The following is a 72,089-nucleotide window of genomic DNA, read 5'->3' on the forward strand; positions in this document are numbered from 1 at the left end:
AATTGAAACAGCAAAGAAATGTAATTAACATAGAGCCATATCATCAACATAGGCAATAAAAGTTTTGCAGCTTTTATTGGCAGAAATGTGTCGCTAAAGCTGCTTTTGTGGCAGAAAACTGCCACTAAAACCACTTTTGCACCAGTTTTCTGCCAATAAAAATAGCAATAATTTTATTGGCTGTGTTCATAATATTCCCCTTAGTGTGCTTCAACTACACAGAGAAAGCATTATGAACAAGTAGTGATAGACTGATCAGTCAAAGACAGTAAGAGTAATAGAGACGCAGTGAGTGAACAAGAGTGAGGAACTATGAGAAGAGAGGGACTGAGAAAAAGAGTGGAAGGAGTTGAGTAAGTAGGTAATAGAGAAAGGAATGAGGGAAGTAGCAAAGGCAGGAAACTGAGGGTTAAAGAAATGAAGCAGTGGAACTAATAGTAGTTAAATGTGATATAAATGTAACGAAAACAGTACAAAATATTTACCTTATAATTGTCGTTAAATTACTCACTTTTTGTTTTTATACTTTCAATCTGTGAAAGAGAGAACAAACATTTGAAAAATATTAAAACATGTATTTAAAAATTTGAAAAGACAAGGGAAAAGATTGAAGGACAAACAGTTTTTCAAAAACTTTGACACTTACAGAAGCTTCTGCTTCTCCAGGCCCCCACACAGTCCTAAAGATATACATTTTAAACTAACAGTATCTTGATGCAGATGAAGTGAGGCCTATCTTAAAACATGGTGCATCTTTTGCATTGCTGTTGTTTCAGAAAAGTGTCGCAACACACTAAAATTTTAAATAATTGCTTCAGGATGCCAATAAGATGTCTACTATCCAGAGGTTTGTTTCAGGTGAGGCCTACTCAGGGTTGCAGATGAAATTTCGAGTTGTTGAAGAGAATAGAGGACATAATACATGTGAAGGTCTACCAATGAAGTGAGTCATGTCCACTGCACTCTTCAACAAAGTCCAAACCTCCTATGTTTCCCTGGACAGACCTAAACTTAATCTGCACAATGTGATTCGTAATGATAGGAAACACAGGTGATGTAATTGAAATACATGCAATTTATTTTGCTCATTTCACAATCACATCACTTGTGTTTCCTTTGCTTAGGTATCTCATTGTGCAGATGTAGTCTAGCATATGAAAGAATACGCAGAAGTGCAGCACTGCATGCAACAACTTTGACACTTACAGAAGCCTCACCTTCTCCATGCCTCCTACACAGTTCTACATATACATCATAAATGCAAACAGTACAGAATTAATTATACATGTTAAATGGTTTATTTTTGCTGTTCTCAGAATGTATCAAAATTCACTAAAAACAGTGACTTGAAGGTATTCATCATGTAACAGCGGGGAAAAAAAAACACAATCAAAATGATTGTGTTTAAAAAACCCATACAAAATCAGAAATCAAAATTCAGAACTCCTTAAAGTTAACTTACTTTCCATGACGTCCAAGGATGTCCTATGAACAGCTTACACTCTTTTGTGCTGTTATTACTTTCAGCCCGCCACTTTCTGAAAGAAAATCTCCATCGTTTTTAAAAACACGTTACATGCAATAAATGACTTCTTGCTCTCTACCACAATTTTCCACAAGGCCAAATCTGGTCAGAGCCATTTATAACTCTTGGATTTCTTGTAAGCCAATCCCGTCATTTGGCATTTCCGCAACTTTCAGAATTAAAATGTTGAAGATCATTTTCACAATCCTGGAATAGTAATATCTTCCCCTTCTTGCTCAGTCATGTTCTACTTTTCCTATGACACTGATACAAGCAGACTTACACTACCTCTATGACTACTACAATTATTTAATTCTCTACATCACTTTTAATCACAAAGCAATGTAAAACAGTAGACAGCATTGCAGACTTACATTCCCTCTACTCCATGTTTTGATTGGCTGCTTCAATTAGCTTATAAAAAGAAACAGTTTTTCTGAACTCATTCAAAGTGCACGTATTTCTCCATAATGTCCAGTCCTATGGTTAGAAGTTATGTCTCTGAACTACACTTATCCTCAAGGCCAAATTGTGTAGGAGCCATTAGAACTTCTTGAAATTCCACAGAGCACATCCCGAGATTATTTCCCTAAAATTTTGGTTTTAAAAACACCAGGTAAGAGTTTTTAAGGTCATACGGCAATTTTTTTTTGAAAATTAAAACAGAATCATTGCAGAATGACCAGCCATTTCTAGACTTTAAATAAGCTGTGTACTGTCCTGATGTTATTGAAGGGCCGTCATGATATATAATTGCTGCAGTTACAAAAGTCCTTCCTGATATTGACAACTGCGAAGCTACAAAATTTTTAATTAAAGTTGTCAATTTTGTTCCATCAGGCCTACATCGTTGGAACATTAAAATGACATACTGGCCATATGTTCGTATAAATAATGTGGACATCATTTCAGATTTACATTGGCTACACTCCATGTTGTGATCAGCTGCTTTTACTAGCTTATTAAAGGAGACTGATTTACTGTCTGGCAAAGTTAAATATATAAATCTTTCTGAGTCTACACTAGTAGTACTTGATACCATACAGTTCTCGCAGTCATGCTGCCATTGATAAGAAAGCCCAAACAGCTGATCTACATCTACACCTTCAGCATGTAATACATCAAGCATATACATTAAAAACTCCTGACAATCTTGCTGAATATTTTGAGAGAATTGTGTTTGGCCTGAACATCTGTCTAACAGATTTCGAATTTCAGACACACTTTCTATGTTTCTTCTATCAGTGGTACATTTCTCTAACACAGAATTTAACAAACTGCAAAATCTTTGATCAGAATTGACCACAATCTCTTCTTTTACATTTTTTAGAGAAAACAAAACATTAACCACTACATTAGCATAGCAGTTGACACCAGAACTGTTTTCAAACTGAAAACCAACAACATCTTCAACAGAATCCTTTTTGTTTCTGCTTGTAATTTTAGGTTCATTGACTTTTTGTCTTTTTGCTACAACCTCCCCAGTATTGTTCTCATTTCTTCGTTTCCGGCCTACCACACGTTTCTCAAACAAAGGATACTGAGGCAAATGTGGCGCATACTCTCTTCTTAACCTATTGTATTCCTTAACACAATCTAGATCCGCACAAATGTTTGTGACATCACACTCAATCAAGTACAATCCCGATAAAGTTCTAACTCGTGACAATGCCACATATGCCATACCCTCCTTGAACACAGAACTGCCAATATTCACCAATGCACTGTCTACACTTAAACCTTGCGATTTATGAATTGTCACCGCATATGCCAAGCAAACAGGAAACTGCTTACGGCGAACATATAAGTCTTTTACAAGCAAAAATCTAGCAGAACAACGAGCAATTAGCTGTACTTCCTCAATGCCATCAAATTTAATTTTTAAAAATTCAATTCCATCTCTATTTCTGTATTTCACAAAATCAACAACATTACCCATTGATCCATTTACCAGACCTCTTTCAACATGTAAATTCCTTCTTAAAATTATACGGCAGTTCAAGCACACATTCAGGTTCTTTTCAAAACCTGCAGTTTTAGATATACTCTTTTCTAATGAATCCAATTTTGTTTTCAGATTCTCAGACAAAATAATTGTTGATCCCATATGCTCTACTCTATCAATAGCTTCCAGTTTCACAATCTCTTGCTTTTCTAAATGCAACATTTTGTTGTTAAATTTGGCACATTCTGCAAGAGTTGGCATCAAACATATTCCAGATTTCTTCTCAGTAATTTTCTGAAAAATATTCTCAGGCACAACATCTTGTTCTGGATATAAATTTGACAGTAATCGTGCATGTAAAGCTTCTTTCCCATGCTCGGTCACTTTTCCAATTCTAACATCTTGTAGAATAGTCTTGTAAACTTCATCCTTCGCCTGACGCATATTTTCATGCAGTTCAGCATAATTGAAGTTTAACCATATATTGACGTTGCCAATGCTGCCTAGGCACTTCCTGGTATCTTCATGCGTGAGCATTTTGAACACAGGTTGCCCTTTCACTGGTGTCAGCTGCAGAAGATCTCCGAAAACAATGATGTGTTTGCCACCAAATAACACATCATACTCTGTTTTGAGAACTTCTTGCATCCTCAAATGCACAAAGGCAAGCATGACATTGGAAACCATGCTTACTTCGTCAATGATAAGAAGTTTCATTTTCCTCAAGATTCTTGAAACTTCAAAACAAGCATCTCCAGATAGCTTGTGATATTGTAATTTGTTGTCATGCTCCACTGGCAGCATCAGTAAACAATGTAAAGTAATCCCTTTAATATTATGTGCTGCCAGTCCAGTTGGAGCAGTGACAACACAAGACAGCGATGACTCTGTCCTTTCCTGCAAATAGCATGAAATTGCTTTAATGAGGAAACTTTTTCCAGTTCCCGCTTCTCCACTCACGTACAGTCGGACAGGCTTCAACGACGTACATGAGCACTCTTTCTTATCATGACTTAATCCATGATCAATTTGCATGGTAACTTTGTCATATATTTTCCTCTGCTCAACGTTGAGTTGTCTTTCCAACTCTTCTAAGTTAACCGCATCCTCTTGAGCATGTGCCATGGCTCTTTCCACTTCATTCATAGCAGTGGCAGCTTCATTTTCGATAACAGGTCCTCCTAGTGGATCCTGACTCAATGAAGCAGAACTCTGACTGTCCTGAGAACTGTCTCTGGCAATCTCGGCTGCAATCGTTGCTTCCTGCTCAATTTCCGCATTCAACATTTCTACATATTTGGGAAAAGCAGGACATTCTATGGTCTCCTTGGCGGCATTGAAAGAGTCTTCGTAACAGAGGAAATCTCCAAGCAGTTCCTCTTCTGCACGCCAAGGCTTGAAAAGTTGCAAAAGTGCTAAATAGAAAAACTCCTTTTTTTCAGGAGATTCACCACTCAATTTTCGATGGTTTACCAAGTGGCATTTTCTTTGCTTGACCAGACATCCCTCACTTCCTATTACAGCATACACTCCTTTCTCAGTATCTTCTTTGATGTTCCTCTTGAATATGTAATTTTGCAGAACCTCATACAGACAAACATTCTCGAGGTGACTGCTTCGATTTGGATAATATGTATCCAACATGTTTGTCTTCAAAATGTCGGTACTGTTTGGCTCCTTTTCCGCCAAATACTCAATTTCCCGCACAGGTTTGAGAACTCGATTACGCGTTGCTGCAAGACCAAGACTCGCCCAAACGATACTCCTGGACTTGGCATAGAGACTTGCTGAAGACAACCGGTCAGAACATTCGTACGCTCCGATTTCTCGATGCGACAACATCTTCAGACTGAAACTGTACAACTTCTTGCTGAGGCTCTTTTCATGGGAAATGTCCTCCCACATATCCTTCAATTCTGTCTTCTCTTTTTTGGTGATGTAAGACGTCACATACCGAGCCACAGCCATACAGTTATCAGCCACAAACTGTATATCCATGTTAGCATTCCACATGGACAAAATCACCGGGTTGTAGTCGTTGATGTACTTGGACTCTTGGTTCCTCTTCAAATTGTAAGTGTTTTTAGGTGATTTCTTCATGACATTGTGTCGCAGCGAAGACATCAAACTGTTTACTCTTCCTTTAGAAATCACCGGTCGTGGAAAGCCGAAACGACATTTAGTGTAGAACTTGTCCTTGTTTCGGAATTTACGACGGCAGTACTTTCCACATCGATGGCTTTGGAAACGCAGAACTTTTTCTCTTAGGCTTTTCTTCTCCTTTGCGTTTGGAACAGCACACGTAGAATACTGTTGGATGAAACTCATCACTGAGTCTTCTGGATCCGTTCCAAATTTAGGTGCATCCTTGATCCACAGCAACATATGTATATGAGGAGCACCTCTTGCTTGGTACTCCTTTCTCCAGAAGAAATCCAACACCTCTCCAAGAGGTGGATTCTTCTTATTCATGATGAAAGACATCATAGCTTCAAATCTATGATTGAAGTACCTACATACATTGACTGGATCCAAAGAGCACAGTTCTCCAGGTGTCTTGAATTCGATGTTATCTACGTTAGCATTTGCCTCTCGTAGAAATTCAAGTAAGTCTTCCCAGCCATACTCGGCACAGCTCAGAGTGAGGAACCATGTGGGAGTACCTAAGTTCCTCAGCATACATTTTAAATCACCATGACGACGGTACCAGTACTCATTAGTACCACGCTGACACGCCATGAGATTAATCAGGTGAGAATCCAAAATACTGTCTTGGACATTGACTTTATCCATAAAGTCACTTGCTGAGATGTTTTGCATGTGTATACCACTTTTCAAGATGTGGTTCACTGCATATGACAGTCCAGACAGATCGCTTTCAAACAGGAGATGAAACAAATAAGGAATGCATTGTCGAAACCTAGCATCTCCTGCATACAATCGCAAAGTCCGGTATTCAGAAGCAGGAATTTGATGAGGTCGCTCATCATATCTTCCTCCCTGACCTGTTGGAAAAAGCTGTGGGAAACACCGAGCTTCCAAACTTTCCTCCCAAACACTAATGGGACTCCCTTTGGCTTGTTTCATTTGAAACAACTCAATAGCATTCCCCATGACTTCCTTGGAATGCAAAGGATGAACACTATAATGTTCATATATTTCTTCACTAGTAGAGGGTTCTACTTTCTCAATTTGACCAGCACACAAATCGCTATCCTCTTCCTCACTTACTTCCTCTTCTGCAACATATACATTCTTATAGTATTTATTATTTTTTTTCAAATACAATGTTGCCTTTTTAACTTTCCTAACATCTACTAAATCTTGCCATATTTTCTTATTCTTTGTCGGAACCCCATTAACTAAGATAACCAGAGGTTCCTCTTCCACTTTTTCTACTCCAATTGTGTTAATGTTTTTCTTCAAATCTAGAGGCAAATAAACAACTCTTCCCTTTAATCCTCTCTGTAAATCTGATGGAGGCAATTTCCCTGTCTTTGGCTCCATTCTTACAATAGCCTGAAAGGGATGGATACTTTGAATCAAAATAGATTCATAAGTATTTAAATCCTTCAATTCAGAAGGAATCTCAACCAATTCAAGATTATTATGAACTGCTCTAGCAGGCATCTGGTTTTGATTTAATTTGTAACAACAATAAGTACACACACGTTGATCCAATCCCAAATCAAAACAATTTTCTACCATCAAGTATGTTGCAAAATCCTTCCATTCACTATTATTTTCCCTTTCACTTTTTGCATATAAATCCACTAACTTAGTCTGATTCTTATAATAAGTGCGTCGACAACACACACAAGTGAAATTAGGCCTCTCACTTGATTTCACCTCAAACGTCGCAATTTCCCTCTGGAAATTATCTGTACTGGAAACCTGTACACTATCTTCCACATGACCCTCTTCTTCTTGCTCAATTTCAACATTCTCCTCTTTACTTCCAAAGTAACAAAACTCAATTTCTTCACATATATTCTTCACATCTATTTCAGAACCATGCAAAAGAGCAGCGCATAATTGTTTAAGCATAATTGCTGGACTCTTAGCATAATACAACATTCTAACTAATTTCCTCACTTTGTTATGATGCACTGCTAGCATCCTGAAATGATGAAAAACACTCTGGCATACTCTCCTGGAAAGACAAGCCAGTGAATGTCCATGCAAACCTGTCACTTCTCTTACTCTGCAAGGATCTAATTCTTGCAACAACATCATTTTCTGCTTCAAACTTTTCTTATTAAATGACCGTACAAAATCACAAAGCAAATTGATGGAATCCTGTCGCACACTGCAAATACTACTACACTTCCAGGTGTACACAGGACCCTTAGCACGTCTTCCTAAAACCTCATTACCTAACACCTCTTCTGCCTCTGTTGTCACAAGTTTTTCTTTTTCAACTGGACAACCATCTTTCACTTCATAAGCACGACCACTGGTGTCAACTGCATGCACCAAATCATTATCCTGGAAATAACTCTCCTCATTAAAAAATGCCTCACAGCTTGAACTATGCATCCATTCTCCAGAAAAAACTTCACAAAAATTACTACGATTAACTATTCTCTTCCATCTACTATTTCTTTTGAAATCAAAAATTGCCTTGTTTAGCTTCCTAATTCTATTGATTATCAAAATAAATAACTTACGTTTAATTTCAAATGCCTGATCAATAACTTTCTCAACTTTTTTTTTGTCTTATAAAAAACCAGTTTCTGTTGACCTTTCTTAATATTTTTTAACAAATTGCCAATTATCCTGTTCCGGAACATTTGTTTACGAATCTCCCTAAACTGTTGTTTCCTTCTACTATCATGCACAGAGTTATCTCTTGCTCTAGCAGTAACATTTTTCATTGGCCTTTCCTTTCCATTTGATTTCCTTCTCGTTTTATGGACTAAAACATTTTCTGTAGTAATATTTTTTTTACTACACATATTTCTTATAAATTGTTTTGTGCTCTTACCCGGTGCTTTCTTCGTGACTTGACAAATCTTTTTGTTAGAGGACTGCTGCGTATTTTTTTTCACCTGCTGTCTTTGACATTTTGCAGCCTTTCTCTGTCTTTCTATTGTAGGCATGGTGAAATCTTGAAATGATCTGCAGTTGAATCTGTGGAAAAATATAATAAATAATGTTATTAACCATTATTACCAAACAGTAAATCAGTAACAGTGATCAAAAACTTAACACACTACTTGACATTTTAATTAGAAGATTTTTTAGTCGTTGGCAAATTTACAATACAGAAATACCAGAAAAGAAATGACATTTATATTTATGTTACCTATGCTATTTTATATGTGAATCTGATCTAATTTTATGAGCATATTTTAATATTTTATTGAAGACACTACACATAACCTGCTTTTGAAGGTGTCTTTATTTTTAAATTAAACGGTTTACCTTTTTACTTTTTATTAATTATAAATTTTAAAAATAAATGTTTATATTTCCAAAGGCTCAAGCAGGTCAGCTTCCCATCCTATATCATATATTTCGGACAAATCTGCATCCTCATCACGCTCTTCTTCATCCTCAGGATTTAAATCATCCAAGGGATCAACATCCACTGATGTTTCAATTACAAGTTCAATGATGAGGTCAAAATCAACTGATTGCAGATTGTCGCTCATGTTGAGGTTGTCTTTATCTTTAAAGAAAGATAACAACAATGAGATGTTGCAGAGTAAGAGACAAATCTGACAGATTATAATAGTAAAATTGTTTAACAAGAGTAACATTTTGCAGCTATTATTTAGCCATGTCCAGCGATGCTGAGCAGGTGAAGCCTATGTCTAATTTTTCACTGAACAGGACTCATCTCTTCTTAACCTTGGATAAGCCTCACCGACTCTGTGTCCCCTGCACATACTTAAATGTAAAGGGGCAGATTTATGTTAAATGGCACATCCCCAGGCATGCACCAGTTAACGTGCACCACTGCTCTGCCACCCATGGTGTGCCGCATTTACAATCAGATAGGAGAAACCTGCGTCAAAACCCTGCGCCTGCTTGAAGCAGGCATAGGTCTTGACGCAACATTGTGGAGATGGTGCACCCCTGAGCCTTGCTGGAGCTGCATCGCACTTGCGATACAACTCCAGCAATGCGCCACCTTAACGGCACAGATGCGTCAAGCATCTGTGCCGTTTTTGCCCCATGCTGCGCCGCATTGTAAATGCAGCACACCATGGGTGGCGGAACAGCGGCGCAAGATGACTGGCACATCCCTGGTGATGCGCCAGTCATCATAAATCTATCCCTAAGCTTCTTATCTTGTTAGAGATGAACTGCCATATGTATCATCAAAATATTTAGCATTTCCTAAATAGCAAATTTTAAGGAATAAATAGCGATTCTTTACCATTCCTAATTTGCGATGAGCAAATTGCTAATTGCAAGTTACCCATTCATTTCCATGGGCTAGGAGGCTCATAGGAATGAAGGTTTAATTTGCGATTAGCAATTTGCTCATCACAAATTAGGAATTTTTTCAAGCGTGCAGGGGTATCTCAAGAACACCCTGCTGCACCCCTGAAAAATAAATTTGGGGGCATATGGCACACCTACATGCCCTAAGGGCATGTGTTGGCGTCATATGGGACCTTTTGTTTTTTTTAAAAAAAGCTTTTTGAAAAGAATTCGCAAATTACCACAAACTAGAAGTTGGTGGTAGTTTCCAAATCCTTAATATCATTTTTTACATATTTTTTGTTTGATACATTGCATTTAAGGAATCGTAAAATTTGCAAATCCTTCAGTGCAATCGCAAAATAAGGAATAGCAAATTTTGAATTAAGGACATTTTAAGTCATTTCCATATGTGCAGTGTTTTGAAATTATGATTTGAAAATCGTTTTTGGGGAAAAGTAATGGTTTGCAAATTTATGACAAGGACATAATGGTGTATGCTTCTCTATAAGGCATTTCAGTGTCTCTGATGTCATTTTTCCCATATTACATTATAAGACCTTTCCCCATGGAGCACATTCCTTGTAAATATGCTCCCACCTGAGCATGGCGAATTTAGATTTTGACTGTTTGAGTCACATAACCATGTTAAAAGTGACCCAAAAAAATTGCAAACGTTTTAAAAAAACACATTCATGTGTCTTAAGGACATTTTAAGTCATTTCCCCATGGACAGTGTTTTCTAAGTGGCGCAAAAGAGGCATACACCTATCATAAATCTGTCCCTAGCATTTTAAATGATTAATTCAGGATGACAATAAGATGTGGCCTATCCAGAGGTTTGTTTAAGGTGAGGCCTACTCAGGATTGCAGATTAAAGTTACGCTTGATGAAGAATACAGAGGACATAATACATGTAAAGCTCTACCAATGAAGTAAGTGATGTCAACTTCATTGCGCCAGTCATCATAAATGTATCCCTAAGCTTCTTATCTTCTTAGACATCAACCGCCATATGTATCATATAACTATTTTGCATTTCCAAAATAGCGAATTTTAAGGAATAAATAGCGATTCTTTACCATTCCAAATTTGCGATGAGCAAATTGCTAATTGCAAATTACCCATTCATTTCCATGGGCTAGGAGGCTCATATAAATGAAGGTGCAATTTGCGATTAACAATTTGCTCATCGCAAATTAGGAATTTTTCCAAAGCTGCAGGGGTGTCTCAATAACACCCTGCTGCACCCCTAAAAAAGAAATTTGGGGGCATATGGCGCACATAAATTTTAACAACATTCCTTTACCTCAAAAACGATTTTCAAATCATAATTTCAAAACACTGCACATGGGAAAATTACTTAAAATGTCCTTAAGACACACAAAAGCGTTTTTTGATTGCCTTTGCAGCATGTTTGTATCACTTTTAACATGGCTATGTAACACAAACATTCAAAATCTAAATTTGCCATGCACAGGTGGGAGCATATTTACAAGCAATTTGCGCCACAGACAAAGGTCTTACACTAAAATGGGAAAAATAACATCAGGGACAGTCAATTGCCTTATAAAGAAGCATACACCATTATGTCCTTGCCATAAATTTAAAAACAATTCCTTTTCCCCAAAAACGATTTTCAAATCATAATTTCAAAACACTGCACATGGGAAAATGACTTAAAATGTCCTTAAGACACATGAAAGCGTTTTTTGATTGCCTTTCCAGCATGGTTGGGTCACTTTTAACATGGCTATGTAACACAAACATTTAAAATCTAAATTTACCATGCACAGGTGGGAGCATATTTACAAGCAATTTGCGCCACAGAGAAAAGTCAGGGACAGTCAATTGCCTTATAAAGAAGCATACACCATTATGTCCTTGTCATAAATTTAAAAACAATTCCTTTACCTCAAAAACGATTTTCAAATCATAATTTCAAAACACTGCACATGGGAAAATTACTTAAAATGTCCTTAAGACACATAAAAGCGTTTTTTGATTGCCTTTCCTGCATGGTTGGGTCACTTTTAACATGGCTATGTAACACAAACATTCAAAATCTAAATTTTCCATGCACAGGTGGGAGCATATTTACAAGCAATTTGCGCCACATAATTCATAATTTTCTCCTTAAAGCACACTATTCTCTAAATTAAAGAAATATTTTCTCACCTTAGCAAATACTTTGAGTTTGAAAACAGTCTCAGAAACACACCAATTTGTCTTCAGCAGAGCAAAAGGTATGCACTCCAGAGTCTGCAGCTATCAAAAGCACAGAAATGCTGTAATTCTTCACACATATTTCTCATGTCACCCAATCAAAACTCTTCCCTCACTTTTTTTCAAATGAAAACCCTTCCCCCCTCTGCCCTTTCTGTCTTTTCTGCATGGCAACCACCTCTTGGAAGACTTCTGGTGTTTGCAAGTTCACACAACTTTGTTGCAATTGAACTCTGAACTCTCAGTGCACCTGCATATCCAGTGCATTCTTTCATTTAATGATTTTTTATTGACCATTCAAAATACATCTTTCAAAGAACACATCCGTGCACCCTAACTTTCTGTTTTCAGCAATCAAAATCCACCAATCACTGTTACTGCTTCATGAACACAGAAACTCCACAGTTTTTTTCATTTTAAACTCTCATTTTTTCAACTGCCATTTCATTGCCACACTTCATCTGACTGCAGGAGAACCTTCTCTCACCATGTTTTCTGTCTGGATTGTTGGACATAGTTATATTCACTGGGCTCAAAGGTACGTTGAAAACAGGAAATTACCTAACCTCAATTTACAAGATGTGGAAATTAAGTGGTTTGGCCACAGAGGATTAAAATGTCACCAATTGATACCATTGGTGAAAACCTTTATGCATTTGCCCAAACCTGACCTGTTAATTGTGCACTGTGGAGGTAATGACTTGGGCACTTTGACTGGTGTAGGTCTGGAAATGCTTTTAAAGGACACCTTTGAGCAATTAATGGCACTTTTTCCTCAGACTGCCTTGGTATATTCAAATATATGCCAAAGACAGAAATGGAGGTGGTCAAACCAATTTTGTCCACAAATTGAGAAGTCGAGGAAGCATGTAAACAAATCTGTTTCAGCTTACATGAGAGACCATGGAATGGGCTCCCTGTACAACAATAACTTGCGTTACTACATGCAAGATATCTACAGAGGAGATGGAGTTCACTTCTCAGATGAGGGCAACAGAGTTTTCACTCTGAATTTAAGAATGTGCATTGGTACCTACTTATAAGTACCTAAATGTACCATAAACCCAAAAGCTCTTCTCAGAGCTACCCTACATCTGATCACTCACAATTATTATTTTACTCTAACATTTTTCACTAATTTCCAACAAAGTACGCTCCCTGGGGCGCTACCCGGTACGCGAACCGGGAGCTAACCTCGCGAAATTTTTTTTAAAAATGTTTTTTTTTCGCACATATAAGCCTCCTCAGCCACCCTCAGAAAACCTAGGGGGTCAAGATAACTCTACCGTGCCCCCTTCTACCCATTCTGAACATTATTTGCCCTCCATCTTGTATCTTAATTCGACCGAAACACAAAATGGTGGACTCCCGGAACGCTTAAGGTTCGCGAACCGGGGCGCTCAACGGTTCGCGTACCGGGTCGCTCTCTAGGAAGCGCACCATCAAAAAAGGTGGGAAAGTAGTTCACAGAAAAGCCACTGGAGACAATTTCACCAAATATAGATTAGCTCATACTACATACCAATCCCTACCATTTTCACAAATTTGATTGGAATTCCATTTAGTCATTTAGCCTGTAGACCTCTCTAAATACCCTGAGGTAAATTACTTCACAAAACACATCTGAAGTGTTGGAATTGACAACCAATGAAAATGTTACTTTCATTTTCTATTTTTTTTACCTGACATTTCATTGGTTATATACCTGAATATATATAAAGGAAGAGAAGAAAACACAGCCATTTTGACTACTACTTCTTGCTGTACATTTCAATAGTATTTTCACTAATTCCTTCAACTTCTTTCTAAAGGTAAGTTTTTATTTTTAAAACTGAAGTATATTGTGCACTATAAGTTAATATGGTAAACTTTTTCTGATAGATATATACTATCCCTCTGTAGTAGTTATAGATTTAGAGAGACTTCTCTGTTATAGTTATGGATGTAGTTAGGCTTCTCTTGTATAATTATGAATTTACTTACGTTAAATCACATACACTTTTTTATATTCCTACTTCCACTCTGATACTATACACTGCCCAAAGATAAATTCACTGATAAAAAATGCCTATCTAAAATTATTCCCAACATTGCCCTATCTCTACTAATATATATTTTTTTAATCCAAATTTCAGGCAAAATGGAAGACGAAAACCAAGTTTCTTTTGAAATGGACCTGCAAGAGAGCAGCCAAGAATTGATTGATACAATTGATCAAATTGACATTGAATTTTTCGATGAAACTTGGGACAATGAACTACTGCAATGTGTACAAGCAGTAGATAACCTCCTTGCAAATGAGGACATTTTACACCCTCAGAGACTACAATGTATATTCCATGATAATTATGAAATTTCTGACAATGAAATGTTAGAAAGTTTAATAAATTATGAAACACAATCACATAAAAAAAAAATGCTTAAACAATAAAGAAAATAAAAAATAATCAACAAAAACAACAATCAATTAACATACAGCATTTGAAAAGTCTATCATTCATTTTTCATTGCAGTACGCTGCCCAGAACGCTTCCCGGTTCGCGGACCGGGCGCTCCCCACGCAAAAAAAACAAAAAAATGTTTTTGTTTTTTTTGCCCCGCGGGGCCCTTTTAAAACCTCCACATTAAACCTAGGGGGTCAGGGAGGATCTAGTATGCCCCCTTATGGTCATTTTCGCCTTTGTTTTGGCCTCCTCTTGTCTCTCAATCCTACCGAGAGACAAGATGGCGGCCGCTCCGGACTGTTTAGAATGTTGATAGACACCGGAGAGCCAATCAGCTTAGCTACGCGAAGTTCCGGTACGCTTAAGGTCCGCGGACCGGAGCGCTGCCCGGAGCGCGCTTACAGATATATATCTTTTTTTAAATGTTAATTTCTCAAAATCCACTGGAGCACATATATTGAGACCTAGAAAAGGCACATCGGGCTACCAGTCCCTACAATTTTGCCAAATTTCATGGAAATCCATTCAGCTGTTCGGGCTAAAAGTGAGGCCAACCGCCCTATGGAAAACTCAATGTTAAAAACACGTTTTGGGACCCCCCTTTTTTCTCGGCCCCCCCTTGACGAAACCCCCCCAAATTTCCAAGGGCTGCTCAGAAACAAAATGTTCCATTTTCCAGAAAATTTCAGCCAATTCCGTCCACAAACGCCAAAGTTATTAGACATAGAATTTTCAAAAATCCCATAGAGAAAAAATCCTAACTATATATACCTACTGGCGACCGCCAGTAGGTAATATTTATATACCTGTTGTCGAGTGAACAAGCGGCAGAGGCTGCGAATCCCATCTTGACAATTCGGGAATAAAAAGAATATAAATATCACCTACTTGGGTCCGTGTCCATGTTGCGGCAAGCGGTGTAAATCTGCGCTTATCGTCTTCTTTGGAACTCAGCATATATATATATATATATATATATATATATATATATATATATATATATGTATATATATATGTATATATATATATATATATATATATATATATATATATATATATATATATATATATGTATATATATATATATATATATATATATATATATATATATATATATATATATCCACTCACTCCAACTCCTGGGCTGCCAATCATTTGGCAACACACCCAGGCCTGGACCTCAACGATCTCCAGAAAGACACAGATACTCCATTATTCGGTGATTATGCAGTGTCAAATTTATTGCCATATTGTCCCTTCTTATTCGAGCATAGTGCTCGCCATGACGCGTTTCACTCGCCAACTGCAAGCTTGATCACATATATATATATATATATATATATATATATATATATATATCACGATGTCATCAGTGATGTCACCAACCATGTCATGAATGATGTAATATGTGACATCATCAGCAGTGGATTGCGAGCGCGAGTTATAATTAGTAGAACTAACTACAACTGAGGAATTTCAATGGTTTTGTACGAGTGAAATGTCCAGCTAACTATAACACCCCTGAAACCTATGGTTTTTTCAGTGATTTCTAAGGTTTTTCAAATGCGAATTCCTAAATATACCATGTCTGAAACCTATGGTTTTCTCAGTGAATTTCAAAGGTTTTGTAAATGACAATTTTTAAATGTATTAATTGTTATATTTATTTTTCTGATACTGATTTACTACATTTTTTTAACCTATTTATTTTTAGATATTTTATTTTTTAAATTACATTATAATTACATTATACATTACAGTACAAAATATACTTTCTCAGAATGAATTACTTTAGTTTAAATACTTTGCAAATAGGCAATAGACTTTTAAGTACAGTAGTTACAGTTGTTGCAATGGGCAACACAATTTCAAACACAATGCAACATTGAGCTCAATGTGAATTTCTAGTTAAATGCAATTAGTTACTTTATGGATTACTTTTCTAACCACAGGACTGGATCCTAGATTCAGTCCTGGGACATCTCCTGTAAAAAGTTGAGTCCAAGCGTTTTGGTTACAGTAGTGATTTCTAAGGAATATTATTGTATTTTAAAATTAGACACCAAAATTGTTTCACATAGAATCACCAATGTTATTCTATGGGAGTAAATTTACTTAGCAGGTAAGTAGTGTTATCGTTACATTTTCTTACTCAGTGGTGGATCCTGGATCCAGCACTGGTGCATCTCCTGTAAACAGTTGAAAGAATGCGTTTAAGTCATACAGGCGATTTCTAAGGAATATTTGTAGTTTGGTGAAAACCAGACAATGGATTCCTATGGAAGGAAATACAAGTTACTGGTAAGTACGGATAGAATTACTTTTCAGGGTCAGTGCTGGGCTAAAAGATGCAGCACTGGGATCTCTCCTGATAACAGGTGAGTAAATCGGAATTTGTTGTTCAGATGATTTTAGGTGAATATTTTAAAGTTCCAAAACTCCACACTTTGAAGAATTTCCAAGTGAAACCAGTCAATGTTAGCCTATGGAAGGAAATTCAAGTTACTGGTAAGTATAGTTAGAATTACTTTTCAGGATCAGTACTGGGCTCAATGCAGCACTGAGGTATCTCCTGATAACAGGTGAGTAAATCAGAATTCGTAGTTCGGCTGATTTTAGAGGAATATTTCTAAGTTTCTTAAATCAACACTTAGAAACGTTTTCAGGAAATTCAAGTTACTGGTAAGTACAGTTAAAATGACTTTTCAGGATCAGTTCTTGGCTCAAAGATGCAGCACTGAGGTCTCTCCTGATAACAGGTGAGTAAATTGGAATTCATAGTTCGGCTGATTTCACTTCAGTCCAAAATATATAGAGCCACTTTCCTACACCAGGGCCACAACAAAGCTCCAAGAGGGGGGCTGCGCGGGCGCCCTACCATATTTTACAAAGCCCCTGGGGGTGGTGGTCCCCAGGGCTGGGGTGGGTCCGTCACAGGGTATTTTTTATTTTTTTTAAAGCCCCGGGGGGTGGCGGTCCCCGGGGCTGCGGGGGAGCTGTGTGCCCCCAGCGATGTTAATAAAGTTGAGCCCCAGTTGTGGTGGTCCCTGGGGCTGCGGGTGGGGCCGTGTGTCCCCCGCAATTATTCTTACTTTGCCCCGGGGCAGTGTGGGGGAATTGGGCCCCATTTTCACCAAGCCCCCGGGATTTGGCCTTGATGCGCGGGCTTCGTTTTATTTTTTGATCGGCAGGATCCGCGCACCCAGCGTGGATTTTGCCAAATGTTTTCTTTAAAAAAATTGTTTTGGGCCTTGGGGGTCCTTGTGGGACCCCCTGAGCAGGCCTAGGGGGTCAGGGTGTTTCTACCCTGCCCCCTTTTCGCGTTTTGCGTGTTTTTTTATTAGGTTTCTTGTGCCTCGGCTCTACCGCGGCACAAGATGGCTGCCAACACTTCTTGATTTTGAGTGTTGACAGCCAATTAGAATATAGCTTGTGCACGGCAGGGTGCGCGGATGCTGCGCGGCCATAGATATATATGTACTTTTAATTGTGATTTTTACAGGAACTACTGAATGGATTTACACCATTTAAGCACAAGGCACGAGTCTGAACGAAGGACTACCTCTTTGCCAAATTTGGTGTAATTCCGTTCAGCAGTTCGGGCTGTAGCCGTGATGAACGGTTCCTAGGGAAAATTGCATGGGGAAAACACGTTTTGGGACCCCCCTTTGTTCTCGGCCCATGCTTCACGAATCTCCCTGAGACTTTCAGGATAGGAGCAGACCAGAACTAACTACTGGCGCCCGCCAGTAGGTAATATAAATATATATATATATATATATATATATATATATATATATATATATATATATATATATATATATATACATATATATATTTATATATATATATATTACCTACTGGCGGACGCCAGTAGGTAGTTATAGTTAGGATTGTTTTCTATAGGAAATCCGCAACATTCTATTGGGAATAACTTTGGCGCCGGTTGAGGAATCTGCCTGTAATTTTCCTGAAAGTTTGGGGGGGATTCGTCAAGCGGGGTCCGAGATAAAAGGGGGGTCCCAAAACGTGTTTTCCCCATGTTAATTTCCATAGGGCGGTTGGACTCACTTTTAGCCCGAACGGCTGAATGGATTTCCACAAAACTTGGCAAATTGTAGGGACTGGTAGCCCGATGTGCCTATGCTATGTCTCAAGATATGTGCTCCAGTTGATTTTGAGTAATTTAGGTTCCAAAAAATATATATATCTGGGCAGAGCCTAACCACACATCTGATCTGATTGGCTGTCAGCACTTCATCCAAGAAGTGTTGGCAGCCATCTTGGGACCAATATACATGATAGCACCTCATTAAAAAGCATTGTAGTTAATAGAGGGTTTTAGGACTTTAGTTACATTATAAATCATTTGTTGATGGTACCATACTCATTTTAGGAATTGTGGTGTGTTCTGAGGTGATTTTACCATGTGAAAAAGCATTCTGCTGTGATATCATGAATCATGTTTGAAAGAAAACTAATATCTCATGATTTTCCCACAGTGGTTTGGAAGGGGATCTATAAGCTAAACTGAAAGCATATTTTCTGTAAATTCACATTATCTTTCTCAGTCATGTGAGAATGAAGTCTGACATTCTCAGTAAAACATGTACATCCAACAAGGACAGAGACTGTCAGTTGATTCCTTTGTGTTCTACTGCAGCCTCCTAGAGTGTTCTAAAGAACAACTAGAGCGCTAACAGTCTTACTTATTACAAAGGTATGGCACACCAGAAGCCATCTTGATTGGAATGAAGTGGTAAGTCTGAAAACATTTAATTTAAAAAGGAACAAAATGAGGGGGTTCATTTTGCCATAGGAAGTATGATTAGTGCTTCAGAAAGAAAAATAGGGATCATTTTGAGTGACTTCTCAAATCCTCTTCTATTTCATTAAAAAAATTCTGACATGCAGACTGAAACATGCACTTTGAATACCAGCAGCAGACTTCCCTGGTGAGCAGTAGCTTTACTACAGTGATCTAATGAGCAACTAGAGTACTAACATTCAGAATTTATGGCAAATGTGTGACACATCTGAATGCCTTCTTGATGGAACCAAAGTAAACAAGCATTGAAATGCAATAGATCTCGCCCTCGTTTAAGTTAAAGCCATTCTGTTTGTAATGAGGTGGCTTTTTAGCTTTGCTTTTATTAGTGTTTTTTAAACTTTCATGTAAATAACATGCATCTGTATGCATATATGTATATGTATGCATGCATTTATATTTGTATTTATATAGAGATACAGATTATATATGTTTATATATGTATGTATATATATATATATATATATATATATATATATATATATATATATATATATATATATGAAGAAAGCAGTCCAGGTTCCGAATAGATGTCGGAACCAACAGTCGGGACCTCAAAATACCTCGTACCCAGCAGTTTACACAGCCTCAAAGAAAGTAAATCCACCAGTGGAGAACAGGGAAGACGTAGTTTATTTAGGATGACGCGTTTCACTCTACAAGAGAGCTTGTTCACACCAAATGCATATATATATATATATATAAATGCATATGCATATATATATGTGTATATGTGTGCGTGTAGAGAGAGGTAGAGAGGTAGAGGTAGAGAGGTAGCGGTAGAGAGGTAGAGACTAGTAGAGAGAGAAGTAGAGAGAGGTAGAGAGTAGAGAGTGAGTAATAGAGAGTAGTGAGTGAGTAGTAGAGAGTAGTAGAGAGCAGTAGAGAGAGTAGCAGAGAGTGAGTAGTAGAGAGTAGTAGAGTGAATAGTAGAGTGAGTAGTAGAGAGTAGTAGAGCGTGAGTAGTAGAGAGTAGTAGAGAGTAAGTAGTAGAGTGAGTAGTAGAGAGCAGTAGAGAGTGAGTAGTAGAGAGTAGTAAAGAGTGAGTAGTAGAGAGTGAGTAGTAGAGAGTAGTAGAGAGTGAGTAGTAGAGTGAGTAGTAGAGAGTGAGTAGTAGAGAGAGAGTAGTAGAGAGTGAGTAGTAGAGAGTGAGTAGTAGAGAGTAGTAGATAGTGAGTAGTAGGGAGTGAGTAGTAGAGAGAGAGTAGTAGAGAGTAGTAGAGTAGTAGAGAATGAGTAGTAGAGAGTGAGTATTTGAGAGTAGTGGAGTAGTAGAGAGTAAGTAGTAGAGAGTAGTGGAGAATATTCCAAAGTTTGGCACAGCACCACTTGCACAATAAGTCCAATCAAATCATATCACTTAGAGTCCTTATTGAAGCGCTGAATCTTGGTGTATATTCAAATGCTTTTATTTTCCTTAAGTTTATGTACCACAGCCAGCCGAAACGTTTCATTCTGTACAACAGAACTTCTTCAGGGCGTTCTTATTTCCTTCAAGTTATGTTGGTATCCTGTTGTCATATAACTAGATATTTCTTCCAAATGTTAGACGAGACGTAAGTACATTCTTATTCAAAGTGACTAGGTATCAATTTTACCCACACAATTCGAGCAGACTTGAGTAATTTATAGCATCCTCAAAGTCAGTCTTTCAAAAATTCCAAAGTATAGGACATGATAATCCAAATCCAAATGTTTCTCAAGAAAAGTCATTTTCAATCGTTCGGAATATCGGTGTTTGGGCAGATATGACCCAGGGACCCCCAGTATGCAAGGGGAATTAGTCCCCCCTCTGCAAACGCGCCAGTGGCCTGCGTTGCAGAGAGGAGTAAAAAGTGGCATAGCCTCATTACACCTCTGTGCAATGCAGCCCCCTGGCGCATACTGGAGGTTCCAGGTGGGCTAGTTGGCCCCCAGGGACCCCTAGTATGCAAGGGGAATTAGTTCCCCCTCTTCAAACATGCAGAGGGGCTGCGTTGCAGAGAGGTGTAAAAAAGGGTGTGGCCTCATTACACCTCTCTGCAATGCAGCCCCCTGGTGCATACTGGAGGCTCCTGATGGGCTAGTTGGCCCCCAGGGACCCCCAGTATGCAAGGGGAATTAGTTCCCCCTCTGCAAACGCGGCAGGGGGCTGCGTTGCAGAGAGATGTAACAAGGGGCATAGCCTCATTACACCTCTGCAATGCAGCCCCCTGGCGCATACTGGAGGTTCCAGGTGGGCTAGTTGGCCCCCAGGGCCCCCAGTATGCAAGGGGAATTAGTTCCCCCTCTTCAAACATGCACGGGGGCTGCGTTGCAGAGAGGTGTAAAAAGGGGCGTGGCTTCATTACACCTCTCTGCAATGCAGTCCCCTGGCGCATACCGGAGATTCCTGGTGGGCTTTCAGGTCTTATATAGTTAGGAATTAGCATTAAAAAAACCTTTGAAATTCACTGAAAAAAACATAGGTTTCAGGCCTTATATAGTTAAGAATTAGCATTTAAAAAACCTATGAAATTCACTGAAAAAAACCATAGGTTTCACACCAGTTATAGTTAGGAATTAGCATTTAAAAAACCTATTAAATTCACTGAAAAAAACATAGGTTTGACACCAGTTATAGTTCGCTGGAAATTTTACTGACATAAAACCATTGAAATTCCCACGTTATAATTAGTTGGACTCACTATAACTTGCGCGCCTGCAATGCACTGCTGATGACGTCACATATTACATCACAGAGTGAGGGAACGGAAATGAGGAACTGTGAGAACAGACGGACTGAGAGAAGGGGTGACAGGAGTAAAGTAAATGATTAAGGGAAAGGGAATGAGTGAGAGAGCAAAGGAAGGGAACAGAGGGTAAGGGAAGTAAAGCAGGGGGACTGAAAGAAGTTGAATGTGGGAGGGGAGTTAGGGAAAGGGGAGTAAACATGGAGGATAAGAATAAGTGAGGGAAGCAGAGTAAGGAAACAGGAGTGAGGTAGGGTGAGAGAATAATAGTGAGGTTAAAGCAAAGGGTGATGACAAACTACATTTTTTTAGTCACACTTACCATATAATTAATGTAACTTTAATTACATTTTTTTACTACACTTTGTATCTGTGAAACAGAGAAGAAAAAATAAGTTATAATTAGTAAAATATATATTTTAAATTAAAAGATACAAATGAAGAGGTTAAAAATCATAAAAGTGTACTAAGAAATAAAGTAAGAGTGAAGGACACAGAAAGGGAAATAAAGTAATGTAGAAGGACCAAAAGAGGGTTAAAGAAATAGAAAGAGAGCAAATTACTAAGAGTAAGGCATATAGATTCACTGACAGAGAGGAAGAGAAGAAGAGAGAAATGAACTGAAGGTAAGAAAGATACTAAAAGAATGTGAGTTAGCAAAACTAAATCAGGAAACAGGAGTAAGTAAAAAGACAATGACTGAGAGGGAAAGGAGTCTAATTAAGGATGGGTTTAGAAGAATGAGGAATGGAAGATAACTGAGAGTAAGTGAAGGAGAGTCATAGAGTGAAGGGATGAAGGGAGAGAGGATAATATAGAAGTATTGAGGGAAAAGGAGTGAGTAAGTTAGTAGACAAAGAAACTAAGGCAAGGACTGAGTGAAGTGGAGTACAATGAGTGAGGAAAGGAAAACGAGTAAGGGAGCAAAAGAAGGAATGATAGGGGAAGAGGACTAAAGCAGTGGTACTGAGAGAAAGTGATTCGGTGATGAAAGTAAAGAGAAGAACATTGAAAGATAGGAAATGAGGGGTAGTAATGGAACCGGACTAAAAGACATGGGGTGAAGAACGATGAGAGAGGAGCAGTGAAGTTGTTGTAAGAGAAATGATAGAAGGTAGATAAACACAAGTGAACATAACACAAGCAGAGTGAGGAAAGTAAAACAGAGAGACTGAAAGGTGAAAAGTGATGCAAGGGAGAGAGGGGATGCAGACAGTTGAAATGGAAATGAGGGGTTCTGAAAGAAGTGCAGTAAACGAATGGATGTGAAATAAACTGAGAGAAAGGCAGTGTGAGTGAGTAAAGAGAGATGAAACAGAGAGGAAAAATGAAAGTGAGTGTGAGACAATGGGAATACAATATAAATTACACAATACAAACTATAGAATAATTTATACAACATGTTAGATAGTTTATTTTTGCTGTTCTCAGAACATATTGAATTTCACTAGAAACAGTGAGTTCAAACTATTCATCATATTACAGCGGGAAAAAAAAACACAATCAAAAAGATTGTGTTTAAAAAAAATATATAAACTTACAAATCACATATGTACACTAATCTTTGATTCACATACTTTTCATTTAGGCCAAATAGTACATCATGAAGGTCCTTTTCGTTGGAAGGTACTCTGCTGTTCTCTAAAAATTCCATTTCATCGACTCTCTAGAAAAAAAGCTCCAAGAACATCTGAAATATGTTTCAATGTTTTCATATACTCCTTCTGTTCAGCCATGACTCTTTGCTCATTCCTTCACCTTTCCTTATGGCCAAATAGTGTCAGATGTATCAGTATATTTTCAAATTACTTAAAACAAACTCATAAATTACCGTTTTCCCGACGTTCTGAAAGAAAGGCTCAAACAACATTTTCACAATATTCATAACTCCAGCTCTGGCTCTCTCATGTTGAACATTTCCTATAATACTGATATCACTTAATATGCGATCCACTTACCGTACCTTTATGAGAACTATAATTTTTATATTATCTTCATCCCTTTTACTCACAATATAATTGTAAACAGCAAACTAACTTTTATTAACTGCTCCCGTCTTCATAGGGCAATTACCTTTACTTAAATTTTGGTTCTAAAAACACTAGGTATGAATTTTTTAAGTCAAAAGGCAAACGTTGTTTGAAAGTCAAATGAGTGTCATTACAGTTAGTCCAACCTTTACGACATTTTAAATAGCATGTGTAATGCCCTGATGTTGTTGAAGGACCATCATGATAAATAATAGCTACAGTTGCAAAAGTTCTTCCTGAAATTGATAACTGAGAAGCCACCAAATTTGTAATAGCAGTTGACAATTTACTTCCATCAGGTCTACATCGTTGGAACATTAAAATGACATATTTACCATAAGTTTGTAAAAATAATGTGGACAGCATTGCAGACTTACATTGGGTACACACCATATTGTGATCAGCTGCTTTAACTAGATTATTAAAAGACACTGATTTGCAGTCTGGGAAAGTCAAGTATATAAATCTTTCAGTGTCTATTCTAGTACTACTTGATAAACTACAGTTGTCGCAGTCATGCTGCCATTGATAAGAAAGGCTAAAAAGATGTTTATATCTACACCTTCATCTTTCAATACATCAAACATATACATTAAAAGTTCCTGACAATCCTGCTGAATATTCTGTGAAAATTGATTTTGACCAGAACATATCTCTAGAAGATTTCGAATTTCTGAAACACTTTCTATTTTTGCTCTATCACTGCTACATTTCTCAAACACAGAATTCAATAAACAGCAGAATGTTTCATCCCGATTTTCAACAATCTGTTCTTGTAAATTTTGAAGAAAAAAAACAACATTAAGCACTACATTAGCATAGCAGTTGACACCAGAACTGTTTTCAAACTGAAATCCAACAACATCTTCAACAGAATCCATTTTCTTTCTGCTTACAATTACAGTTTCATCTACTTTTTGTCTTTTTGCTACTACCTCACTACAATTATTCTCATTTCTTCTTTTTCGGCCTACCACACGTTTTTCAAACAGAGGATATTGAGGCAAATGTGGAGCATACTCTCTTCTTAACCTATTGTATTCTTTAACACAATCTAGATCAGCACAAATCTTTGTTTCATCACACTCAATCAAGTACAATCCTGATAAGGTTCTGACTTGTGATAATGCCACATATGCCATACCCTCTTTAAACACAGAACTTCCAATGTTCACCAAAGCACTATCTACACTTAAACCTTGAGATTTATGAATTGTCACCCCATATGCCAAACAAACAGGAAACTGTTTTCGGCGAACATATAAGTCTTTCACAAGCAAAAATCTAGCTGAACAACGACAAATTTATTTTATTTCGTCAATGCCATCAAATTTAATTTTTAAAATTTCAATTCCATCTCTATTTTTGTAATTCACAAAATCAACATGACCCATTGCTCCATTTACCGGACCTCTTTCAACATTTAAATTCCTTCTCAAAATGATACGACAATTTAAACACACATTTAGAGTCTTTTCAAAACCAGCAGTTTTAGATATACTCTTCTCTAATGAATCCAATTTTGATTTCAAATTTTCAGACAAAATAATTGTTGCTCCCATATGCTCTATTTTATCTATAGCTTCCAGTTTCACAATCTCTTCATTTTCTAACTTTAACATTTTGTTGTTGAAGATGGAACATTCTTTCAGAGTTGGCATCAAACATATCCCAGATTTGTCCTCGTTAATTTTCTTAAAAATATTCTCTGGAAGAATGTTTTCATTTGGATACAAATTTGAAATTAATCGTGCATGTAAAGCTTCTTTCCCATGCTCACTTACTTTTCTGATTCTTACATCTTGTAGAATATTGTTATAATCTTCAACCTTTGCCTGTCGCATATTTTGAAATAGTTCTGCATATTTGAAATGTAACCATATATTAACGTTTCCAATGCTTCCTAGGCACTTCCTGGTATCTTCATGCGTGACCATTTTAAACACTGGTTGTCCTTTCACTGGAGTCAACTGCAGTAGATCTCCAAAAACAATAATGTGTTTTCCTCCGAATAAGACATCATAGTCTGTTCTAAGAATTTCTTGCATTCTCAAATGCACAAAAGCAAGCATTAGATTTGAGACCATGCTTACCTCATCAATGATAAGAAGTTTCATTTTCTTCAGGACTCTGGAAACTTCAGAACAAGCATCTCCAGATAGCTTGTTGTATTGTAATTTGTTATCATGCTCAACTGGTAGCATCAGTAAACGATGTAAAGTAATCCCTTTAATGTTATGTGCTGCCAGCCCAGTTGGAGCGGTAACAACACAAGACAGCGGTGATTCAGTCCTTTTCTGCAGATAAGTTGCAATTGCTTTAATCAGAAAACTTTTTCCAGTTCCCACTTCTCCACTCACATACAGTCGGACAGGCGTAAAATGATGTACATGAGCACTCTTTTTTCTCATGACTGAATCCATGTTCAACCTGTTCTGTGACTTCGTCATATATCTGTTTCTGCTCAATGTTTAGTTGTTTCACCAAATCTTCTAAGTTAATTACATCCTCTTCAGCTTGTTCCATAGCTCTTTCCACCTCATCCATGGCAGTGGCAGCCTCATTTTGAATAATTGGTCCTCCTAGTGGATCCTGACTCAATGAAGTAGAACTCTGTCTGTCTTGAGAACTGTCTCTCGCAATCTCTGCAGCAATTGTTGCTTCTTGCTCTATTTCTTCGTTCAACATTTGCAGATAATTTGGAAAAACAGGACATTCTATGGTATCCTTGGTTGCATTAAAAGAATCTTCGTAACAGAGAAAATCTCCAAGTAGTTCCTCTTCTGTACGCCATGGTTTAAAGAGTTGCAAAAGAGCCAAATAGTAAAATTCCCTTTTGTCTGGATTTTCGCAACTTAATTTTCGATGATTAATCAAATGACCTTTTCTCTGTTTCACTAGACATCCTTCACATCCAATGACAGCATATATTCCATTATTGATATCTTCTCTGATGTTCCTCTTATAAATATATCTTTGCAGAACTTCATAGAGACAAGCGTTCTCAAGGTAAGGACTTCTATTTGGATAGTATGTATCCAACATGTTTGTCTTCAAAATATCTGTACTTTCTGGTTCTTTCTCCGCCAAATGCTCTATTTCTTGTACAGATTTCAAAACTCGGTTTCGTGTTGCAGCAAGACCTAGACTCACCCAAATGATGGTTCTAGATTTGGCATATAGACTTGCTGATGACAATCGATCAGAACATTCATATGCTCCAATTTCTCGATGTGACAACATCTTCAGACTGTAACTGTATAATTTCTTGCTTAGACTCTTTTCATGTGAAATATCCTCCCACATTTCCTTCAGTTCTGTCTTTTCTTTTTTTGTGATGTAAGACGTCACATATCGAGCCACAGCAATAGAGTTGTCAGCAACGAATTGAATATCCATGTTAGCATTCCACATGGACAAAATCACTGGGTTGTAGTCGTTGATGTACTTGGATTCTTCGTTTCTTTTTAAATTGTATGTATTTTTGGGTGATTTCCTCGTCACAGTATGTCGTAGAGAAGACATCAAATTATTTACTCTTCCTTTAGAAATCACTGGTTGTGGAAAGCTGAAACGACATTTTGTGTAGAACTTTTCCTTGTTTTTGAATTTTCGACGACAATACTTCCCACAACGATGGGATTGAAAGCGTAAAACTTGTTGCCTTAAACTGTTTTCCTCGGTAGTTTTCGGAACAGCACATGTTGAATACTCTTCAATGAAACTCATCACTGTTTCATCCGAATCTGTTCCAAATTTGGGTGCATCTTTAATCCACAACAACATATGTATGTGAGGAGCACCTCTCGCTTGATACTCCTTTCTCCAAAAGAAATCCAAAACCTCTCCAAGGGCAGGATTTTTTTTGTTGGTAATAAAAGACATCATAGCTTCAAATCTATGATTAAAATATCTGCATACATACACTGGATCCAAAGAACACAGTTCTCCAGGTGTTTTGAATTCTATATTTTGTATATTTGCATTTGCCTCGCGTATAAATTGAAGTAAGTCGTCCCATGCATACTCGGCACAGCTAAGAGTGAGGAACCATGTAGGAGTTCCTACGTTTCTTAGCATACATTTCAATTCCCCATGACGACGGTACCAATACTCGTTTGTACCACGCTGACATGCCATGAGATTGATTAGATGAGATTCCAAAATATTATCTTGCAGATTGACTTTCTCCATAAAGTCCCTCGCCGAAACATTTTGCAGATGTGCTCCACTTTTCAGTATATGATTTACTGCATAAGAAAGCCAAGACAAGTCACTTTCATACAGTAGATGAAACAAATACGGAATACATTGACGAAACCTTGGATCTTCAGCATATAATCTTAAAGTCCGGTATTCAGATGCAGGAATTTGAAGTGCTCGATCGTCATATCGTCCACCTCGACCTGTTGGAAATAAATGTGGAAAACAACGAGTTTCCAAACTTTCTTTCCATACACTAATGGGACTTCCTTTTGCTGATTTCATTTGAAACAAGTCAATTGCATTCCCCATTACTTCTTTGGAATGCAAAGGATGAACAGTATAATGTTCATATATTTCTTCACTTGTAGACACATCAACTTTTTCAATTTGGCCAGCTGAACAATCACTGTCTTCATCTGCAGCTGTTTCCTCTGCTCCAAAACATGCATGTTTGTAGTACTCATTGTTTTTGACCAAATACAACGTTGCCTTTTTGACTTTCCTAACATCCACTAAATCTTGCCAGATATTCTTACTCTTTGTCGGAACCCCATTAACTAGAATAACCAGAGGTTCCTACTTTCTCTACACCAATTGTATCAATATTTTTCTTGAAATCTAGAGGCAAATAAACAACTCTTCCCTGTAATCCTCTCTGTAAATCTGAAGGAGGCAATTTCCCTATCTTAGGCTCCATGCGAACAATTGCCTGAAAAGGATGGACACATTGAATCAAAATAGACTCATATGTATTTAAATCCATCAATTCAGGAGGAATGTCTACCAACTCAAGATTATTATGAACAGCTCTAGCAGGCATTCTGTTTTGATTTAATTTATTATAACAATATTTACAAATGCGCTGATCAGAACTCAAATCAAAAGAATTCTCCACCCACAAATAAGTTGCAAAATCCTTCCACTCATAATTATTTATCTTTTCACTTTTTACATATAAATCAACTAATCTAGTTTGATGCTTATAATGAGTTCGTCGACAACACACACAAGTAAAATTAGGCCTTTCACTTGATTTCACCTTAAACCTGGTAATTTCCTGGTCAAACTTTTCTGTACTTGAAATCAGTACATTGTCTTCCACATTACCTTGTATTACTGTGTCAATTTCTACACTGTCCACTTTTTCACAAAAAAAACAAATCTCAATTTCTTCACAAATCTTCTTCACATCTAATTCAGTTCCATGCAAAAGAGCACTATTTAACTGTTTAGGCTTAAGTGCTGGACTTTTTGCATAATACAACCTTCTCACTAATTTCCTCATTTTGTAATGATGCACTGCTAACATCCTAAAATGATGAAAAGCACTCTGACAGACTTTTCTAGAAAGACAAGCCAGTGAATGCCCTTGCAAACCTGTGTTTTCTCTCATTCTGCAAGGATCTAAGTCTTGCAACATCTTCTTTTTTAGACTTTTCTTACTATATGTACGTAAGAAATTATGAAGCACATCGATTGAATCCTGTCGCACACTACAAATACTACTACACTTCCAAGTGTACACTGGACCCTTAGTACGTCTCCCTAAAAATTCATCAGCTAACACCTCTTCTGCTTCTCTAGGCACAAGTTTCTCTTTTTCAATCGGACAACCGTCTTTCACCTCATATGCTCGACCACTGGTGTCAACTGCATGCACCAAATCATTCTCCTGGAAGTAACTCTCCTCATTAAAAAATGGCTCACAACTTGAACTATGCGTCCATTCTCCAGAAAAAACTTTACAAAAATTAGTCCGATTAATTACTCTTTTGCATCTACTCTTTGATTTGAAAACATCAATTGTCTTGTTAAGTGTCCTAATTCTATTGATTACTAAAATAAATAATTTTTTCTTAACTTCAAAAGCCTGATCAACAATCTTCTCTACACTTTTCTTTTTCTTATAAAAAGCAGCTCTCTGTTTACCTTTCTTAATATTTTTTAACAAATTTAAAACCACCCTATTGCGAAACATTCGTTTACGAATGTCCCTAAATTGATTTTGCCTTCTGTTCCTATACATATTATTGTCTCCTGCTGCAGTAGTAACATTTTTTGGGGATCTCTCCTTCCTCTTCAAATTAGCTCTCTCCTTCTGTACATTCACATGTATATTATCATTTTTTTGGGATCTACATATGTTCCGAAAAAAAGACTTAGTTGTCTTACCAGGAGCTTTTTTCGTGTTTTTTGAAGTATTTGTTGTAGGAGACTGCTTTAATTCCGTTGCTGTTTTTGATTTTTTCCGCTTAGCATCTTTCCGTCTCCTCGGCCTTGAGGGCATATTTCCTTACTATTGAAATCTTGATTTCAATCTGTGGTAAACAAATAAAAAAAAAACTCATTATAGACCACTATTTCCAAACAACCAAGCAATGACAATAAGCAAACGATATAAACACTATAATGCTTATACATATGACCGTATCTCTGTTTTTTAAATGTTATTCTCAAAAGATATTTCGGGCACATGAATTGGTTTTACATTATTGACAATGATTAGATAGTATCTGCATGATTAAAAAAATATATTTGCACATTTCACAATCATATCACCTGTGTTTCCTCAGATTAGTAAGCCGATTGTACACATGAGGTAAGGCCTGTCCTGGGGAGCATAGGTGGTGAGACCGGTGTCCAAGAGTGCACTGGACTGGACTTCATGAAGCCTATCCCCCACTACACTCTTAGACACAGCCCTCACCTTCTTTCCACCCCTGGACAGACCTCTCTTCCACTACACTCTTCAACACAGGCATCACTTCCTATGCACCCCATGACAATCCTCACCTCATCTGCAACCCTGAATAGACCTCAACTCATCTGCACCATTAGACAGGCCTCAGTTAATCTACACCCCTGGACACGCCTCTTCTCATCTGCACCATGTTACCATCAATTATACTCAATGTATTGAGGTCTGTCCAAGGGGCACAGATTAGATAATGCTTGTCTAAGGGTCAGAAGAGGTAAGTCCTCTCCATTGCACTCATGGACACAGGCCTCAACTCCTTTGCACCCCTGGACATGCCTCACCTCATCTGCACAATCCACTTCCTAATTTGAGGAAACACAGGTGACATGATTGTGAAAGGTTCAAATATTTTTTATGTAATCATGCACACACTATGTATTCCTTCTCAAAAATGTAAAAGCCATTGATTTGCCCAAAAATCGTTTTTTGAATAACATTTTAGAAACAGAGCGCAGGTCCTATATACAAGCATTCCATTTCAGTACTGAAAACTCACTATTTTACAAAATACATTTCCTCTCTCTTGCAAACATTCCTACCAAGCATTACCCAAAAAATGACACAAACCAACAGCAAAGAAGCTCAGTCTGCTTCCTAATCTGAGGTAACACAGGTGACATGATTGTGAAAGGTTCAAATATTTTTATGTAATCATGCACACATTATTTATTCCTTCTCAAAAATGTAAAAGCCATTGATTTGCCCCAAAATCGTTTTTTGAATAACATTTTAGAAACAGAGCGCAGGTCCTATGTACAAGCATTCCATTTCAGTACTGAAAACTCACTATTTTACAAAATACATTTCCTCTCTATTGCAAACATTCCTACCAAGCATTACCAAAAAAAGACACAAACCAACAGCAAAGAAGCTCAGTCTGCTTCCTAATCTGAGGTAACACAGGTGACATGATTGTGAAAAATGTAAATATTTTTATGTAATCATGCACACACTATTTATTCCTTGTCAAAAATGTAAATGCCATTGATTTGCCCCAAAATCGTTTTTTTAAATAACATTTTAGAAACAGAGCGCAGGTCCTATGTACAAGCATTCAATTTCACGGTGTGTATCACTTACAACGCAACTTTTACGTCGTAATGCTGTTACAACGCAGCTATTACAACGCAGGATCCATTACATCGGATGCCATTACAACGCATGGCATTACATAGCAGATGGTATTACAACGCATACCATTACATCGTAAGTATTGGTAAGTATATAATTTTTTTTTATTTTATTTAATATTATATAATTGATTTAATTATTATTAATTATAAATAAAAATAAATAAAAATATGTATTTATGTTTTTAAATATTATAAATTAAATTTATTAATTTAAGTAATTTTTTAAATAAGTATGAGTATAGGAGTATATGTTTTGGGGTACTGAGGTATATGTTTTGGGGTGTTTGGGTATTTTTAGGTTTTAGGGCAGGGTTTGGGTTTTGGGGTACAGGGGTGTTTTTAGGTTTTAGGGTTTTGGGGTACAGGGGTGTTTTTAGGTTTCAGGGTAGGGTTTGGGTTTTGGGGTACAGGGGTGTTTTTAGGTTTCAGGGTAGGGTTTGGGTTTTGGGGTACAGGGGTGTTTTTAGGTTTCAGGGTAGGGTTTGGGTTTTGGGGTACAAGGGTGTTTTTAGGTTTCAGGGTACAGGGGTGTTTTTAGGTGTCAGGGTAGGGTTTGGGTTTTGGGGTACAGGGGTGTTTTTAGGTTTCAGGGTAGGGTTTGGGTTTTGGGGTACAGGGGCGTTTTTAGGTTTCAGGGTAGGGTTTGGGTTTTGGGGTACAGGGGTGTTTTTAGGTTTCAGGGTAGGGTTTGGGTTTTGGGGTACAGGGGTGTTTTTAGGTTTCAGGGTAGGGTTTGGGTTTTGGGGTACAGGGGTGTTTTTAGGTTTCAGGGTAGGGTTTGGGTTTTGGGATACAGGGGTGTTTTTAGGTTTCAGGGTAGGGTTTGGGTTTTGGGATACAGGGGTGTTTTTAGGTTTCAGGGTAGGGTTTGGGTTTTGGGGTACAGGGGTGTTTTTAGGTTTCAGGGTAGGGTTTGGGTTTTGGGGTACAGGGGTGTTTTTAGGTTTCAGGGCAGGGTTTGGGTTTTGGGGTACAGGGGTGTTTTTAGGTTAAATTAAATTAATTATATTATATTAATTACATTTCTTAATTAAAATAATTAAATTAAATACATTATTTTAAATAATTTAATTTAATTACAATCAAAAAAATATTTAAATTAAATTAATTTAATTATATTAATTAAATAAAATTAATTACAATTTTTATTAAAATTAATTTAAATAAATAGATTTAAATTTATTAAATAAAAATAATTACTATTTTAAAATGTATTTTAATTAAATTAATTAAATTAAATTAATTAAATTAACTTAATTACATTTTTTTTAAAAAGGTATACTTACCTATACTTACGATGTAATGCCATGCGTTGTAATAGCATCTGCTATGTAATGCCATGCGTTGTAATGGCATCCGATGTAATGGATCCTGCGTTGTAAAAATTCCGATGTAACGGAATGCGTTGTTATAAACCGCGTTGTAGTGACACCAATCCAATTTCACTACTGAAACTTCACTATTTTACAAAATACATTTCCTCTCTCTTGCAAACATTCCTACCAAACATTACCAAAAAAATGACACAAACCAACAGCAAAGAAGCTCAGTCTGCTTCCTAATCTGAGGTAACACAGGTGACATGATTGTGAAAGGTTCAAATATTTTTATGTAATCATGCACACACTATTTATTCCTTCTCAAAAATGTAAAAGCCATTGATTTGCCCCAAAATCGTTTTTTGAATAACATTTTAGAAACAGAATGCAGGTCCTATGTACAAGCATTCCATTTTAGTACTGAAAACTCACTATTTTACAAAATACATTTCCTCTCTCTTGCAAACATTCCTACCAAGCATTACCAAAAAAATGACACAAACCAACAGCAAAGAAGCTCAGTCTGCTTCATAATCTGAGGTAACACAGGTGACATGATTGTGAAAGGTTCAAATATTTTTATGTAATCATGCACACACTATTTATTCCTTCTCAAAAATGTAAAAGCCATTGATTTGCCCCAAAATCGTTTTTTGAATAACATTTTAGAAACAGAGCGCAGGTCCTATGCACAAGCATTCCATTTCAGTACTGAAAACTCACTATTTTACAAAATACATTTCCTCTCTATTGCAAACATTCCTACCAAGCATTACCAAAAAAATGACACAAACCAACAGCAAAGAAGCTCAATCTGCTTCCTAATCTGAGGTAACACAGGTGACATGATTGTGAAAGGTTCAAATATTTTTATATAATCATGCACACACTATTTATTCCTTCTCAAAAATGTAAAAGCCATTGATTTGCCCCAAAATTGTTTTTTCAATACCATTTTAGAAACAGAGCACAGGTCCTATGTACAAGCATTCAATTCATTGATTTGCCCTAAAATCGTTTTTTAAATAACATTTTAGAAACAGAGCGCAGGTCCTATGTACAAGCATTCAATTTCACTACTAAAACCTCACTATTTCACAAAATCCAAATCCTCTATCTTGCAAATATTGATACCATGCATTTTGAAAAAGCATCACACAAACCAACAGCAAAGAAGCTCAATGTGCTTCCTAATCTGAACTCTCTATCTATATTGAATGAATCATAACTCACCTTTACAAATGCTTTGGGAGATTGAGAACAGTGTCAGATACACACACCAATATTTCTTTAGCAGAGCAAAAGGTATATACTCCAGGCACTGCAACCATGAATGGCACAGAAAACCTCTAATTCTACACACATATCCCTCATGTTAACCAATTAAAACTCTTCCCTCTCTATTTTCAAACCAACACCCTTCCCCCCTCAGCCCTTTCTACCTGTTACCATAGCAACTCCCTCCTCACTGAGCTCTCAGGGTTAAACGTTTATTCTACAATGTTGCAAATGAACTCAGCAAGGATGTTTGACCTCTCAATACACCAGCTTATCAGGTGCAATCTTTCTTTTAATGACTTTTTCTTAACCAATCAAATTACTTCTTTCACAGAACAGAACCATGCACCCTAACTTTCAGTTTTCAACTATCTGAATCCACCAATCATTGCTTGTGATTCAACAGCACTGCAAACTCCTACTGTTCCAACTGCCATTTTATTCCTACACTTCATCTGACTGCACCAGAACCTCCTCTCACCATGTATTCTGTCTGGATTATTGGATATAGCTACATCCACTGGGCTCAAAGGTATACAGCTCTCAGAAACTTTCACAACTTTGATTTACCAAATGTGCACATCAAATGGATTGGCCAAAGAGGATTGAGATCTCATCATTTGATACCATTGGTGAAAACCTTTCACCATCTGCCACACCCTGACCTTATAATTTTGCACTGTGGTGGAAATGACCTAGGCACATTGACTGGGGTAGGTCTGGAAATGGTTTTAAAGGACACCTTTGGGCAATTGATGACACTTTTTCCACAAACTGCCTTGGTATATTCCAATATATGCCAAAGACAGAAATGGAAGTGGTCCAACCAATGTTGTCCACAATTTGAAAAAAGCACGGAAACATGTGAATAAATCTGTTTCTGCTTACATGAGAGACTATGGAATGGGTTCAATATACAACAATAACTTGCGTTACAACATGCAAGATATCTACAGAGGAGATGGTGTGCACTTCTCAGATGAGGGGAATAGAATATTCCTTCTGAATTTAAGACTGTGCATTGGAACCTACATTAGGTACCTACATCATCCACAGAACCCAAAAGCTCTTTTCAGGGCTACCCTACCTCTGATCACTCAAAATGATTACTTTACTCTAACTTTTTTCACTGTTTTTCACCAAAGTACGCTCCCCGGTACGCGTACCGGGCGCTCCCCCCGCGAAACATTAAATTCTTTTTTTATTTTTTGGCCTACATGGGCCTCCCAAGCCCCCCCTCAGATAACCTAGGGGGTCAGGGGGTGTCTACCGTGCCCCCTTTTACCCATTCCCAACGTTGTTTGTCCTCCATCTTGTGTCTCAATTCTTCCGAAACACAAGATGGAGGACTTCCATAGCGCTGCCAGTGCGCGTACCGGGGCGCTCACCGGTAAGCGCTCCCAAAATGTTTTTAAAGGTAATTTACATAAAAACCTCTGTAGAGATGTTCACCATATATAGAATAGGCCATACTACATACCAGTCCCTACCATTTTCCCAAATTTGGTGATATTCCATTCAGCCATTTAGGCTATAGCCCTGTCTAAATATCCTGAGGTAAATTACATGAAAAAAACACATATGAAAGTGTTAGAAATTACAACCAATTAAAATGTTACTTTCATTTTGTACTTTTATGTGCTGACATTTGATTGGTTATGTACATGAATATATATAAAAAAGAGAGGGAAACACAGCCATTTTGACTAGTACTTCCTGAAGTACATTTGAAAAGGATTTTCACTGAAAACTTCAACTGCTTTCACAAAGGTAAGTTGTTAATTTGGAAAGGGAAGTATGTTGTGCACTTTAAGTTAATTTGGGAAAACATTTTCTGATAGTTATATACTATCCCTCTGTAATAGTTATAGATTGAGATAGGCTTCTCTGTAATAGTTATGGATTGAATTAGGCTTCTCTGGTATAGTTATGAATTTACTTAGGCTTCATCACATGCACTTTTTAATAGTTCCACTTCCTGCCTGAAACCATACACTGCCGAAAATTTACTTCACTGTTAAAAACTCAGAAATACCTGTCTGAACTTAAACCCAAAAGTACCCTAACTCAACTGATAAAGTTATTTTTTATGCAATTTACAGAAAGAAAATGGAAGAAAAACAACAATCCAATGTTATTTCTTTCGAAGTAAAGATTGAAAACAATCCAGATGAAAAAAAAGATGTCTTGAATTTCATGGATGACTCTATAGACCAACAATTAATTGACTGTTTGGAACAAATTGAATCATGCAATGATAATTATGAGGAAATTCCAGACAATATAATGTTAGAAGTTTTATTAAATTTTGAAAAAGAATCAGAAGAATACATTTATATTTATTAATCAAAAATTGTTTGAGACATTATTCATTTTTATATGTAATTCATGAAGTACTACCAAAATGATTATAATATAAAGTGAGACTTATAGTATTCTGTGCAACGTTTTTGTCTTACATAGTAAGTTTACTCATTTTCATCATCATAAGGGAGCAGGATAGACTACACATGATCCCCTCGGCCTTCTCAGGGAGTGCTTAAAGTATCTATTTCTGCTTTCCTGACAGACTATGATATGGATTCCATATACCACAATAACTTCTGTAACAACATGCAAGATATCTACAGAGGAAACGGTGTACATTAAATTTAAGACTCTGCATTGGTACCTACATGTTGGTACTTAAAACACCCAAACAACACAACAACTCTATTCAGAGCTACCCTACCTCTAAGCACTTTAAATTATTATTTTACTATTTCACTGGGTTTTCCCCATGGTACGCTCCCCGTTATGCTCCCCGGTGCGCGTACCGGGCGCTCCCCCAGCGAAAATCAAAAAAAAAGTTATTATTGTTTTGCCCCACGGGGCCCTTTTATGGCCCCCACATCAAACCTAGGGGGTCAAGGGGGGTCTACCCTTCCCCCTTTTGGTCATTTCCCCCTTTGTTTTTGCTACCTCTTCTGTCTCGATCCTACCGAGACACAAGATGGCGGCCGCTCCGGACTGTTTGGAATGCTGACAGACACCCGAGAGCCAATCAGCTTTCCGCTCGCGAACTCGCGTAGCGCGCTGGTGCGCGCCCCGGTGCGCGCCCGGTGCGCGTACCGGGGCGCGCCTATAGATATATATATTTTTTTGAACCTTAAATACTCAAAATCCACTGGAGCACATATCTTGAGACATAGCAAACAATTTTGCCAAGTTTGGTGGAAATCCATTCAGCCGTTCGGGCTAAAAGTGAGTCCAACCGCCCTATGGAAATTAACATTGGGAAAACACGTTTTGGGACCCCCCTTTTATCTCGGCCCCGCTTGACAAATCCCCCCCAAACTTTAAGGAAAGGAGCGGAGCGGAGCGGGCCATCTTCTTTGAGAAATTCGCGAAGATTCGTCCACCGGTGCCAAAGTTATTCCCAATAGAATGTTGCGGATTTCCTACGGAAAACAATCCTAACTATAACTACCTACTGGCGACCGCCAGTAGGTAATATATATATATATATATATATATATATATATATATATATATATATATATATATATATATATATATATATATATATATATATATATATATATATATATATATATATATATATATCAAATAATACCATCCTTCAAAAGAAATCAGGCAGGGGTCTAGAGGGGATTCCAACAGGTAAGCTTTATTCTTTAGGCACAGCAGAGTAGTGGTGGTGTATGCATTTCGGGCAAGTGTAAGTGCCCTCATCAGCGCCCTTCACTACACAGAGTTTGAATTGCAGTCCTGCTTCCCTTCACACATTAAAAGGGGTCAGTTGCTCCTCCTCCGCCAAATGATTTTCACCTGCTGTCTTGCTAGAGTCAAATACCGCCTACAGCTCCCAGACTGGCGCTGAATAACAGATGTTTATTGTTACCCAACTCAACGGTACTCATTTTATCAACCTCAGATGGCTGAAAGGCTGAGTAGACCCGCCGGGATTTGAACCTGTGACCATGAGGTCAAACACAGGCCCCTGCAATGGACGTATTAGTCCACTGAGCCACCAGACCCTGAAAGTCCACCAGGAATCTCCAGTATGTGCCAGGGGACTGCATTGCAGAGAGGTGTAATGAAGCCACGCCCCTTTTTACACCTCTCTGCAACGCAGCCCCCGTGCATGTTTGAAGAGGGGGAACTAATTCCCCTTGCATACTGGGGGCCCCTGGGGGCCAACTAGCCCATCTTGAACCTCCAGTATGCGCCAGGGGGCTGCATTGCAGAGGTGTAATGAGGCTATGCCCCTTGTTACACCTCTCTGCAATGCATCCCCCTGGCGCGTTTGCAGAGGGGGAACTAATTCCCCTTGCATACTGGGGGTCCCTGGTGGCCAACTAGCCCACCAGGAGCCTCCAGTATTGCCCAGGGGGATGCATTGCAGAGAGGTGTAATGAGGCCACACCCTTTTTTACACCTCTCTGCAACGCAGCCCCGTGCATGTTTGAAGAGGGGGAACTAATTCCCCTTGCATACTGGGGGTCCCTGAGGGCCAACTAGCCCACCTGGAACCTCCAGTATGCGCCAGGGGGCTGCATTGCACAGAGGTGTAATGAGGCTATGCCTCTTTTTACACCTCTCTGCAACGCAGGCCACTGGGCGCGTTTGCAGAGGGGGGACTAATTCCCCTTGCATACTTGGGGTCCCTGGGTCATATCTGCCCAAATACCAACATAACTTGAAGGAAATAAGAACGCCCTGAAGAAGTTGTGTTGTACAGAACGAAACGCGTCAGCTGGCTGTGGTACATAAACTTAAGGAAAATAAAAGCATTTGAATATACACCAAGATTCAGCTCTTCAATAAGGACTCTAAGTGATATGATTTGATTGGACTTATTGTGCAAGTGGTGCTGTTCCAAACTTTGGAATATTCTCCACTACTCTCTACTACTTACTCTCTCCTACTCCACTACTCTCAAATACTCACTCTCTACTACTCATTCTCTACTACTATACTACTCTCTACTACTCTCTCTCTACTACTCACTCCCTACTACTCACTGTCTACTACTCTCTATTACTCACTCTCTACTACTCTCTCTCTACTACTCACTCTTTACTACTCACTCTCTACTACTCTCTACTACTCACTCTCTACTTCTCACTCTCTACTATTCTCTACTACTCACTCTCTACTACTCTCTCTCTACTACTCACTCTCTACTACTCTCTCTCTACTAGTCTCTACTACTCACTCTACTACTCACTCTCTACTACTCTCTACTATTCTCTCTCTCACTCTCTACTACTCTCTACTACTCACTCTCTACTACTCACTCTCTACTACTCTCTACTACTCACTCTCTACTACTCCACTACTCTCTCATACTCACTCTCTACTACTCATTCTCTACTACTCTACTACTCTCTACTACTCTCTCTCTACTACTCACTCTCTACTTCTCACTCTTTACTACTCACTATCTACTACTCTCTACTACTCACTCTCTACTTCTCACTCTCTACTACTCCCTCTCTACTACTCCCTCTCTACTACTCTCTACTACTCACTCTCTACTACTCTCTCTCTACAACTCTCTACTACTCACTCTACTACTCACTCTCTACTACTCCCTACTATTCTCTCTCTCTGCTACTCACTCTCTACTACTCTCTACTACTCACTCTTTACTACTCTCTACTACTCACTCTCTACTGCTCTCTACTACTCACTCTACTACATACTCTCTACTACTCACTCTCTACTACTCTCTACTACTCACTCTACTATTCACTCTACTACTCTCTACTACTCACTCTCTGCTACTCTCTCTACTGCTCTCTACTACTCTCTACTACTCACTCTCTACTCTATTACTCACTCTCTTCTCTCTACCTCTCTACCTCTCTCTACTTCTTTCTCTACTAGTCTCTACCACTCTAACTCTACCTCTCTACCACTACCTCTCTACCTCTCTACCTCTACCTCTCTACCTCTCTCTACACGCACACATATACACATATATATATATGCATATATATGCATATGCATTTATGTATGTGTATATATATATACATACATATATAAACATATATAATCTGCATATCTATATAAATGCATGCATACATATACATATATGCATACATATGCATGTTATTTACATGAAAGTTATAAAAACACTAATAAAAGCAAAGCTAAAAAAACACCTCATTACAAACAGAATGGCTTTAACTTAAACGAGGGCGAGATCTATTGCATTATTAATGCTTGTTTACTTTGGTTCCATCAAGAAGGCATTCAGATGTGTCACACATTTGCCATAAATTCTGAATGTTAGCACTCTAGTTGCTCATTAGATCACTGTAGTAAAGCTACTGCTCACCAGGGAAGTCTGCTGCTAATCATACTTACTATGGCAAAATGAACCCCCTCATTTTGTTCCTTTTTAAATTAATAGTTTTCAGACTTACCACTTCATTCCAATCAAGATGGCTTCTGGTGCGCCATACTTTTGTCATAAGTAAGACTGTTAGCGCTCTAGTTGTTCTTTAGAACACTCTGGGACATTCTGTCATTGGGCTATACTTGGGCTACATCTGGGTGATATTTGGGCTACATTTGGGCTCTTTTGTCTCTGGTGGCCATCTTGGGAGACTGCATGTCAGAATGTTTTAATGAAATAGAAGAGGATTTGGGAAGTCACTCAAAATGTGCCCTAATTTTTCTTTCTGCAGCACTAATCATACTTTCTATGGCAAAATATACCCCCTCATGTTGTTCCTTTTTAAATTAAATGTTTTAAGAGTTACCCCTTTATTCCAATCAAGATGGCTTCAGGTGTGCCATACCTTTGTAATAAGTAGGACTGTTAGCGCTCTAGTTGTTCTTTAGAACACTCCAGGAGGCTGCAGTAGAACACAAAGGAATCAACTGACAGTCTCTGTCCTTGTTGGATGTACATGTTTTACTGAGAATGCCAGAATTCATTCTCACATGACTGAGAAAGATAATGTGAATTTACAGAAAATATGCTTTCAGTTTAGCTTATAGATCCCCTTCCAAACCACTGTGAGAAAAGCATGAGATAATAGTTTTCTTTCAAACATGATTCATGATATCCCAGCAGAAGGCTTTTTCACATGGTAAAATCACCTTAGAACACACCACAATTCCTAAAATGAGTATGGTACCATCAACAAATAATTTATAATGTTACTAAAGTCCTAAAACCCTCTATTAACTACAATGCTTTTTAATGAGGTGCTATCATGTATATTGGTCCCAAGATGGCTGCCAACACTTCTTGGATGAAGTGCTGACAGCCAATCAGATCTCACGATGAGATGTGTGGTTAGGCTCCGCCCAGATATATATGTGTTTTTGAAGTTAATTTTCATAAAAACCACTGGAGCAATTTTTACCAAATATAGCAAAGGCACTTCTGCATACCAGTCCCTACAATTTTGCCAAGTTTGGTGTAATTCCGTTCAGCGGTTCAGGCTGTAGCCTTGTCAGAACGTCCTATGGAAATTAACATGGGGAAAACACGTTTTGGGACCCCCCTTTTTTCTCAGCCCCCACTTTATGAATCTCCCTGAAACTTTCAGGGAAGGAGCGCAGCGGAGCTGGCCAAAATTTTAGAAAATTACACTCGAATTCCTCAACCGGCGCCAAAGTTATTCCCAATAGAATGTTGCGGATTTCCTATGGTAGCTAGGTCCTAACTATATATACCTACTGGCTATTGCCAGTAGGTAATATATATATATATATATATTTATATTTATATATATATATATATAGCTACTTATATATTTATGTTGGGCTCGCTGCAGTGTGCATCCTTACAGCTCCAGGGCACTTTGTGTTTTGATATATATCTATAGCTATATATATTTATATAGCTATATATATATCGATATATCTTTCTCTATTAATTAAAATGTATATATCATTATTGATTTATAATAATAATAATACTACTACTAATAAGGTTATTTGAAAAATAGATGTAACTTTATAAAAGAAAGGAATTACTTACATCTATCACAATTAACCTTGTGCACTAAATATTAGATACACCTTTAAAAAAATGGTGAGAGTGAGTATTTTTTTATCATTATTTAAAATTATAATGTATAAAGTAACTTAATATGGTTATTTAATACACTTTTAATGTGACTATTTATGGCCTGATTCACAAAGGGCCACCGTACTCATGGCGGAGGCACCGCAGTTGTGGTGGCAGACCCACACTCGTGGCGAGACCTCCACAATGTAGCCTCGTTTTGCGGAATTTCCACCCTGAGTGTGCTCCCCATGCCACGACTGTGGGGACTCCACCACAAGTGCAGAGCCCTTTGAAAATCGGACCCTTAATGTGCTGTAAAATATGAATTTATTATATGCATGTTAATAAAAAAATATTTTACATTGATTTGCATTTATATTTTACATTAAAATAGTCTTCCGTAAATAATACTTTTTATTAGTTTCACCTGTACGTTCCGATAGGGAGGTATCCACCCCCATTTTGCAGATCTCCTCTAACAGGTGAAGAGTTACTAGTAGCAACTTTACACTTGCACATTTTGCTGTAGGAGGCTCGCCCCTTCACTTGAGGGAGTGAAGACATCTATGTCTGCTCCTAGGTATAAACCTTCACTCAGAAAGGGTGGTGAATAGCTAACAATTGGAGAGTTACAACTGGGTGCAGGATAAATACACACATGATTAAATATCCAGTTGTATACTTTACCTTTGTGCATCCGGCCAACTAGCCTTGGCTTAATGGAGGTGACGGCTTCGCCTTTCAGCCTATTTATATTGCTGATCTGCCATCTTATCTTGCAAAGGTAACCACTAGATTTCCTGCCCTTGCCACACACAGACGTTTGTTTCTCCAACATGTGGACTATTTGGTTGTTCTTTCTCTCTCTCTCACAAGGCTCGCATTAACTCGGTCTATGAATTCCCTGAAAATGTTTTGTGAGGATAATGAGTTAAGAATCAATTACAGTAAAACCTTTTGGGGAAAAGAAAGTAAAAATATGATTTTTGAAGTTTGGATATAGCAATATTGAACGAGTGACATCTTATTGCCTCGGCAATTGGTTCAAACAACTTAGTAGAAATAGATGTTATTAAGCCATGGAAAAACTCCCAGTAATATTCTTACTTTTACATTGAGGAACCTGTTTTATAACCGAACAGTCCTTCTCTGCATCTGGTATTAGAAGTGATTGTAAATAAAAGTTCTACCCTCATTGATGTACGTGCAAGGGATATTTTTTTACGTTTAGCTCTTTTGCTGGGCATTGTTTAAATCAAGTTTTACAAAGCAATATTTTTAATTGCATTATGTAAACAAACAGCTGGTCTTGTAAACTAACTTTATAGCATACTGCTTTGGAGCAGGATGTGCTAGGTCTGGCACAGTTAAACAAGTATTTACAATGCAATAGGTCTCGGGTTAATTACGTTTGAGCTATTGGCATTGCTTAATATTACAACACCAACTGCAACAAAAGTCTATAAATTGTAGGCCAATAAAATGTTTATTTATTTTTGTAGCAAAGGTGGCATGCTGCGCTTTAGATGAATATGTTTAAAAGTAAAGTGCGCCATACTGCGATTGCTACAATAGTTAATTGTGGATGCGTTAACAATTAATGTGTGCACTGATGGCTGGTGTTGTGTGTGCCTGTAGAAATTGTGCACTGATGGGTGGTGGTGTGTGTGCCTGGTGGAAGTGTGCACTGCCGGCTGGTGCTGTGTGTGCCTGGTGAAAGCGTGCACTGACGACTGGTAGTGTGTGTCTGATGAAAGCGTGTACTGACAGCTGGTGGTGTGTGTGTGCCTGGTGAAAGCATGCACTGACGTCTGGTGGTGTGTGCCTGGTGGAAGCGCGCACTTGACGGCTGGTGGTGCTTGGGCCTGATAAAAGTGTGCACTGACGACTGGTGGTGTTTGTGCCCGGTGAAAGTGTGCACTGACGGTGTGGTTGTGTGTGTGGTTGTGTGTGTGGTTGTATGTGTGGTTTTGTGCGTAGTTGTGGTTGTGTGTGTGGTTGTATGTGTAGTTGTGTGTGTGTACTTGTGTGTGTGTGGTTGTGAATCTGTGGTTGTGTGTGTGTGGTGTTGTGTGTGGTTGTGTGTGTGTGGTTGTGTGGCTGTGTGTGTGTGGTTGTGGTTGTGTGTGTGTGTGTTGCTGTGTGTGTGTGGATGTATGTGTGGTGTTGTGTGTGTGGTTGTGTGTGTGGTTGTGTGTGTGGTTGTGTGCCTCGAGCTGGGAATCCTTTTAAATAAAAGGAGATGCGCGTGCACTGGTGCAGTGTGCACCTTTGGGTATGCACACAGACACATACTCTCTCTTGCTCTCTCCCACACCCATACACACACCCATACGAACACACTCTCACATCACATACACACAAACACACACACAGACTCCTGGGGCAGGGCACAGGACATGCCGCTCTCGCCTTGAGACTCCATAGTGTTAGAGTGCATGTACACCTGGAGGCACTCACAATACAGGCGTGCATGTGACACCGTGACACTGCCAGCCACAGAGAGAGGCTGTGCTTCACACCCAAAACACACCATGGAACTGCCAGCCGCACAGAGAGGCCGTGCTTCACACCAAAAACACAGCACAGCTAGCCGCAGAGAGGGGCCGTGCTTCACAGCAAAAACACACCATGTCACTGCCAGCCGCAGAGAGAGGCCGTGCTTCACACCAAACACACACCGTGACACTGCCAGCTGCAGAGAGAGGCCGTGCTTCACATCAAACACACACCATGACACTGCCAGCTGCAGTGAGAGGACTATGGGTGAACCGGGCTTCTACTCCAATAAACTGCGTCCACTAACTACTCACAGTGAAACTGCCCCTTCCAAGGAGTACCACGCTTCACATAACTTAATCACAGTGCCACTGCCAGCTGCAAAAGAGGGCAGGGAGTGAGCTACTTCACCCCCAATACACACTGACTGTGGCATGGCCAGCTACAAGGAGAAGGCAGTGCGTCACACCAAATACGCAGTGACACACTGCTAGCTGCAAGCAGAGCTTCACACCAAATACAAAACCGCACGTCTGCCATTCCAAACAAGAAGCTAAAGACCACGTTTATTTAAAAATACAACAAGCAAACCACTGGAGCAGAGTAATCCCAAACATCAACACCACTCTGACTGCTCCGAGGCACTTAAAAACACGCAAGAATCTCGGTGGAGTGGGAAGACATGTAAACAAACCAACACAACAGTACTATTGATCCCAGCTATGATTTCAGTCAACAGCACAAAGGCTACTTGTTTACAAATAAAGATGTATTTTGCTAAATTGTAACTCTGCTACCTTAAGTTACTGAAACAGCGTGAAATTGTTATTCGGACCAAGCTTTCAACTGCTTCCAGATTCTGTTGCTCCATTTCATTACTTGTCATTTTCTAATATCTGCTAAAAGCACAATGTGACGAGCACTACCAAATCTACTAATAGTAAACAAAACTATTTAAAGTAATCAGCAAGTGCTAATCGAAACGCAATAGGCCAGACATGCAGTGAAAACCGGTTTTGTTCCCTCTTATACAATAGGAATACTGATTACGTTTAAAAGTTACTACATTTATCGCACACGCGTGAGATGTGTGTATATATATAAAGAGTTGCGTTTATTAATTACCAAGTCAGGCTCGACTTCTGGAAAGTAACCACGTAATACTGGAAGTTAAAAAGCACCTGAATTTACCAATAATCAGAGACACCTACAGCTGCAGCTGTAAAGAGTAGAGAGAGTTTTAGGGCAAAAAATGGACCCTATTTCTTGCAATGCCCTGGGAATTCTAATTCTCTGGCAGCAGGGCTACCAAATCTCTCCAAATACAAGGCGATTCATGCACCAAGGCCTGTGGGACAGCGTGGCTAGAACAGAGCGCTGCATGGAATGATACTGGAGAGGGTGTAGCGTGACAGGTGGGCATGGGGGCAGATTGACAGGTCGGGATGGGATGCAACATGAGAGTAGTATTGCGAAGGGTAGCATAGCATGGGATAGAACACACCATGCCAGTAGCAGAGGATGCAGCACAGCATACACATGTGTAGTTTATCAGGGGACGCCCACGTGGAGCAGTGCCCAGTATCGTTCAGAACAGCGAAGTTCAGGGCGTGCTGCATGGATGACGGGTACGCGGGGTCTCGCATGCCACGGGGTGCTGGGAGGCTGCTGGATACCAGGGGTGCTGCACGGCGGGAGGTAACGATTATGTGCCGCACGGCAGGAGATGCAGCTAGGCAGTGTTCAGAAGTCATGTAGAGTTATTGAGGAGGCTGGTTGTTTGGTAAGGGTTGTCTCGCGGCAGTGCCATGGACACGCAGACAGAGCTCCCTTGGTACTTACATGCTAACAGCCCAGGAAGGCAGCGGGGCGGGCAGCTCGGTAACACCCAGGCGGCTGCAGCCCAGCAGGTCCCCGGAGCAGGTGCAGTTCAAAACGGTTAAGCGATCGCGAATGCAAAGCCGCAAGTAAAGCAATAGGTTTTAGACCCTTTTATGTGTGAATTCCCTCCCATGACCCTTACTAATTCCTTTGACCTTCTGTCCCGTTTGAAGTCTGGCTCGCCGCTGGATCCTTGTCCGGCGAAGTGTCTGGGGAGAGTGGCGTCAGTTCTTAACACCTTACTGAACCCACTTCTTAACTCCTCTCTGTCCACTGGTGTGGTCCCTCAGGCCTGGAAATGCGCTTTGATCCTACCGCTGATCAAAAAGCCAAACCTTGACCCTCTCATACACGCAAACTACAGGCCGATCTCTCTCCTCCCGGCGCTGGCGAAAGTAACCGAGAAGCATGTACACCGGTCGATCTCCAATTTTATCGAGGAGAACGACCTTCTTCACATGTCTCAATCTGGCTTCCGTGCGAATTTTAGCACGGAGACTGCCCTCCTCGAGGTTACCGACGCCATTAGGGAGGTTTTAGATTCTGGAGGCAAGGCCATGTTGGTTATGCTTGATTTGTCGGCGGCGTTCGACACCGTCCCCCATGAAGGCCTCCTGATAAGACTCTGGGAAATCGGCCTACGGGGGACGGTGTTGAGCTGGTTTAAATCTTTTCTGACTGGCCGCCAGCAAATGATCTGGGCGCCTCCTTTTTCTGCTGATATGTCGCCGCTAGAGGTGGGGGTGCCCCAAGGTTCCATTCTTAGCCCCATGCTGTTTAACATCTTTATGGCCCCTCTGGCGGCGGTTGCGGAATCCTTTGGCGCCCAGATCATATCCTATGCTGATGATACCCAGCTTCTGTTCACATGTGACAGAGGTGGGACTTTCGATGGCATACGGATTAGGGACTGTCTCGATGCTGTCTTCGAGTGGTTCCGATGTCAGGGTCTCAAATGCAACTCCGATAAATCGGAGTTGCTTTTTTTTGGCTGCACTCCCGATCCTAGCTGGAAGGCCGGGTGGCCACAGGATATGTTCCCCCCGGACAATGCCTCTGTCAAGGCGAAAAACCTTGGAATTCTGATTGATAGTGACTTATCCTTCAGGCCCCATATCATCGGGCTTTCAGGGAAATGCTTTGGCATTCTCAGGATGCTTAGGAAATGTCTTCCTTTGCTGTCACTTCACCACAAAAAAACCATCGTGCAGGCTCTAATAGGGTCGCGTTTGGATTATGCGAACGCCCTCTATTTGGGTCTACCCAAATATCTTTTGACCCGCCTGCAAGTGGTGCAGAATTCTGCGGCTCGAGCCATTTTTGGACTCCCGAGACGGGCCAATGCCGCTGAGTTACTCAAAGCTTTGCATTGGTTGCCCATCTCTAAGAGAATCATATTCAAAAGCCTAACTGTGGTTTTTAAAGCCCTTCACGGTATCGGCCCTAAGTACATTGGGAAACACTTCTCTTTTTACCTGCCTAGTAGGGCTTTACGATCTGCTTCTTTGGCCAAAGTGGCTGTGCCTGCCATTAAGCGTTCCAGAACTGGAGGCCGGGCTTTCCGGTATCTGGCTTCGCGGGGCTAGAACGAGCTACCTCTGGTTTTACGAAGGGCAAGTAACCTTCTTATTTTTAGGAAGGAATTAAAGACTTGGCTCTTTTCTGCATAGGGTTTCTTTGGCTTTTTTCTCTTCAGTTTTTAGTTGTTGTGTTGTTACGCTGTATCAAGTTCTCTTCGCTAAAGTGCCGGGATGCTCTTCGGAGTAGCCGTGCGCTATAGAAGAAAATAAATAACATAACATAATATAACATAACATAGAAGCTGAGACAGCCGCCAATGTTGCGCGCGCTTGCGCCATGGCAAAACATATGCTTTCAATTATCGCGCCCGTGTGTGATCACGATAATTGAAAGTATATGCCAGAAATGCGTGTAATAGACACCAATAGGCCAGGGGCGGAGCTACGCGCCCACCTCTGGCCTATTGGTCTCTACTTTACAAAACAGCAAGCAGTGAAAGGCCAATAGCAGGACGCAAATGGAAAATCACACGCATGAGCGTGTGAAATTTCCAGGTTTGTTTCGAAAACCTTGCCAAAAGGACTCTGGCTGCGCAAACACTGCTGCGCAGTGTACGCTAGGCCGAGACCTAAAAATGTATATGGCTCTACATTTGTCTTGGTTGTCAGAAGAAGGTCAGCAACCAAATGTGGTTTAAATATTAGTGTTCAGCTAGCCTGGATTTGAAACTTTCTCCCTACTGGGACAGCTAGCGGACGTATGCTACTTTTAAGTATTTTGTTAAGAAGCATCTATCTTCAAGATGCAGAGGAACTTTCAAGGTGGAAACATATCTGAGGGCCACTATGCTCAATCGTTTTTCTCAGTTTTGTGAAATTGAGATCCATGGATTTGGATAAACTAAAAATTTCTTCACCCTGGGTTGTGGAGTCAGAGAAGAACTATGAGGCTTGTTTGAGGCAACCCTGGCTTACACAATTTGCATTTGGCCAGCTTTACATTTTGCACAAATATGTTTATTAAATTTCTTACTTAAATAGTGTGTATAAGAATTATGAAGGACGCTGTTTCTATTTCTTAAATTGTCTACGTCTCCAATTGACAGTAATGCTTACCAAGTTTTTTAAATCATTTTAAACAGAACTTCCAATATTTTAATACTTTGATGTGTACCTGTTACTTTTATGCTCACACACAAATTTGTCATTTTCGGGATGTTTTCTCAACATAAAATATCCCAGTTGGGTTCTTAATTATATAAATACACATGTGGAGTAGCATTTAATTTTATTTCTTTTTCTGAAAGGAGATAATACCTTTAGTGAGGTTTAATGACAATTATTTTAGTCTACTCAGTTGAGGCACAGGAGGGTGCCAATTGTGACATTGTAAGTGTCAGTTGAAACAATATTATTTTTTACCTGTCAGGATTTGTTATGCATGTCTACAGAGCTTGAATAGCAAAACTGTGTCATTCTTTAAATAGGAAGCTTTTCTCCTCACCACATTTGATAATGGAGCAATGCTTTAAAGTAACTTCCTTAATGTCTGTAGATTGTTTAGCGTATGGCAAAATGAAAAACGTATGGTCCTGTGTTATTTTATGGTTTTTCTTTTAGTACTTCAAAATTAATTATTCAGTCTCCTCAATTTTATTTAATTATCAAACAGAAATTTCTCTGTAATAATATTTTTACTATTCTCATAATCCTGTTATCAGAGGAAGTATGCTTTGCTCCGGTCAGCTGGGACAAGGTAGATTTTTTATAAAGGAAAGGAAATTGAAGCTCACATGGTGTAGAGTGTTATTAAAATCTGTAGGTTTGTTAAATACAGATGGTTTGCAAGTGTCAATCATAATGTCTATCTGAACATCCAAATACTCCTCAGAATTTTTACTGATTGTTGCCATGAAATTAATCCAGCCAACACCCTGCTCAATTATGTTACATTTTTTCCAGTGTTTGATGAGGATCTTGCCTGAATATGAATGTGTCACTGATAAAGGGATAGCTTGAGGTCTTTCGTGTATTCCTTATAAATGAAAATGTGTTCCATTTCAAATGGAAACCTTAAAGGTTTGCAGGCAATGGGGCAGCGCAGGGACCTACTGAAGTACCAGTTACTGAAAGCAAGATCAATTTTTTCCATCCAAAATAGTTATGTACAATGATGAGCATAATATTCGGTTTACTCTTGAAATCATGTTTCACGGAATAGTCCATTCTAACCTTTCAAGCATCTCATTATACTGTAAATATGGTCTCATTATGTACATCACTTCTTCACAAAGCAATGTAGAAGTTTCGTAAATTACTGCCTCTGGATGGTTGTAAAAGTGTATTGATATTTATATGCATAATTGCTGCAAAATAAACTGAATACAGCAACACATTGATCTGCCTGGTGATTTCACGAGAGCTTTGTGTATTTCTGGAAGCAAATATATAGTTGGGTTTTGGTGCGTAAAAACTGTTTAGCCTGTCAGTAATCCATCCTTTGTCTACCTCTTCAGATTTCTTTAAACATGTTTAATTACTGTGCTATATTTGACAGCTAGATTAGTTGTTCATATTAAATATGGGCTCTTCTCACTCAATGTTCATGAATGTCGGTTGACCTCACACACATAAAAGTGTTCATAATGACTAGCGATCAATCCTTCTCAACCTTTTAGCTAATATTAGTATTTTCAGGATTGTTCGAAGCTATTATAAAACATTTAGCTCTCTTTTTGTTATATTTTGTTGGGTTGTCCTTGTTGTGTACTGGAGTTTTAGAAACTCATTCATTTTGCTCAAACTATTAGAACACACCAGATTACCAACCTGTCTATAATTAATTTCATAGGCTGTCCACCCCTGCGTTCATAGTCCTGAGGAAGAGCCGCGGTGACGTCTACCTTTCAGCGCCGTGTCCAGGGTCGAAATGTCAACACTTTCCCATCAAACATGTCTAAATAGATTTCATGACCAATATTCAATCAGTATTGGGTCTTGAATTACATGTATTAAATAAGTAGACAGGACAATAATCCTAAATTATTTTATTTATGTCACATATGTATGTTTTGTATATAGTGTACTGTTCACTTCACCAGTCACCACATGTCACCTTTTCACAATAGTCACTCTTGTCTTTTCGCAATTTACTTGTATTTTGTGACAGCTATTTAATATTCAATACTTTATGAAAAATATAAGAGTAAATCAACTCTTCTTGTTTTTGGTGTGTTCTTAAATTGTATTTATTTTTTCATTTACTATGAAAAACGAAATGTGAAAAAACGTTATTCTTGTATTTAATAGAGCTACCACAGAAATTGTTTTTCTATATTACCAATATCTAGGTTCTGAGGGACACCGGTTCGCCCCATTATCCTTAATTTTGATGCTCCAATGACATCCTCACTTCTCCAGCGGGAGTGAAGATTAGATTGCAGTTCTTGGTGCTCCCGGTGACCCCTCTGGCATATGGGGTTACCGTATCCCATGATGCAGGGTCTTCGGATCGATCAGCACAGTGATTTTTTTCATGGCAGCCCCTCCTGGCATACAGCTCCCCTACCACTACTATGGCCCTTACCGCACAGCAATCTTCATAACAGTGGCCCCATCTGCCATACGTAGAATTCAGTACTACGCACAGGCTCCGACCACATCAAGACAGCACATAGCTCAATTCACGGCAGACCTCTCCTGGTAGATGGTGGTCGCTGACTCTGCCCTGCACATGCAAATGAACTGATCAATGCAGCAGCTGTTTCCTCACAACTTACAAAGGGAGTCAACTTCACAAGTGTCCTACTGGACCTCACTCCTTCCAACACTCTCCTCTTCCTCACAGGGCACACTGGTCTAAGCAAACAGTCAGGCGCTAGTGCTCCAGGCTTCAGAGTAGATGGTCTTGGTTTCCCTGGGTGATGTCCCCTCACCTAGCAGGGAAACCTGCAAGCTTAAGTCTCAAACACTGGTCACAGGCAGAAGTCTTGCAGAACATTCCTTCCTCACACAGCCCATCTGGTTGCTTCGGAGGATGGCAATTTTTGAGGGCTAGACTCCCCTTCTTGGAATCAATTTCCAGACACCAAATGTGCTTTAGGGATTGAGTCTTTGCAATTTTTATGTTGGGGTTCTGCTTCATTTGAAGTGTCCACTCCTCTGCTCACTCTTTTTCTTGCAGTTTGTCACAGTAGGAATGACTCCGAAGCTCATATCCCACAACAAAGGCCATGGGAGTGACTATTGTTCACAACTGGATGTCAGTCACAGTGTTCACACTGCATCAAAAGTTTAGTCCAGGGCCTCTAACCCTGTCCTTTATGATTCTCTTATCAGTCCTCTCACTGATTCAAAGAGCACCCTTTGAAGTGTTCTGGGGAAACTGGGTCTCCCCTACCTAGTGTGGGTCCCACCCAGCTTGCAGGAATGCAGCAAAACACAAATCTGTCTGGGGGCATTACTCTACCTTCTCATGTCTTCACCAGGCAGGCCTGGATTTCACAAAATGGAACCCAGAATCTTCCAGTCTGCCATTCACAGGCACACTTACACCCAGTGCATGTGTACACCCTACACACTGCACAGCACTGTACCTCCCATGTACTGTACCACTCATGGGCACACATACAACAGGCACATAGATTTACCATACATGCACTGCATGGCACTGTATCCTTAATGTATTGTGACACTCATGACCACTCATACATCCAGCAAATGCATTCAACATGCACACACTGCCTAGCACTGTATCACGTGTATTGTACCACCTCCAAGTACACAAAAACCCAGCATATACACACAGCCTAAGCACAATGCACAACACTACGTCCTTCATGTATTGTACCATTTACAGGCACACATAAATCCAGTGTATGTATTTAACATGCACTCACTGCAGAGTACTGCATGATCTCTACTGTACCCATCCCAGGCACACATAAACTCAGCACAGAGACATCACTCCGGAGCTGCGCTGCGCAGCACTTCATATCAACCGACCATAGGGCAAGAAGTGAGTTAAGCTCACTGCAGCGGAACTTCAAGAGAGTGAGCCTGTAGGCCTCACTTCAGTGACACAGGTTAATAAGGACCTTTTCACTACTACTGCTCGCTATACCATATGCTGCTTCCATTGAGCTCATGCTGCTGAACTCCTGGTGAAGTTATAAAAAAGAGGTGGTCGATTACAAAACAATTATAGAATCCATTACTCAAATATAAGTACAAAGGTACACACACAAGTTACCGAGCACTAATTTAAGAACTGTACGTAATTACCATGTATTGTATGAATATGAAATATAATATGTGTGAGACTACAGGTAATCATTGCAGAAAGCTGAATTAAATTCAGTCTAAATGACACGTAACTTGTGTGTGTACCTTTGTACTTATATTTGAGTAATGGATTCTATAATTGTTTTGTAATCGACCACCTCTTTTTTATAACTCTGTACTGACCCAGGTCGATGAGGTAAGGGTTTACCCCATTATTACCTACTGAACTCCTGGTGAAGGCTGTAATCTACCACCATTATGAGGGTAGTGCTTTGAGCATCCCTCCATGTCCAACAAAAACGCAATCCATGATACAGGCCTATGTCATGGAGAACACGCCTGATCCGTGTTTGCCTATGGCAACAGAAATCAGCATAAGGCAGCCAGACATTAGTACAGTGAGCTATCAGGGCACGGCTGCATGTCCATTACCATGTAAAGATCTTTTCCGTCCCAACACTTTTCTTTTTCTTTCCATTCTTCGCCCAGATCAAAAAGGCTGATAAATTGTGGGCTTATTCTGTCTTGAACCTGAATGCAGAGCTAAAACATTGCTACTTTGTACAATTGTTGTTTCTGAAATGTTCTTAGTTGGTGCTCCCTAATCAGAGGTGCATCTGTAATTCATGTTAATTCCTGCAATGGGCGTATATAACAAATAATGTTATGTCATGTTAATTCCTTCAATGGGTGTACATAACAGTTAATATATACACATTTTCAGTGTAACAGTTCACAATGCTAGGCTTCAAATCCTCAAATCCTCAAATAAAATATTCATGAAGGATCACACCTTCCACTTCTTTACCTATTCTTCAGTGATACATTTACATACCACCAAGACAAAACAAAACATTTATTGGAGATATTACTGACCAACTGGCCGATTTAGAGATTGGTGGAGAGGGAAATCTGACAGCCCAATCAAGTAAGGGTCGTTGGAGGTATGACATTGTGTCCACTCACTTAATTTAAAGTGGGTGAACACATGGCCAGATTTCACTGTCCATCACTGCCAGGTAAACCCTACCTGTAAGAGCTAGGGTAAACGTTAAAATGGCCACTTCTTTATGGGAGCCCCGTGGTGAGTGGGGAGTTTTTTGTATACAAATGTGCACAAAATGTACAAAATGTATAAGTTTGGCATGCTGCTCTGTCATGTTGGTGGAGCCATCTGTCAAACTTACAATGCACTGACAGATGGCGATTCCTGCCAGTGATAGAGATGCCCACAGGGCCATTGGATGTCTCAAACTTTGGCAGCACTTTACTCCATTGCCCAGACGTAGAAAGACCCTGTCTGCCAAACTCTAAATCGGCCCACAAATTACTAACACAACCATCAGTCACACAAGTGCAGTCTGCCTCCGAATCTTTAACCTGCGAGGTGACCTCAACTCACTGGGGTCGCGGAGGGGTTCTTTAGGATGGGTATCACCTCTGTTTGTGGAGATGGTGGACCCTGGAGTGGATGGACGACATGATGGTTGTGGTGGTCTGAGAGGTGAGCACGGATCAGGTGGTGATCCTTCGGCTTGTTTTCACTGGCAGGTTGAGGTTGTCGAAGGTGAAGTTGGTGGGTTGGGGGTTCGAAGTTGTTGTAGATGCTGGCAATCTTGCTGTGGAAGTATCCTAAAAGGGTGTTGCAGAGTTCTTGGGACGGGTGGATGGTTTTCTCTCTGGCTTTCGGGTTGGAGAATTCCTAGGCGCTTTTGAAGAGTTTCTTCATGTGGTGGTGTTGATGCGGGCAGTGATGACTACCCTCTTGGCTTCCGTGATACACAGATGGTAGTTGCTGAGGGCTGCTTTGTGAGCAACTCTGTCAGAGGGGTTCTTAGTGATGCGCCATCACTCTCGAGTTGGTAGCAGTTGCAGCTGAGCTTCGGGGTGTACCAGCTGGCTTGTTTTGAGGTTTGGTTGTCTTTTGCGGGTTTCAGTGGGATGACTCTGTTGGGGCATTTGGTGATCCAGGTGGAGAAGTTTTGGATGGCCTGTTCTAGGTCTGCTGAAGCTTCGGGTTGGGAGGTGCTGAAGGCTTATGTCCACTGTCTCACAGCTACCTTGCTCTAGCTGCAGTGGCAGGAGCTGTGGTGCTTGGCGATGGTATGCTGGGTGTCATAGATGGTGAAGTGAACGATGGCAGGGTCGGTCCAGGTGAGTTCTATGACAGGGCTGAATTTGATTCTGTGGTGAAAATTGAGTTGAGTGTGTATCCACCATTATGTCTGGGTTCGGAGACCAGTTGGTCAAAACTAAACTGAAACGTAACAGAAAGGACCAAAGTGGCCTGAACCCCAACAGATAAAAAACAATAAAACTAATAAGGCAATTGTACTAAAAATGTGCTATTGACCAAACTCTGAAATGCAAAGAAAAGGGCCTGTGGCAGGCGGGACCAAACAAGTAGGGCCTTGAGGGCTGGAGCTGAGGCATTGTCCTTGTACTGAAGGAGCTAGTCAGCATCCAGGTGGAGTGGCACACAAGACCAGTGGTCAATGGCTACTCCCTGGAGGGTGCGCAGTGGCCTCCATAAGCAGTCCTGGGAGATGGGAGGGGGTGGCCAGGAGAGCGGGAGCCAGCAGGGGAACGGAGCGAGAAAAATGGCAGGAGCAGGCGGGTGGAAAGCCACAATGAAAATTATCAAAACAAAGTTTAAACCTAAGAGAAAGGACCAAATAGGCCTGAGCCTCAACAGATAAAAACCCAAAAAACTAATAAGGCAATCAGAACTAAAAATGTCCTACTGACCAAATTAAGAAATGCAATGAAAAGGGCCCTTGGCAGGCGGACCCGAACCAGGAGGACCTTGATGGCTGGAGCCGAGGTGTTGCAAAGGGGAGCAGTGCACAAGACCAGGGGTCAAGGGCTCATCCCATACAGAACCAAAAAGTAGAGCCTTACTACTCCAACTGGCCGAAAAATTTAACATTGCCTGAGATAAGTGCATAACAACAGGCCAACATCAGCAAGTCAATATAGATAGGGATTTGGACATACTAATATATTTGAAGGTGTTTTAGGCCTCAATATCAGCAACAAAAATATCACAATACGAAAATAAACTTTCCTAAATATTAACTATAAAAATTTAAACTTTCTAGACATACTATGTAAAACAAAATAATATCGGCAACACAAATATTTATGAAAAAAAGCAATCAAAACAAATATATTTCGAAACAAAATTTAGATAATAATATTGGAAATTACAAAATATAACTAACAAGTTACCTAAATATTGACATCAAAGTCAAATTCATCAAAATTATTTAAAATGCTGGACTATAAAAACATAAATACCTATATAACCCAAAATTATAAACATTTCTTCATCATGTTTAATAAACAAATCTAAATCATACATTAATTAATAAATAAGCATGTTTATAACAAAGGTTAAAAACAATATATTAAAACATACCTTTTATATTTAACTGAACATAGCAAAAATAAATAGGCATATCTATAAACATTTGATAAAATTATTTAGAAAATAAAACACATTGCTGACAAAATAAATAAAACATTACACAAAATACTTACTATTTTAACATAAACAAAAAAAACACTTAGCACGTACACTAAATCAATTTTGTAATAGTTTATTATATTATTAAGTTCACAAATGTTACTACAAAATAGAGTATTTAAATGAAAGTACTGACAAGTTTGATACTGCAAATAATCCAAGCAGACATTTCCTCCAGAGAAGTTAATCCAAAATTTGTGTCCCGAAAAATGCCATACAAAATAAAACTAAGGTTGCATAGGAAACTCATCAATATCCTTCAATATCCCAAAAACAATTAAAAAAATAAAGGTCCAGTAGACTGAAAAATAGAAGAAAATTATCAAAAATACTTAGAAAACAAAACATTTCAACACATTCTCCCAAAAAAGCAACCCCTAGGAAATAGTGATAAGGACAACTCCAGCAGAGAGATCTTCAGTACCTATTAACATGAAAACAATATTTGGTTCGCACCACTACACCAACAAAATAAATAAATACGAATAACAAATTCTATTCATAGTATCTCTACAATATCTGAACCCATTACAAATGCCGAAATTCCCATTTAGTTTTAAATAGGTGTACAATGTATATTCTACTGCAAACCAAAAACCATGAACCTATTAACATTATTCATAAATTTTAACAGAACGTACACTACAAACTTGTAAAACTAAACACAATCAATCTATATAATTGAAATATATATACAATTAAAGTGTCCTTACTTGATACAACAAAACAGGAACCAACAGGTGTATCCAGCTGGGCAATGACAAAGAAAAATCTTTAAAAATTAGATATTAGAAAAATGGTGACCTAATATAAATGAATGAAAAACAGACTGAACATATATTGTAATGTAAATATAATATATTTTAAATACTTTAAAAAACCGATACAAATTATTACATTTCTGGAAAATGTGTATAATTTTTAAAGAATTACAATATTTTGTAAAATCTATTACACACATAAAGATAGAATTAAATGTACAAATATTAAACAAAATTTTATTACAAATGTACAATTACTCAGCATAATTTTATTTTTAAATATTGTTCTATTAAGAAAAATATATTTGTTTACCTATTATTATGATGGAAATCACTTTAATTATGTTTTACTTGAAAACCTATCGAATTTCACCACCCTATTTTAATTTGTTACAAGAGAAATCTAAAACTATTTATTTATTTTTAGATGTTCCCAGTAAATGCTTTATTTTATATTATTCAATGTGTACATCTTTATTTTATTTTAAAATTAAATGTTATTTTAGTATTGCTAGTAAAGAGTTGTATGACTTCTCCAGAAACTCTATGTACTGGGGTTCAACTGGTAGCCAAGTGATGGGCTGATGGTTAAAAGAGGGTATGTTGTAAGCAATGTGAGAGATGAGTTGGGCTATGTGAGAGTATTTTTGTGACTACATGAATCTTGATGGGAAGTCAATGTCATATGAACTCGGTGACAGCATAATGACAGCTGTTTGAGAGCCTTTTGTAGGATCTGCACATGGATGTGTGAGGTTTATACAGCTATATTATGTCAACGTGGCTGCTTGTATGGCAATATCCTTTAAAGGTTGCTTCAAACCACCTTTAGGAGCATGCGATGGAAGGAGTTAACATTTGGTGACTTCATGGTCACTCACATTTGTTTGCTTCTCATTTGTTAATGTGTGTGGGCTTTCCTTTCTCTTCTTGTGTTTTCCCTCTTCTGGAGCACAGATGCAATACCTTGTCCTTACACTGTTCACTTTTTCAGGAACTGCTTTTTTCTTTTTGTTTGAGCACTCCATAAGGGTGCATCTGTTTTCCAGCTGTCTCCCTAGTGTTCTTTTCTTCCTCTTTCTTCATTGCTCTCTCTTGGACTTGTGATTTTTCCCCACACCTATGTTGCTTTAGGACCATGTGCTTCTAGCTTCTACCAGCTTCACCTTTCAGCTTTCACCCTCTAATCTGATCTAAGTTGGATCAGCAGATAAAAAGAAAAAAACCTCTGTACCGTTTTGTAGGTGCATGCATGAGTGGTGAGTGCACCTACAAAATTATGCATTAGGCTTTTTTGTAATAATCATCCTTGCTGCACAGCAATGAAGATGATGTTCATCATATGTAAATGGTATTGACAAAGCCAAAGGGTCCCAAAGGTGAAACCTATTGGCTTTGTCAATGCTTGTGTCAACACCCCAGTTATTGTGAATAAAAAGCTTAGGAATTGCCAGTGTTGTGTGGTACAAAGAGCGTAGGCTGCTTCTAATCACTCAAACATCTGCTTTAAACTTCAAATGCTAGCTCAATAATGTTGAACCAGAGATCTAGGATCTATCGCCTACTTAGTACCTAAAAAGAAAGATCATTCTTTTTTCCATTTGCAGAATCAGGTGAGCTTTTATGAAGTATGTATATATAAAGTGGAAAAACGATTCTGATGTATGATGTGGATTGGAATCATCTAAATGTGCTTCATTCATCTCACTGCAATTTGAAAACCAAGCATTAAGTGTATTATGCAACCGCCATGATGGTAAATACATTTGCTACACATACATGTATGTTATCTTATCTTATGTCAATTTGTATGGTGCAGCTTATCACCCTTGAAGATATCAAGACACTGGAGCAGGAACGTAGGCTGGGGAGTTCCTAGTTGAACAGCCAGGTCTTCAGTTCCTTGTGGAAGTTGACAAGTGAAGGAGCTCTCCTGATGTGTTGAGGAAGTTCCTTTCAGTTCTTGGTGATTAAGGAGAATGTGCGCCCTCCTGACTTGCTTCTGCAGATGTGGGGGACCTGTGTGAGGGCAAGAGAGGTAGAACGTGGCTGTCTGGAAGGTTGGTAGAGTTGAAATCGGTAGTTTAGATATTCTGGTCGGGCATTGTGGAGGGTTTTGTAGGCGTTGATGACCAGCTTGAATTGGCAACATTTCTGGACAGGCAGCCAATATAGTTTAGGGAGGTACGGAGTGATGTAAGCACTTCTGAGGGCACCTGGGATGAGCCTGGTGGCTGTGTTTTGGATAGTATAGTGTCTTTGCCTGAGCTGGGTGGACATGCTGACATGAAGCACTGTGACATAGTCGAGTCTGCTGGTTATGAGGGCCAGGGTGACCATGTGTCTTGTGTGCATAGAGAGCCACTTGAAAATCTTGCAAAGTTTCTGAGAATGAGGCAGCAGGATGCAGACACAGTGATGACTTGTTTATTCATTGTGAGTTTGTCGACTATGATGATGACAAGGTTTCTGGCATGGTCTGTTGGAGTGGACATGGGACCAAGTTTTGATGTCCACCAGGAGGAGTTCCATGGGAAGCTCTTGTTTCCAAAGATATGTTCTGTCCAAGTTGAGTTTAAGGCAGTTATATCTCATCTACATGGCGAAATTGATCATGCAGGAGGTGGAGTTAGTCCTGGTGGTGTTGTTCGCGTCAGTGAGGAAGGGGTTGAATTGTTGCAGGTGTAGGAGAAAATGTTATTGCCGTGAGCTCTTATGAGGCGGGCAAAAAGTGGCATGTACATGTTGAACAGGGTTGGTCTGAGGGAGGAACCCTGGGGAACTTCGCAGATGAGCTTCTTGTGTTCAAAGGTGTAAGGGGGGTCTGACTTGCTGAGTTCTGTTGGAGAAGAAGAAGGTGAACCATCTCAGGCCAGGTACCGAGATTGATCGAGTACTGGAGTCTGGCGAGGAGGGTGCAATGGGAGGCAGTCCTGGTGCAAGAGCGATGTAAAAGAAAAATTTGAATTATGAAGCCAGGCAAGACCACCTAGTATGGCCCTGCTTAGGTTCATAAAACTCAAGTAATGTAACAGCGCAAATCGCTGTATAGCATTACTCTATGCTAGGGATGCGTATTGATGGGTGTTGAGTGGGTGTTCCTAGATTCATAGATTTTTTATGCATTCCCAGATTTACAGAAATAGGTAAACCTGGGAATTCGCCAAAAAGATACTCCTCTCCAGGAGAGGCGTAACAAGGAGAAACATCTTTATATCTCCTTGGTTTTCCTCTTTCTATGTGTGCTGCATTCTGTAGCACACATATAAGGTGCAGTTTATTTGCATATCTTCATTCTCATATTCCGTTTATGTCATGCAAAGGATAACCAATTTCTTAGCTGGATCACTTGGCAGGTATAAATGGAGGTAATTTTGTTCATAAACATATGCTTATTGCCGGAAATACATTTGTTAGTTAGAGTCATACTTTCTAGTTGATTTTTCCAAATCAATAAACCAATGCTTTGCAAAGCTGTACATTTCAGAACTTCTATAAATGAAGTTCGGTGTACAGTTCAGTACCCCTTACACTTCAGCGCTTTTTCTCCTGATTCAACCTTCTTACAAAATCTAGGGGCATATTTACAATAAGTGGCGCATCCCTGCATATCAGCAGGGATGCGCCACTTATTGTGCGCCATGCCTCTGCCACCATGGATGCGCCGCATTTACAATGCGGCGCACCATGGGGTAAAAACGGCACAGATGCGTGACGCATCTGTGCCGTAAAAGTGACGCATTGCTGGAGTTTCGTCGCAAGCGCCACGCAGCTCCAGCAATGCTCTGGGGGGCCCTATCTTGTTAATGCTGCGTCAATCCTTACGCCTGCTTCAAGCAGGCGCAGGGTTTTGCTGCAGCATGGGCCCCAAAGTGACTGAGTGAAATCTTGTAGATTTCACTCAGCCACTTTTAGAAGGCGTTCCTGCGCCGGAACACCCCCCCCCTGCGCAGGAACGCCTCCTTCTGGCGCAGGGCTTTACAACGTGACGCATCTCCCAGATGCGTCACGTTGTAAATACCCCGCGCCATATCGCATCTTTTGTGCCGCCGCTGCGTCACAAAAGTGACGCAACGGCGGCGTAAAAGACACGCAAGGGGCTTGTAAATCTGCCCCCTAGTCTTTTGTCGATGTCCTGGCAGTACTCCTGGCATAACAAATATTTTAGAATATCTATTTACTGTGACTCAGCCTATCGTGTTTGTTTAAATGTACTGGGAATTCCATTTGAATCTAATTCTATACGACTAGCTTGTGGGCTTGTGGGTTTACGCAAATTAAACTGATTTTTCAGTTGTAAGATTTCTTGATGAACTATAAGAAGGCAACATTAGTCGAAATGCATACTTCTGGGCTGTCAATCTCACATCATGCACCAGTAAAGCCCTCATTGAGCATGACCCACATTCTCGATCAAATTGCTGATTTCCTTACATTCTTGCAGTAGAATGTGGCCAAATCGTTCATTAGGGACATTTCTAAGACATCCCACAAGAGTCTCACACCAAATATTGGCATCAGTGTTCAAGAATTGGTCTTTCAAAAATAAAAGTTTAAAACATACTTTTTCGCCTATAAATCGAGGCTTAAATGTTATGATAATTCACCAACAGGTTGCTTCATTTTACAAAATTGTAAAGAGTATAATTCCATCTTTGGAGGCAAATTGATGTTTTCAGAGGCCAACACCAGCATGTGTGCTTGCTTAATTATGGTGGAAAAGCCCTAAAAAAGAGCTAAAATGCCCTAGTAACTCTGTGTTACAAGGTAAAGAAAGAAAGGGTTCCAAGATGTAATCCTGTATTACTCCTGTACGAGAACAACTTTTTGCTGAGACCACGTTTTCTGTACCCGCCCGAACTAACAACAGTATTACAGAATACAGTAACTCCATTTAAGAATCCACCAAAGATACCCTAGTTTACATCTTCAGCAACAACAGATCCCGTCAACTATGTCAAATATAGTAAATAAATCTACACACACACAAAAATAAAAAGCATTTTTAAACTACCATATTTTCCTGTTCTCTTTGTCAGTGCCAGTTTTTTTTTTTTTTTTTTTGTTGAACTTTATTTCGGGGGGACCTGCTAGACCCTCGACAGTATAAAAAAACATTGTGTATATTTTTTGGGTGCAAAAAGTGTACATTCCTATACATTTACATCTATACTTTTTAACCAATATGCTGAACCACAGGAGATTTAGTGGCCTATTAGAGTATAGAGTACAGTTACTCTAAACATGGGGGATATCTCATCTCCCATATTACCAGTGTCATAGGGTATAATGCAGTTGTAATACCATGAACAGACATCCACCACATGTGACGGGGTATCCTGTCCGCCAAATTCTAAATAAGACCCTTAAAGTTCCTAAGAGCTCCTTCCACCAGTATGCACATGATACACAGTTGTATCTAAAAATTAACTTGCCTGAAACCCTCTCAAATCTAAAATCACTACTCAACCACATTAAGCAACAGATGGATAAAGAAATCTCAAATTCAGGAACTTTTTTCAGGAGTCCGGGCACAGTCAGGGTGTGCTGGGCATGAACTGCAATAATCAGTACTCCATATGCCCACTCTGGGATTGGTGTCAGGCAGTTCTTGACTTGATTGTCTATCTTCCTAATTGGTTTGGACGCAGTATTTTTCTCTCACAGTGTCAGCATGATGGTGGGGGGTGGAGGCAAGTGGCAGGAGGGCTAAAACTAAGGCAGAAAAGAGATAGAGGCTTCCCCCACTTATTTTTGACTCAACCTATTGGAAGTAGCAATGCTGAGGAACAGTGGAGCAGGGAAAGGGCAGTGGAACTTCTTCAAAACGTCTCTCTGTCTCCTGTCTTCCCCATCCTAGATTCTGGTTCACTATGATGGACCTCAGGAAAGCTTCTAAGAACATTGAAGTTCGCATTGCTTTCTGGGATCTGAACAGCCCGCATCTTCTTTACCACTTTTGTTCAGGAAATCAAAATGGATTCCTGGATTGCCACAGCTACATGCAGAACACTGACTCCAGACATACACTCCTTTACAGGTTCATTACACAGACTCATCCGTGTCCCACATGGATGGGGTGAAAGACTGAGCTGTAATTTAAAACATGGAGAGGTCAGTAGGCATCACTCCTTGGCAGGCAACTTGCACAAAACCTGCCCTGCCACTAAAGCCTGTTGCTGCCACCACTGTCAGTCTTCCTCAGCCTCTTGAACTTACAGCTGAGATGCTCAGAAACGCAAGGCACACTTGGTATGCCCCTATACACTTCAGCACCCAACTCTGAGTCTTATTCTGTGTTATCATTAACGCCCAGTGCAAACAAACACGTGATTGTTGTGTGCCCTAAGATTCAAGTTTAAAAACTAGGTGAAATTCGTTCGTTCAATAACTTTATTTTGGCCACTGAGGACCATAAAAGTGCAGAATAAAATGCATACATACAAGATAAGATAATAAATATTAATCCATTAAAATTAAGGAAAATGCAGATTAAAAGTACAATTCTGTGTCAGGCTAAGAATAGGTTAAACATGGGTAAAATCATCGAACACAAACATCATAGTAAAAGGATGGGAGCTACTGGCCAGTCGCTTCAATAATCAAAATCCTACGTCTGTGCCATATGGCGTTCAAAAAGCGTGAAACTGCAAAAACGATGGGTAGATAGGTATCATATTTGAGCACACGAAAAGCTTGTGCACACTGGCGGAAACCTAGGTTCCTACAAATTGCTAGCACCCAGTAATTCCATGCAGCCTGGTAAGCTGGACAAAAGAAGAAGACATGAATTTCATTTTCCAGGGGATATCCACATGCAGAGCAGTCCGTACTCTTATTAGTGTCCATTTAGAAGTGAATGCCTTTAAAGGGAGAGTGCCCAACCTAAATTGCATGTATAATTTCCTGGCTAGAGCAGGGTATATCTGGTCTAGGAATTCCTCCTTTTTATATTCTGTTTTAACTTGAAGGAATTCAGTGGTCAGTCTTCCCCCATCTGTACTCGCATATAAGGACGCTAGGTTGTGTTTCCTGAAGTGGGTAGCCAGATTGGCTTTGGATAGCTCCAAACAGGTTACATCAGGGGTTTCCCACAGTTCCGGTAGGCCAATACGAATACTAATAGACTTTAAATGGGTCAGCCACCGGATAGTCTTCCTTCTCAGTGCATCCCAGATATCCCTGAATTCGTTCTTGTAGCACACGAGTTCAGGCACCGACCATAGTCTCTTCCTGTATACTAGAGGGCGGAATGACATAGCCTCCTCAATGGGGAGAAGCCCCAAATCCAAGCGAAGGGGTACAAGAGGGGTGCTCACCGGTAGGCCCAGTAAGTTTCTCATAAATGCATGTTCTACCTTGGCTAGGCGGTTTCTGATGACCCCATAACTCGGCCCCATATAGGGCTGCAGCTCTAGCCTGAACATTGTAGATTTCAAATACTGGCGCCACCAGTTTGAACACGGACTCTCTGTACAATCTCTGGACCCCCCGCCACTTTAGTTAACTTGAGTGCAGCTTTCGCCAACTGAAAATCCCAGTCCAGGTGTTCACCCAAGGTGATGCCCAAGTTATCAAAGATCTTAACTCTTTCCAGCGGGATTCCACCCAGGAGGGGATTCGGGCGTGTCTGTATCAGGGGTTTAAAAACCATGAACTTGGTTTTGTCAAGGTTTATCTCCAAACCCCTCGATACACAGATGTCGGCAAAGCCATCCAAGGTTCTTTGGATGCCCGTTGATGTCTTGGACAACAACAAAGTGTCGTCCGCGAACATCAAAGCGGGCACCCGTCCAGTGACTAACCTCGGAACATCGATATCTTTAACTCCAAGGAGATAATCAATTAATCCATTAATGTACAAAGAAAACAAAGAAGGAGCCAGTACACATCCCTGGCGTACCCCTTGGTTCACCGGAAAGCTGGCTGACAGGTTGCCTAACCTACCACACCTGACCTGCGCAAAGGTGCCAGTGTGGAGCCTCATTAGGACATTCAAGAGATAGCGTGGGAGGCCAAGTTCGAGTAGTACCCCCCACAGTTTGTTCCTGGGAAACCAGATCAAATGCTGACCGCAGGTCCACGAAGATCATGTAGAGGCTGCCACCCTCTACAGTCACCGTTTTCCAATAAAGGACCTGGAGTCTGAATAACTGGTCCACTGTTGTAATGCCCTTCCTAAAGCCAGCCTGAAAAGGGGATATATTCTATCAGGCTGATGGGCCTATAATTAGACGGTTGGAGGGGACAGCCTTTTTTAACAATAGGAACTATTTCATCACCACACCAAGAATCTGGAGGGTCCATGCCATTGAGGATGGCATTAAAAAGTACACAAAGGTAGGAGGCTCAAATTTTTGGTTGGGGTTCGAAATAGATCCTCCGGTAGCTTATCTAAACTGGGCGCCTTATTGGGGACCAGCTTAGAAATAGCCCCTTCCACCTCCAGGGGCGTAATCTCCCAGGCCCCCTCCAGTCGATACTCGTGGAGGAGGCATGGGAGTGGAACTACTGGCCCATCGTCGGACGGAGAAGCATATATAAAGCTTCAAAGTGGGCTTCCCAAACAGACGCGGCTATATTAGGTTTGTTAGCTTGGTTACCCGCCTTGCTGCCACAGCTGGCAATTGTCCAAAAGGTTTTCGAATCCTTTGCCTTGGGGGCGAGTTCCTCCCAATTTCCCGCCTCCCACTCTCTCCTTTCCTTCTCGATAACCTATTTATAGAGTTGCCGTTGGTACTTGGTCCTTATCTTGTCGTGTGATTTTACCGCTTGGATCAAGTCCTTTTTTACTTTCCTACAGTTGGCATTATACCAGGGGTGGGCCGAAACAGTTCTGGTCCTGGAGCTTCCTACCGTTTGGAAAGCCTCAGCTAGATTCAGGAGGAGCCCCCGATGAATCTTTCGAGGCTCCTCTCCAGGATCTAGGTCCGGAGCTTTGACCTCACATTTGCCCATATCACTTAGATACGGCAAGGCCCTACGATCTAGGTCAGCGAACTTTTCAGGGGATCCTGATATCTGCGGCCATTTGACTCTCCTCCTGTTATTAGATAATAGTAGCAGGGGATCCATAAGGTTATGGTCAGAGGAGGATTTGGACAGGCCCGGACTCCCTGGTTTCAGTGTCAGAACTAAGGGGTTATGGTCACTGTCCTCCCTGGTATGAATCTGGAAATCCAGAACCAGCCCCCATGTTCTGGGTTCCACCATAATATAATCAAGAGTAGAAGTATGGCCAATTCTAATAAAGGTGGTTCGTCCGGGTCTGTCTGAGTGTGTCCATCCGTTGCAAGCTCAGAGAGAGGAGGAAAGGGTGAGAGAGTTAATTTGGAGAACCAGTGGGGTCCAGGCTCTAACTACCTTGATCTGTGGTTCAGGCATATGCCAGTACTGGTCCTCACCGTCAATGCCCTCTTCGGTTGCATTAGTGAGTGGCTTGTACTGGCAATTAAAATCGCCGCCAACTATTAGGGTGATAGCGGGGTTAAGGGTCAATATAAACTGCCTGAGTTGGTCAATGGCGGCACACTCCTTCCCGCTGGGGGTTGGTCACGAATAAATGTTTATCAAGGCCGTTTGTCTACTATCCGGGAGAGTAAGAAGAACGCACTGGACATCCAGTGAGTTGGTGGTAATAGGCGCTGCCTGGGCCCCCAAATGGATACCAACCCAGATACTAAGACCCCCAGAGGGTCTGCCCCTGCCCCTTGTGGTTGCCGGGATGTTAAAGGTGGAAAACCCTCTCCTCTGGATGTCTCCTAAAGCCCAGGTCTCCTGGAATAGACAAACATCGTTTTCCCCCACAAATGAGCCCCACTCTGGGCACGGCAGTTTATGTTTAATTCTGGCCACATTCCAGGAAAGAATTTTGATAGATTCTCTTAGCTCCCCATGCCATGTTTCCTTTCGAGTTGCGTCAGTACATGCCTCATCTTTATTCCCACTAGGCAGTAATCCAAGTGCCACTGGCTCTTCTTCGTGCGTCACCTCCTCCTCCACCAGAGAGGTAGTGGAGCGAGTACTGAACTGCCTCTCCGATAGAGGTGGGCTACTCAGTTCCTCGGGCGCTGCCATCCTAACCCCGATTACAAACTGTGCGAAATTAGTTCTTTTAACACAAGCAGACAAGACCTCATCACTCGAAGCCTGGGCCACCTCCTCCAACTGTCCTTCCCGCTGCCCGTCCACATCCCCCGCCGGGGCTCAGTCACTCTCATCCTCCAAAATTATTAATTGTGAAGCCCCTGGTACTACGATTGCCCTGTGAATCTCACTGGTTCCCCCCCTGCCCGGGTGCTAAGGGTTCTTGGTGGAAAACTGGCCCCTCTGAAGGCCAGATACATTAGTAAGGGACCTCGAGCTATCGGGTCCACGGCAGACATCAGGTGTACCCTTCCCTTCAGCAGAGGAGAGTAGGAGGGATCGCTGTCAGTCGAGCTGGTCCAAGACACTAACAGCTAGATTCATCAAAGTCCCGTTTTGCGAGTCTGTAATAGCGATTCATAAGGAATCGCTATTACAGACTCGCAAAACGGGATTCATGTAGGAATCGCAATTGAATTTGCGATTCCCAATGAGTCCTTATTTGCGATTAGCTAATTGCTAATCGCAAATAAGGAATAACTCCCCATTATGCCTAAAGGCCCATAGGAATGCATGGGGAGTCATTCCTTATTTGCGATTAGCAATTAGCTAATCGTAAATAAGATTGCGATTTCATGGGTGCCAGGACACCCTGTAGCACCCCTGAAATGTAATCTACATTGGTGTTGCGCACACACATGTCCAAAAGACATGTGTGTGCGTGTAACATGCAACTTGGAAAAATGCATTTAAAAGTTTTCGCTATTTACCACGAGGTTTGACCTCGCGGTAAATAGCGGCCCAAAATTGCGATTTCGCAATTTTAAAATGGTTCATGAATTGCATTTAAGGAATCTCAAATAGAGATTCCTTAAATGCAATTGCTCGCAAATGTGCGAATCCTTTAATAGCGAATTTTGCATTTGGGATGATGAATCCCAAATGCAAAAATTGCGCTCGCATAGGGAAAGATTCTGAGAATCTTGCCCTTTGCGAGTGCAATTTAGCTTGATGAATCTATGTGAAAATCTATTACTCAAAGGGAGCCAATCACTACTGGGGAGATTAAAGTTATTACCTGCCCGGGTGCTTTGAGGGACCCGGGTCTCGTGACCCCACAGATCGTAACCTACCCGGGGGGAAGCCCTCTATGAACGCTTGGAGTAGGGTAGAAATAGGTCAGAGGGAGAGATTGAATTTGCGTGCCAGGAGTGGCCGATGGCCAGTTGCATATATTGTCCACTGCCCGTCCACTCCTGAAGTTAATGATTACAAGTCACCCTCTATACTTTTTTCCCTTGTCCCTACCCAATCCATGCAACGTGCAAAAATAATTTCGCTAGTTGTGTGCGGGGGTAGTGGTCTATTGGAATTTAACCAATGGATACACTTGTTCTTAAGAACGTCATAATCTTCCCTTTTCTCCCGCTCCAGGAGTGGAACCCCAGCAAGAACTATTACATATGGGGCGGACTCGGGGGGAAGGTCTAGGCATTTTGGTGCTACAGAGGGCGGGTCACAGGCATTTCCCCTGGTTGGTGCAGCTTGTAGATTAAGCAGCCCTCTGCCCCCCTCGTTCGCATTGGAACTGATCTATTCCCGATTTCTGCCTGTAATAATTCCCCTAGACTGCACGACATGGCCCCCTCCCACCACACTTTGGAAAGTCAGACCTGCTGGATTATTTGTTGAGGGGGGCCCAGAAGAGTGGGAAGATACAATGTCACGCACTTGTGTCCCATCAATGAAAACATTTGCATCAGTAGCCCCCTCCACAGTGGCAACCACGTTTTGGCATTCTAGGCTTAAAAGTCTGCTTTCGATAGCTGTAAGTCTTTCATGCAGAGGGAGGCAGGACTTAGTAAGGATGTTTTCCAATTTGGCCCAGAACTCATAGCCCAGTTCCGCAGAACGAACAGCTTCTGGGACGAGTTGGTTCAGTGGTGCTTGTTCGATACTTTGATCATCGGCCAAGCTGCCGTTGATTGGTGATATTTGACCATCCCGTGTATTATTACATTTCTGGAGTTTAGCTTTCCTTCTGTTTATGTGGGAACTGCCGCGCTTCCTCTTGGTGGTAATCACAGAAGATTCAAGGCCCGGTTTTGTGCTGTGCTTTGTGCTGGTTGCGGAGCGAGTCTGTAGTTTCCGGGGAGTCCGAATTTTGGACAGGGGCGCAGTGGGCAATAGACGCGCCGTCCTCACTGTCTGACGTATCCGGGGGTCTAATTTCAATTTGAACCTAATGGGACCCCCGATTCCCAACACTTGGAAGAGTGATAGCAGAGGGACCTTGATGATTAGACGATGGAACCCGCGCCAAGGGTCCCAATGATGAACGTCTATCATAAGTCGGGTCCAAAGAAAGCCTCCTTTCCGTAATGTCAATCTGATGTGCCAGCATAGAGGATGCCCTAATAAGAAATTGGTCCATAGTGCCAGCAAACAACACCCCTATTTGCGATTTTTCCCCTTTTCCTGGTTTAGAGCAAGCCATTGCAAAGGTCAGTTACAGCAGTGGCTCCTAGAAACAACAATGAAAGTACCTGACAGATGTAAGACGGATGACCAGGCGGGGTAGAGTTGTCCTCGTAGTGGTACCAACTTGAGGAGAATTGCTGGAGTAAGAGGGTGGCCCCGTCCTGTCCTCGCTCGGCCACGAACGGACACAAACGGACCCGCCCTTGGACTGGGCTTCGACCGGCGCGAGTCAGCATGCGTCCGCGTTGCGGAGTCAGGTGCTTCACTAAGTACTTCCGGTGGAGAGAGGAGGGGTGGGTCGGTCTCGTGGCAGCCCCCGCAGCTCTCTGGGTCCTCAGGGCAGGTTCAGTGGCAGACAAGTACCAAGCGCAGCGTCTCCCCAAATTCACTATCAGAAAATCAAAGTAAGCGCACAGGCTTTGCAGAGTAAGGGATCTTTCCATTACAACCTACTCCAGTCAAAATCTAATCGCCATCGGCACGTTGATCCAAACTTTGAAAGTTGCAAATATCAATACAAACAAAAGGGATGTTTACTCTATGAAGAACTCTACGTCGTCTCTCAACAAGATCTAAAAACAACTGTTGAGGGTTTAGTTAGCTGTCGTTTAACCTCAGTTGTGCTCTACTCATTGGCCTTCAAAACAATTGCCTTGCTCAGTTCCCAGCATATGCAAAACAAGCATTGGAAATGCAATCGGGCTCGGATTTATTGGAGTTTGAGCTAATGGCATTGTAAATGGCAATGTCTTTTCGCCATGTGTTATGGAGTGTGTGCATGTGGTGTGTAGTGGAATTATGTGGGTTAGATTTGAATTGTAGTAATGGTGGCATGCTGTGCTTTACATGAATATGTTTAAAAGTAAAGTGTACCATACTGAGATTGCTACAATAGTTAATTGTGTATGCGTTAACAATTGATGCGTGCATGGATGGCTGGTGGTGTGTGTGACTATGCCACACTGGTGCCACTGCACCTGCTGCACAATGCTAGCTACGCCACACTGGTGGTACTACACCTGCTGCGCAATCATAGGTAAGTAACACTGATAACACCTCACCTGCTCCACAACAGGTAACTACGCCACACACTGGTGCCACTGCACCTGCTGCAAAATCATAGCTAAGCAACACTACCACTGCACCAGCTCCACCAATGGTAGCTACCACTCA

Source organism: Lissotriton helveticus, chromosome 9 (assembly GCF_964261635.1).
Source record: "Lissotriton helveticus chromosome 9, aLisHel1.1, whole genome shotgun sequence".
In the NCBI taxonomy this organism is placed as follows: Eukaryota; Metazoa; Chordata; class Amphibia; order Caudata; family Salamandridae; genus Lissotriton; species Lissotriton helveticus.